This window comes from Hevea brasiliensis, chromosome 6, assembly GCF_030052815.1.
Source record: "Hevea brasiliensis isolate MT/VB/25A 57/8 chromosome 6, ASM3005281v1, whole genome shotgun sequence".
NCBI lineage: Eukaryota > Viridiplantae > Streptophyta > Magnoliopsida > Malpighiales > Euphorbiaceae > Hevea > Hevea brasiliensis.
The window spans coordinates 26,947,935-27,020,023 of NC_079498.1; the positions used below are offsets into that span (position 1 = coordinate 26,947,935).

The window sequence follows — 72,089 nt, forward strand, 5'->3', positions numbered from 1 at the left end:
AATTTGTACAAAGTTATTGGTGAGGATCACTGACTGATCTACATTTGGATCACTCCCTCTCTCCCTCTCACCCTCGGCTTCATCCTCACTATCTTCACCATCGCCCGGGTGCAGTCGTCCATCCAAGAAAAGTCTTCTTACAGGTAGCGCTCACGGAGTGCGGCCAAGATCCTTGTGAGCCTTCACATAGGCCTCGGCTATTCCGTCACCATCTCCTCATCCCTCTCCTTAGCTCCTTATCCTTCGCCTCGAGTTCCTCTATAAGTTGGCGACACGAGAGGATGCATTGGCGTGGGCGCTGGACTTCCTTAAGCGCGGTCCCTCTCGTCAGAAATACGGTTCTGTTCGGCCAACCGGTCTTCATGGAGCTTTGCGTCCCTCGACACGAGATATATAATCCGAGCCGATGAGAGTTCGGATCGGAGGAATCCACTTCTGGTTCTTCTTCGATCTCCTTACCCGGTATTGAATCCTTTCGGATCATGGTGCAGTTCACGGACACTCCACGTTTAAGCTCATGGTCGAGTCAATATGTCATCGAGACCATTGCAGGATAACTGTCCGATCCTCTGAAAGAAGATGGTAGACCCGGGACTTTGGCGAAATCGAGTTCTCCTTGATTCGGTTATTCCTCAGCGATCGATCGATGTCAGCGCCCAGAAGAGGTCCTCCCGGAAGCTTGAGAAGGCCCCCTTCCTGCTTGGAACAAGCTGCGAGAATCGGAGGCTGCTCTTCCGATCTAGGAGGAGATCGGGTAGCCGATGGTCGAGGACCGAAGGTTGGGAGGATCTCTTTGTATCTCCCGGGCTCGCGACCAGTGTTTGGAGTCGTTACGAGCGCTTCATCTCCTTTACTTTCGGAAGATCTCTCTTTCCTTTTTCCGCTTCCTATGACCTTCACCACCCGCCATACACTTGCGAAGAAAAGGTTAGTGAGATCACTAAGGTCGTGAGAATTGAGATATAGAAAATACCGATGCCGAGGTTAGAGAGCGGAAGTTCGCGGTCTTGGCGGTGGCGATTGAAACGATCCAATGGTGCGGCTCGGCGATCACGAATCCAAACAAGAATACTTTTTAGTGGCAGCCTCACTCTTGAGATCCATCACTATCAAACTTTCCTCTTCGCTCGGGGTAATATGGTTGGAAGCAAGGGTCCACTGGTACCACAGTGCGGGAAATCCTCAGCGGCTCGGATCTTTGCTCCTCACAATGAAGAAAGCGATTCTTCAGTTCTTAAGGGGCGAGGCGGTCGGAAAAGAGCCGCAACTAGGCCGCTGAAAGAACCGATGGTCATCGTCCTTTCGGTGAGTTAGCGGTGCGGCTTGGCGAACACTTTAGCCGTAGGTCTTATTCCCTTAGCTCGGCATAGACCTCGGAAAGCTACCAAGATCCGCCACGAGTTGGGGTGAATTTGAACAATGGATGCTCGATGAAATTTTAAGACCTCCTTGTAGAAGTCATCCGAGAACGAAGGCGGCCTTTAATTGTTCCTCGTACACCATAACCATGTCGTTCTCTTCAAAGAAGTGATTGACACGAAGGTCGTCATGGCACTTGATTAGCTCGTACAAGTCGGGCCGAATGTTATATTCTTGGCTAAACGACCGAAGATCGGATTCTCGAAGAACCGATCGTAGCTCGTCTATAGGGAGATTCTCCCTGCCTGAAGGGCGCGTACGCCTTAATGGTACGACCATACGACTGGAAGCGAGGACCTAAGAGGTTCGGGTTGCGTGCTTGGCGGCCGCCTCTTCCTCATCGAGCGATGACCAAGAGAACTCAATGGAAGGAGGGCTCGCGCTCTCGACCTTCGGCACGCTCATTTTCAAAAGAAACAAAGAACTTAAACAAAAAGAAGATCAAAGTCCTTACAGTCTAATCGGTGTCGGGAAAGGAGAAAATGAGAGAACTTGAAGCTATGAGCAAGAGGCGAAAATGAAATGAAAACAAGCGGCTAACCCTCCCTATTTATACTAGTCGAGCATTTAATGCTCGCGAGGTTCTAAGCGGCGCATCGATTGGTGAGACTCGGCAATTTGTTCGACACTTTTCTCAAATATCAGAATGTTCGAGAGATCGGTTAATCGGAGATCGGCATAACAAGTTAAATATTTTGAATAAAGGATCGGTCAAGTGTCATTCAAGTAAAGAATCGGATCGGATAACCACCTTAGAGATCGGAAAATAATCAATGCAAAAAATAATAAGATGATAAGCGCAAAATAAAGTCTTTATTTGCAAAAGATCGGATTACAATAAAGGACTAACTACATCATTTGGGTGATCTCTAGAGATCGATTACATTGACAGACTACATCATTTTGGCGATCTCTAAGGATCGGAATACATTGGAGATCGACTATATCAAAAGGCCGATCTAAGGATCGGTTTACAAGTGATCCCAAGGATACTCCCGGAGATCCATGGATCGATTTATAACTATCCCAAGGATACTCCCGGGTGTTCCAAGGATCGGTTTATAAGCGATCCCAAGGATATTGCCGGATGCTTCATCATTGTCGGAACACCCAATGTGGATCAGGATCATTTGTCGGAACACTCAATGTGATGAGAAGCCGAATGAACTTCGGTTGAGCAACTCGAGATCGGTACAGCGAAGCCCGCAATACTGGATCGGTCAAATTCAGTTCTCTCACCATCGCCAATTAGGACCATCCAATCAAGGGATCGTAAATTTTCCGTCGAGGAAAGAATTCCATCGGAAGAGGATCAAAACCACGATTGTAGCGGAACTTTCCCGAGCAGCTAGAACCAAGAAACAAGGAGAAAGAGAAAAATCGAATGAAGGAAATGCCACTATCAACGAGGGGTATATATAGGGAAAATGGGCATTTAATCTTTGGCGGAAAAGCAAGCGGGCGCTTGAAAATCGAGATGTAATTAATGCTTGGACCGAATCGGTGATCAAGGGATAAAAGAGATCGGAGATAGGAGATCGGCATGAGAGATCGGAATGGGAGCTAGGGAGGATCGGAAGACAAAAGAATAAGACAAATTCCGATAACGTCGTCGAGAATCAGGCCGAGGTAGTTAAAGCGTGGCGACGAGATCTCCACCATACGCCTAAGAATCGCCATAATCTTGGCAGTGCGAGGGTATGTCATGTGATCCTGTACATCCCAATCCCCACCGTTGATCTCACTTGTAAGGATGAATCAGGAACCCTTGGATCAAGAGAAAGGCGACAATACGGCGTCTTTCACTCTCGGCCCCGGATCGTTCGGACAAAGGATTCAAGACCGTCGGATTAAAAGAGGAAAAGGACAAATATTTTGAAGCGATCTCGACCATTCGTTTTGATTCTCTTTAATTCTGAACATCCGATCATGTACTTCAAAATCGACCCTCCATCTCCTCAAAATGAATCGACCCTTCATGGGAGCACGATTCCTATAAATACTGCATGAAAAAGCATTCAAGGAGGGCGGACGAAAAAAAGAAAGGTCATTATTATAGCGGAAGAACTACGAAAATTTCATTGGTTTGTTATTACGCTACTTTGAAGTATTGATTGGAAAGACTTTTGAAACTAGTTTTCGAAGTGTTTCTTGAAAAGGATTTTGAACACTGGAACTCTACATTTCGGCTTGTTCATCACACGATCACGCCTTCACTTTCAACTCTTTATCATCTCTATTTTCATCCCATACATTTGGAGCTCAAATCCCACTCGGTTGTTATCTTGACCTAATCACATCATAGCTAGGCTCCCTCCAGTTCACGGTGAACATCAACTCTCGAGGCTAATCAGTCCAGCGGTCTTGTTTCTAGTGGCCACCCCACAATTATTCCTCTGATTCAGCTCCTCCCGGTAGAGCTCACGTCATTTGTTGTATTAAGTGTTTGCGTTCATTTCTTTCGTAGTCTCTCTGTCCTTTTTACGTATGTGATTTTCTCCAAGTTCATCTCGTGCAAAGAGACCCGAAATGTTATTCTCAGTCATCTCTTTAGTGATTAGTGTGCCTTTTATTAATCTTCGTCATTTACGAATACAAGCTTTTACGGTTCCTAGTAGAGTGTAAATGGTCGGGTAAGGCGTGAGTAGCTGCAACCTAAAGATCTCTCTTAAAGGAAAATCTGAATAATACATAAGGAAGATAGTCAAACTATTAAATTTGACGCATAAGCGACAGATTCGGCAAAGATGCCATAAAATGGAAGTAAAAGAAGCGAGTAGATTGGTCATAAATAAATATTGGTAAAATAAATACATGAGAGGTCGGTAAATCAGGTCTCATTTTCCCGTCTAGTAGAAGGATATTGATAAGTCCTATCCCCAACCTCTTTAAACTTGAGGATCCTTATCTCTAGGTTCTTAGGGCACCAAAATTCGGAGATCGGAAAAATACCTTTGAGCACCTTTCTAATTTAAAAGAGATCGGAGGAGAGTTCTTATCAGGTCTTAACTCAAATTCTAATAAACATTTAAAAGAGATCGGAGGAGAGTTCTTATCAGGTCTCAACTCAAAATTTTATTAAATAGGGATCGGAGGAGAATTCTTATCGGTTCCCATCTCGAAATTTTAATAAATACCTAAAAGAGATCGGAGGAGGACCCTCACGACCTCCAATTAAATTTTAATAAATAATCCAGTAGAGATCGGAGGAGAGTTCTTATCAGGTCTCTATTCAAATAAATATTAAAAGAGATAGGAGGAGAGTTCTTATCCTATTCTCACACCAAATTTCAACCCGTATGCAAGATAATCCCAAAACCCGAACAATTAACGCCAACTCACTAAGGCTGTCTCATTTACTTATGTATCTGGGTAATCCTAATTAGTGAAAAATCAAACATTCCTTTTACCAAAAGGATTAACATTCCCACTATAGCCCTTCTAACTAATTTATAAATGACACAAAATTAAATCTACTTACCCTTGTTAAGGGACGAGGTGGGGTGCCTAACACCTTCCCCACCCGTTAATGGACCCCGAACCTAGAATCTCTGTTTTGAAGTGGTTTCATTTTTAATTTAACTCCCTAAATGGTTTTCTTTAGTTTCCCTCAAAACTAAGGTGGCGACTCCTCACTTTTCCCACTTCGGTGAGTGATCGTCCGGGCGACCGCAAAATCCCGTTGCGACAATTATCGATCACTGAGTTTTCTCCTTTCAATGCTTTAATCAATGATTAAGAACAATACTTGATGGGATCCTACACTAAACATGTCATTAAGTACACAAGAAATGGATAAAACCTCATAATACCTCTAAAATCTGGATAAATCAACTCAAATCCTCAAAATATATCAAAAATTATATACCAAACTCCAGAATCTAAAAAGAACTACTCATTACTCATGTTTGATACAATGATTTTAGCAAAATAAGGAAATAAAAGATGAAAAGAGAATTAAAATTGAAGAAACCCGATGCAAGAAGTGTAGAAAATGGTGGAGAAGAAGAATTAGAGCTTTAGATGGAAAATAACGAAATTGGCAGTTCCTTTGTTTCCTGCTTTCTCCATCTTTCTCTCCTCATTTGCAAAATGAGGTAATAATGCCTTTTTATATGCCCTGACATCAACCCCACAAATGGATTAAAATGGTGTTTGGTGAGGTCATACACGTGTGACAAAAACTTGCCTCTTCAGTCAATTAATGAGGAATTGCATGGCTGAAACTATGCCCATACAATATCTTATACAGAGTCAGAACTCGAAAGAATGAGTGAAGACAGGTTTACATGGCCATGCACGTCCCTATGCATGTTTCTATAAGCTTCACAGAGTTTCTGTGAAGGTGCATAAGCATTTGCATAAGCTATGCGGAAGGTCATGCACATTTTGGCAAGATTAGGAGATTTTCTAGTCAGTTGCATAAACTATTGCATAATCTATGCATGAGACCATGCAGATTTTGACAAGCTTGAATTCATCCTCTGTGAAGGTGCATAAGCTATGCAGGAAGCCATGCACACTTTGGCAGAGTTGCAATGTTTCACCTGTCTCTTGCATTAGATAGTGCATAGCCTATGCACTAGGCTATGCAACTGTTATTTTTTGTGGTTTGAATTTTGGATATATTTTTCATGGATCTGAATTGTGATCCGATCCGATAGTTTTGCCTTGCAACTTGATTGGGATAAAAAGTGAGATCTGTGGTAGCAGCGAAGGGCATGGGCCGATAGGTCTGGGCTCGAAGCTTACCACTGATCCCCTTGGGGGTGCGGGAGCAACACCTCCGCGGTATGGACCAGCATAAATATTGTAATATTATACCCTTTACGTTAGAGTTGTGAGATATTTGAGAAACACACTGGGGTTAAGGTTTGAGAGTTCTAAGTGATTGTATCTTACTCTTTTCATCATAGTAGAACTTTTTTCTCTTGTCTTGCCTGTGGACGTAGACCTTACGGTTGAACCACGTTAAATCCTATATTATTATTCTTCTCTTTTCTATATTGTGTGATTTGTGTGTATGTCTTAGATTTGCATGCTTATTATAACAATAACTTTTGACAACTTAAGAATTTTTTTGATTTTTTGGGCACAAACTATATAGGCTGTGCAGCTCATTATGTAACTTTTGGCAGTCTTTAAAAAATCTTTAATTCTAGACTTCAATTTTTGCACTTTTAGACCTTGGAATTCACTCTCACTTGCAAAATTACCTTTTGGTCCCTCAAAACATCATTTTGTCTACAAAACAAAAATAAAATTACAAATTAATAAAAAAATTGAAAATTATGTAAAATTAAGTAAATAACTAATAAAATTGACTCAAAATGACTAATAAATAGATAAAATGACTATAAAACTTAATCTAAATGACTATATGAAATGCATCTATCAATGAGCTATCAATCTAATATGAAAGAAAAGGTCCATGTTTTAATTGGACCTCCCAAATTGAATCTCTACATCCATCACTAATCACCATTGATTCCATCGCCAACCTTTCCCAACATTTATTTATGCAATTACTTATATTTTTATTTGAAGATATTACGTTAGAATAATGTCTATTGCTAATGGTCTGTTAAATAATTGTAATTTTTGTCTGGTTTGAGTCATCTGTGAAATGTTTGGTTTAAAATGGTTGCATAGCTCAATTGGAAAGAAAATAATTGTAAATTGTTCCAAGGGTTGGGCAGGACACGGGAATTGACTAATTCGCAATAAAGCTCAGGACAAAGAGGAATGTGCAAAGAAGGAAACATATTTTATTATAACTTACGGGGAAAATAAAAAGAACAAAAGGAAACAACACAATTCACTTTTATTTATTGTTTAAGGTTTTTTTTACACTGACTAGGAAAATAACTAAATCACTTAAATTATAAGAAAATAATTCTTAATTTGATTAAATTATCCTTTATCTCACATAATTAAAATAGATGATAAAATTAGTTTTAGCAAATTGTAAAAAAATTATTGTGTTTGGTAGATATAAGAGTAAAATTAGAAAAAAATAATTAATATTCCTTAATATTTTTAAAAATGTTGTCCTAAAGAAGAATCCAAAAGAGGGGGTGAAGTGGACTATAATTAATTTTTTTGGCTTTTGCTTAGAGCTAGACACTTTTATATGAGTGTTGAAATGGTGTTCAAGTGTAGCAAAGAAGCTCAACAATTAATTCAAACAATAACAGCCGAAACATGCAATATATCCTCTTTTTTGAAGCTTTGAAACAATAAAGCAAAGGCAAAAAAATCACAACTCAATAAATTAATCAACTTTATTCAAGCATCAGTCATACTTAAAAATCATACTAATGTATGAAGTAAACATCTAAGCTAATAACTCAGCACATATATATCAAAATGAGCAAGTTAAAGTGTTCAAATATTAAAAGTAGGGTTGAGAAGACTGAACACATAATGGTTCGGTCTCCAATGCCTATATCCACTTTCTCAAAAATCCTTCTTTGAGCTTTCCTCTCTACTAAGTGACTCTTTTCAAGTGAAAAAGTCAAGCCTTTTGCTTCAACAAGCTTCATGGGTGGTTGTCCAACCTCTACAGGAGTATCCTCATTCTTAAACTCAATTCAAGCTTCACCTATGTGCTTGGAAATCTTTACAACTCCTTTGAAAAGGATTTTGATTGTGTTTGGAAGTAACCCTCAACTCAAATTTACAGATTTGAATGGCTATTAAAGAATGAGAGAGTAGATTTGCTAAGAAAATGCTCAAGAACAATTTCAGCTCAATATTAAAAGCTCTCAAGAACAACTTTAGAATTTCTCACTTAAAGTATGACTTTCAATACTAAAAAATAAGTAAAAATCATGTATTTATAGTGTCATTTGAAAAACTAGCTGTTAGAGTCACAAATATCAAGAAACTGGTTTGATTTGATATGTAAAATTCTGTCCTTTTGCGATATGTATCAGGTCTATGGAGATGAGGAAATTAGATGTCTAATTTCAAAATTATTTATCTAATTTTGGTTCCATCTGACAAGCACTTAAGGGCCAATTTTGGCATAAAGAAAATTAATTGTCTAATTTCAAAATTAGACATCTAATTTTGCTTATGTTTATCAAAATTTGAGGGTTCAGAAGGACAATTAAAAATTCATTTTGGAGCTTTAACAATCTTAATCATGAAGAATGAAACTTATTTAAAACTTTGGATTTGAAAAACTTTTATAGGAAAATAGTTTTCTTGGTCAATCAACTTCTTATCTTTGTACAAACCCTTATGAAATAACATACTAAGAACCTACTTGAGACTTCAGCTTCATTAAACAATTTCAAGCCTTTCCAACCATCTAAGTACATCTTCAAGTGATATTTCCTCATTCTATCGAAATCCTTTATTACTTGATATATCAAAGGCAAGCTGAAATTTATCTCAAATAGATCTTATACATATAAGAATTCTAACTTTTTATAAAAAAAAAACAACTTAATATAAGAATTGTGAGTATTTTGACTTAAAATATTAATTAGTTGAAAAAATTAATTTTCAAATTACATTATATAAATTATTGAGTTTAACTTTTAATTATATTGTTAATTTTACGAGTGATTAAGTTCAAATTATTTCAAATTTTATGTAATTAAAACAAGTTACAAGTCACTATAAATCCAACATATCCAGATCAAATTAATGAACCACATCAAAATTTATTACTTCTACGTAAAATAACATTAATAATAAATTAGTATAGTAATTTTTGTGAAATCCATAAAATAATAAAATATTATTGAAAAATCTTTTACTAGACGGTGAAATAAAATTTTAGTTTTATATTTTACAAATTAATTTATTTACTAAAAAAGAGAATCACTTAAAAATTAATTATGACTATTCTTAACATTTTAATTTTAGATCACATATCCAATCATTTAAAATTGAAAATAATTATAATTAAATTTTAAAATTAATTTAGAAAAATTTTAATTTATTTTAAAAAAAATAATAATTTATAGTCAATTTATTTTATTGTGAATAACAAAATGAATTAAATAATAGTTTAATATTTTTTCCATTTTGCTGCTATAAATTTTGAGGGTCGGCAATAATTACTACTAATTTTAAAGATTTAGATATGTCACTCAAAATGTTTAGATATAATTAACAATTAGTGAAAAGATTTAACATTTTTTTTTTATTTTTTATTAATAGATAGAACAAACACACACGAGTTAATAATAGGAATATATCATTGTTAAAATCATCATAACTTTAATATAATTTTTATTTTTATATAATTTACACACACGCACACTTCACATCTAATTAGCCTATGTATATTGATGTGTACATATGCACTTATATACACACACATCCATGATCTCCTTTGTTCATTGTTCTTGCAATTTAGGAAAGCCAATGGGTAAATAAATTAAAAATAGCCAAAGCAAGGCATGTGGAACGTAACGTGCTGTTGCAAACTCCTATGCAAAGATTGAACAATAACAGCAAAGGAGAATTGATGACGTCCTGCGCCCTTCAAATTTCCCTTGAATATCAAAACTAGAAGAAAAAGTAAGCCAAATATGGCATAAAAAATTCCGTATAGCACAATTTCATTTCCATAAAAAGAAATCATATAAATTCCCATTCGTATAATATTTTATTAAAAATTGTGTGACTAAGCACAACAAATTAACAAAGTTTTAATTTCCGAATCAACTTCACATAGTTCAATTAAAGTAGACAATTTAATAATTGGTTTCGAAAAAAATTTAAGTTTGAATTTCGTTCCAAGTTATTTTATTTTATTTTTTTAAGTCCAATACGAGGAAAAATCATATAATAAAACAATGATTTTATATAGAATATCATACATGGAATGACAATCCAATAATTAATGGACATGTATCTATGTGTGGTCCCAATGAGTGAACCTAAAACTTATAAAGAAAACTAGCAACGATGACGAAGAGAGTGATCTAGGGCACAAAGATTGTCATGATAGTAGAGAAGGCAATGGGTAGGATATTTATGGATATTCAGTCCGATTGAACATTAATAGGATAGATTTAAATAGTATATAATTTGGATTTGAGATGAGTTCGAGTTTGAGGAATAATATCTGTGATGGGTTTGGATTTTGAGTATTAGGTATCTAAACCGTTTATATAAATAATTAATTAAATATAAAATATATTTTTTATAATAATATTTATAAATTTTTATATATTATATTTTAAAAAATAAAACTTAAATATTTTATAGATTTATTAAATTTTTTAAATATAAATTATACATAAAAAATATTTTTTATGTAAATTATTTGTTAAAATATATAAAATTAAACAAATTTTGATATTTTTTGAGAATAATAATTGAGTTTGAGACATATTAAAATAATTGAAAATAAATTTTAATTAAATTTAAAATATATTCAAATATTAAATATATTAATTAAATTTAAATTTAAATAATATGATTTTCACATATACTTTATTTGTTACTATCTATGTGAGAGTGAGAATTAGAGTACAGTGGAATTAGAGAGAGAGAGAGAGTAGTCGGCAAGTAGAGGACATAATTTATTCATAACACGCATGGACGTATGCATGATTGGATCGTACATCTGGATTTAGCTAGATAATAATTTTCTTGAAACCAGAGGACTGTGACTTGCATAGAAGTAACCCCATCAATTTTAATTAAAATTTATACTATAATATATTAATAATGGTGCATGGATGATTCTATCGTCGTCTTGTGCTATTGGAAACTTGGGTGCTTTATGATTTAAGAATTTTATAGGTTTCTGATTTTTTTTTTTGTTTTTTAATTTTAATTTATTATTAAAAAATTTTTAAATTTTAATTTTATTTTACAAATATTCTTTTAACATGTTACATCAAGTTTCCTTATTAAAAAAATAATGGAAGAGCTTTTTACCTCATTTCAGCTCAAATCTAAAAAAATATTAATTATTTTAATCACTATCTAGATTTATCATAAAAACACAAATACCATTATAACAATATGCTAATAGAAATAAGGATTAATATTTATTAAAAAGTATTGAAATTGTATTTATAAATATCACATTATAGTTTAACTAAATTTTTTTAATATGAAAATTTAATGTTAGAGGTTAAAAGGAGTTTTTATGAAACAAAATTAAAATTTGAAAATTTTTAATAATAAATTCAATTGAAGGGTAGACGGTTGTAGCATGCACATCTAGGCTTGTCTATATGGCAAATCATAACCCAATTGCAACAAAATCGCAATTATCAGGGATACGAAAGAGGAAATATTACAATTTTTGTTTTTGATGATCAGGAAATTACCTCATATTGCAATGTCCAGCCAAGCCAATAGATAAAAGAAAATGTAAAATAGGTTGAAACTTGAATTTTTTTTTTAATTTTTTTTTAAAGAAACTTAAATTAAAGTTTAATGAGGTAAATCATTTGATGGATTAATTGGTTTAGTTGAGCAATTGCTTTTTTTTTTTTAATTTTTTATTATGTGGTGTCTCTATTTATTTATATGGATGAGATGAGATTAATTTATAGTTAGGCCATGGTGGTATGCAATAAAAACCTTTTGATAATTTTAGTATTCGAACTCTTAACTTTATAGATAAATTTAGTCTAAGACTTTGATAAATGTTACAATTTTTAGATTAATTTTTATGATCAAAATAAAACTATTATATTCTAAAAATTTTCTCAGTTTGGATCCTTCATCAACTGATCCTTATTCACTAACTGCCAACACGATCATACCATCTAACTTAGATTGATCCTTATAAATGAGGCAACTTTCCACAAGATACAAAACTGCCGAATCAATGCTTAGGTCAGATTCCACCAAATTTTTTATACCATCAACAAGAAATAAATGTCTTATTCATTTTAATGACAAAGTGCTTGGCCAATGGGTGTAGTTTCTTTCATTTTTAGTTGGATTGATATCACGAATAGGTCTGTCCATGGATATATAGAATTGTTTAAATAAGGTAGATTATCTCTGAAAAAAAAAAGAGTAAGGAATATTGGAGAAATGGGGAACGAAGAAGGGTGGACAAAGGACGTAGGAGGTTCTCTTCCTGTTGAGAATGTGCAGGCACTTGCTTCCAAGAAGCTTAAGGACATACCACACAGATACATCCGGCCTGACCTGGAATTTGACGAGGTTTCCATGGATGAATCTCTCCAAATTCCAGTGATTGATATGAGCAAGTTGGTGCGAAATCAATCAGGCCATGGTGATGAACTGGGTGAGCTTCACAGGGCCTGCGAAAACTGGGGATTTTTCCAGGTATCCATTAAAATCCCATCTACCCTTAACAGAATTCTCTGTTTTTGGATTCTGAAGTAACTGTAAATAATGGTTGATGTAGCTGATAAATCATGGGGTTCCAGCAGAAGTGATAGAGAATATGAAGATGGAGATAAAAGAGTTCTTTAAGCTGCCATTGGAGGAGAAGATGTCCTGTGCTCAGCTGCCAAATGATATTCAAGGGTATGGGCAAGCCTTTGTTGTTTCTGAAGAGCAAAAGCTTGATTGGGGTGACATGCTTTTCCTTCTTTCCAAGCCTGCCTCAATAAGAAATATGCGATTTTGGCCTACTACTCCCACTTCTTTTAGGTAAATCATTTTGTTAAAGGGAAATATATTCTATTATATCATGATTTGATTCATTTTGATTTCCGGGTTGTTTTTCATTTAATTTTTACAAGATTACTATTTATTCATTTTTAATTTTTTCATATAAATCAATTTAATTTTGATCATAGTTAGGTAGTTGGTTAAGATTGACAGGGAAGCCAGTAGAGCTAATGATTACAGGGCAACCACTATTCGATTATAATTAAAAATCTAAATTATTTAGTATATCCACTTTTGATTATCATTAACCTTCTGATTTAATAATAAATATGGTTATAAATTAATTATTAGTCATTTATAAATACTTTAATCAAACACGTAACTTTATAAAAATTTTAAATACTTATAAGTTCAAATTAACTTATAAATACTAAGCTGATTTTCATAAGTAAAATCAAATATTTTTATGTTTTTTAAAAAATTATAATTAAATTAATTAACCTTCTAATTTTTAATTATTAATATATAAAAAAAGATTTTGAATTATATATTGATATATAAAAATGTAATATTTTTATTAATAGTATATAATAATATATCATAAAGTATAACTTTTTATTAAAAACTGAATTGAAAAATAACTGAATGCATAATCTCAACTGATAGTCTAGCTATAAATCCATAGTTTTTTGATTGTTTTATTCTCTCCTGGCTTATATATTGATGCCCATGGTGTTGTTTTATTATTGAGTCTCCTGTTTTACGTTGGTCACTTAATTTGTATTAGAGCAACCTTTGACAAGTATTCATCAGAGGTGCAAAGAGTTGCAGTATGCTTGTTGCGGTTGATGGGCAGGAATTTGGGGATAGACCCAGAGAAGCTTAGAAGCATATTTGAAGATGGAACACAAGCGATAAGAATGAACTATTATCCACCTTGTGTAGAGGCAAACAAGGTCATGGGCCTAAATACTCACTCTGATTCCACTGGATTGACATTGTTAATTCAAGCAAATGAAGTTCAAGGATTACAAATCAAGAAAAATGGTAAATGGGTACCCATCACACCCATCCCTGGTGCTTTTATTGTCAATATTGGTGACATCATTGAGGTAATTAACATCATTTGCGCTACTTTCTTTAGAGTATTTAGGCCCAGTTTAATATTGCTTTTGTCCACCAATGAGCTTAGTTTAGTAGTATTAGAGTTATCTTTAGGAATGTGAGAGATCTTGAGTTTGAGTTTCTCAATAACATGAAAATGGAATTTTGAATTTCAAACCCACGATTCTTATTGAAGCAGATAATGAGCAATGGGAAATATAAGAGCATAGAGCACAGAGCTGCTGTAAACCCAGAAAACGAAAGGCTTTCAATTGCAGCATTTCATGGTCCAAATTTGAAGAGCATTATAGCACCTCTGGAAGATCTTGTTAAGGAAGAGACACCAAATTACAAGTCCTTGACACATGAAGAATTTGTGAAGCTGGTTGTGAGCAGCAAACTTGATGGTAAAAGCTTAGTGGGTCGCATGAAATTGCTACACTGAAGAAAGCTTTTGCCCAGTTTGGTAGAATAATTTTGTTAATTGGATCTTTGATCTATTAACTTAAGCTTCTCTCCTTGAAGCCTTGTTTAAATTAGTACTATTTTACCATTTTACCAATAACAGAAAACATATATATCATTAACCTTATTATTATTATTTTTATTTCTCTTGATTTTTCTCTTCGCTTTATCCAAATTACATGGTAACTGAAACAAATTACAGTTTGATTTAGTTAATTGCTTAATTATTAACTAAATTGTACATAGCCTAACAAGAGAGCTCATAAAAGGAGCCCAACTCAAGAAACCCATTGGAGAGTATAACTTAACCCAAACACAAACAATACACAAAACAAGGAGCACAATTCACCCTCAACTCAAACAAGCCCACAACATGATCAACACAAGTATATACATACATATCCGTATCAAGTGGGGAGCTCCTTTCAACTCTAATATACTTAAACAATAATGCATATATAACATGTGTATTTTTCGATTATAATCAAATAATTGAATTGAACTGATAGAATTTAATTATTTTGATAAGAGCAAATTCAATTTGATTTAATTTTTGATTAATAATAATAAAATTTTTCAATTTTTATTATTAATTTGGTTATCTTTGATTTTGTAATTGAACTAAATAAAATAACTGAATTTTATTAGTTAATATATTAATTATAATCTTATTAACAATATATTATTTGTAATTATTATTTTATAATTTTATAATAATATTTAACTTATAATTATTATTTTATTAATATTAAATCATATTTTTTATTTTCTATAAATACAAAAGGATTATAATTATATATATTTATTAATATTTTATTAAATAATTAATAATATAAATTTTATTTTTTTAGTTAATTCGGTTATAACCGATAACCAATCAAATATTTTCAATTCAATTTCTATTCGATTTAGCCGATTAATATTTTTAGAGTTGAATAATAATTTATTTAGTTGAAAATTGAGTTCGGTTAACTGAATGCTCATCCTTATATAACACTAAAAAAAAAAAAATTCAATTATGGATATAAATTTTTTGTTGATGAAGGCTTAATGACGAATTTTTTATGGACAAAAATTTATTACTGATACTTTCGTTAATAGTAAAAAATTTTCGCCTTTGCTACATTTAGCGACAGCCTTAGCGACGTTATTTTGCCATCACTTATTTTAGTGACGTGGTCACTATTGCCAAATCTCATGACCGTCAAAGAAATTTGCTAATGCTGTTGCTAATCCATCATTAATTTATCACTAATTTTGATTATTTTTAAAATAATTCATCGGAAATCCATCGATGATCCGTCACTGATTTTACATTATTTGTCAATAAAATTAAATTTTTAATTAAATTTTTTCTTTCATTCTTATAAATTTATTAAAACAATTCATAACAATAGACCAATTATAATGTTCTAGATCAATATAATTAAAATGTATATATTATTAAAATTAAATAATTCATACAAATTAAAGTACCTGATATTTAAAAAAATAAATTAAAATATGATCACATCTATAAAAAAGTATCACTTATATATATATATATATATATATAACAATTTAGGAAAGATATAATCGCACGAAGAAGAACAAAACTAAAATAAAAAGAGGAAAAAAATAAATTTAAAATAAGGGATTTGGATATATGATTGTAATATATATAAATTATTAATAAATTATATATATAAATTATTAATAAATTATGAATTTAAAATAATATCATTTTATTTATTAAAAAATTTTGAAAGGATAAAGACAACTGAAAATGGACGAGTTTATACATGTGGTATGCAGAAAAAAAAAAAGAAATTAATGATGATGGTTGATAATTAAGGCACATCAATTTATTAGTAAAAGCATACATATATAATAGAACAAACAGTAAGCAGGTGCCAAAGTTTTACATCATACATAATCGCTTTATGGTAAAAATAAAAGGCAACTGCATGCCTTGGAAGTTTTCTTATGCCAACAAGAGATGTTCAGAAAAATATAAATACAACTTTATTTACTTTGCAAGGGCTTAGTAAAGGAGACGCAGGAGCTAGTCTTCTGAATTCTTCAGTAAATGTTTTTCTCCTGAAAATTGAAGAAAGAAATTAGTAAAATTAGTCAATATGAGCGACAAAAGGAGAAGAATTCCAATTAAGCAAGAATATATTAACAACTTCATGTAATAATTTTTGCTTATAAAAAAGAAAAAAATTTCATGTATCAATTGAAATCCTGGAAGCATTTTGAACTATACTTAGGCCCTGTTTAGTCACTGTTTTTATAGTCAAAATACTATCTCTCTTATTTATACTGTTCGGCAGTATAATGTTTATACTACTATTTAGAGGTTAAGGGAGCAGTTCATGAAAAGTTACTTTTCCTAGTTTTTAGAGGTTATAGGAGCGTTTTGACTAATGTCAACAAGATGATAAACTATTTTACATTTAACAGCTAATCCAATAGCTATTTTTACCAAATACTTTTACTTTAAATCATTATATAAACAACTAACAGCTACTAAAATAACTAACTGCTATTAAAACAACCAATATTACTGAACAGGATATAGAGATGGTAATTCATACTTATTCCAGTAATCCATTTCAAATTTATAACAGACAATTAATTGAAAAAATGGATTTGTTTAAGGAAGTGTTTTCAACTATATTAATACGTGACAACTCTTGACTAACCTGAATTTCATTTTAAAGTTGAAAGAATAAATTTTATTTTTAAATAAATTAATTTTTTCTGAAAAATATTAACATTTTGACTTCAAACGACCCATAACACATAAAATGACAAGAAATTGTTTTTAATCGATTATCAGCAACAACATTTATCAATTTTATTGGTTATATTAAAAGACAAAGAAACTTTAGACAATTGCAATTTACTTGCCTGCGTTTATCCATAGATTCGAATTCCCAGGAAAGTGCTTCTAATCAAATGCAGTTCTTTAACAACCTCCCTCATATTCATTCTATCTTTGGGTGATTCTGTTGAACATGCTACTCCAACTTTGAATACCGAAAGCAAGCAACCTTTCTCATTAGCAATGCTTGTTTGGATCAGGTTCCCATTTTTGGTTGACTCTGCTTCTGCACGTATTTCTATTTGCACATCTTTTCCAGCATTTGTTGCTGGTGTTTCTTTTATTCCACTTGAGAGAAGGGTTGGGTCCGTGATCTGCGCTAGTCTTTCTGGCAGTGCATCCTTCACAAAGTTGTGCAAATTTAAATGGCCTTCAAATATTTTATCTGTTGGCCTTTTTCCTGAGAACATCTCCAATACAAGGATCCCAAAACTATACACATCGCCCTCTTTTGATGCAGTACCACTCATTCCATACTCTGCATTTTATAGAACTTATTCAGTTAATGTATCAAGTTGCACATCAATGTTGTGACACTCAAAGGACTATCAATTGGCAAGCAAACAAAGTACAATAGAAAAACTAAATAATTGATGAGCAAATATATGAATATAACTAAATGACTCCATACCAAATTTGGTTGTTGCAATTGACACTAATATGAGAAAATTATATATAATTTACAAAATTACAATTTTTTTTTTAAAAAAAAGAAAGTTTACTTTTTGTTATCATTAATTAAAATTAGAACCAGTTTAGATGTTACCTGGAGGCATGTAACCAATGGTCCCCCTTATTCCAATTGTGCTGGTTTGAGTTTGAGATGCATCGTTGGTGTTCAAGAAGAGTTTAGCTAAACCGAAATCGCTTATGTGTGCAACCATGTCATCATCGAGAAGAACATTGCTAGGCTTCATGTCACGATGAATGATTGGAATTTCGCAAAGGTCGTGAATGTAATGTAATGCAGATGCCACATCAATTGCAATGTTCAGTCTTTGAAGAAAATTCAAGTTTATCGACTGATTATCGCTGTGGATATCGTGATGCAACTGCTTCTCCAAGCTTCCTTTACCCATGAATTCATAAACTAGAGCTTTGAATTCATTTTGTTTGTAATCAACGCTAGAGCAATATGTTAATAGCTTAACCAGATTCCGATGCCTCACTGTCCTTAACACCTTGCATTCTGCCATGAAGCTTTTTGAAGCACCCTTTGTTCCAAGTTTGAGGACCTTAATAGCCACAGGTCTTTCCATTTGATTGAGAAATCCTTTATACACTGAACCAAAGCTGCCAGATCCAATAAAGTTATGGGCAGAGAATCCACTTGTTGCATCATAAAGATCCCGGTAAGATACATTTACAAGGCCATCAATTTCCTTGGGTGCAGCAGACGAGCTCTTTTTTGATACTCTTCTTCGATAAGCAAATAGGAAGGTCAACATCAACAGGACAAAGAAAATCACACAAGGAATTATGGTTGCTAACTTAATAGCAGTGGACTTTCCTTTCTTCATTGCTTTAGTAGGGCATTTTGGTTGATGGAGTTCTGGCACACCACCGCAAAGCTTAGTATTACCCATCAATGACATTGCACTTGCGTTTCTGAAAACTCCTTCTGTTGGAATCTCACCAACAAGATCATTAAAAGAAAGATTTAAATATAATAGATACCTTAAACTTTGCAGGTCTTTTGGAATTTCTCCAGTGAGATTATTTCGTGAAATATCTAATTTCTGGAGTCCCTTCAAGGAAGCCAAGGATGAAGGAATGATTCCTTGGAAAGAATTTCCTTGCATGTAGAGATATTCCAAACTTAAACAAAGCCCAATGGTTCCAGGAATTTCTCCGGAAAGCATGTTTCCTGAGATATCCATGGTATTTATATTTGTTAGCTCTCCCACATCTACTGGCAGGTCACCGGTTAGTGAATTCTGTGATAAATTTAAGTATCGAGATAAGGAAGAAATACGAAGAACCTCCATGGGTATAGATCCATTAAGGTTATTTCCTGAAATATCCAAATATTGCAAATTCTGGCAATTTCTTATACTTGCAGGAATATTCCCTTCCAGATTGTTCTGCGAAAAGGAAAGTACAAACAATTGAGTGAAATTGCCTATAGAGGATGGGATCTGACCTGACAATCTATTTTGTTCTAGGTTCAGCTGTTGAAGTTTTCTTAATTGTCCCACAGAAGAAGGGATGACTCCAGTGAAAAGATTGTGCTCCATGTCCAATGAAATTAAGTTGATGAGATTCTCTAATGCTTCAGGAATAATTCCTCTGATTTGATTATTTCCAAAATTCAGCTGGTTAAGTTGAACTGTCAGATTCGCTATTGAGCTGGGCAAAACACCTCCAAAATGGTTTGAACTGAAATCTAAGCTTGTCAGATCACTGCTGTTTTTCAAAGATGCTAAAAAGGCCAAATCACTTGTGGAATTATATCCTAGATTATTCTCGCGAACATTTAGCCACCAAAGACTTCTTAAATTTCCCAAACAATTTGGGACTTGTCCTACAAAAATGTTATTGGAAAGATCAAGTCTTTCCAATTGAGATGCATTGCAAAAGGAATTTGGAATTGACCCAGAAAACAAATTGTATCCAATACCAATCTGTCGGAGATTTGGAAGAGTAATCCCTATGTTGTTTGGTAGGCTACCACTAAACTTGTTTTTTGTAATTCCAATTGTTCTAAGAGATGAGATATTGGAAAGGGATAAAGGGAATATACCAAATAGATTATTTTCTGCAACACTGAAAAAATCTAGGCTTTTTAATTGGCCTATTTCATCTGGAATATTTCCCTCCAACTGCAATTGTGCTGCAGCAAGGATAATAAGCGATGAAAGGTTGCCAAGGGAAGGTGGAATTTTTCCACTCAGATTGTTTATACTGATCTGAAGCACTTGAAGCATTGCCAAAGAACCAAGCTCTGCAGGTATTTTCCCACTTAGCTTATTCACTACCAGGTTGATTATCCTGAGATGGGAACAGTGGGTCAAGTTGATTGGAATTTCTCCTTCTAGTGTGTTGTTGTTGAGATAGAACCTTTGCAACCGAAACAAATTACCAACTTCTTGTGGAATTTGACCATTGAAACTATTGTTTCGGAGGTTTAGGACTCTTAAAAAACTCAAATTGCCAATATATGGTGATATGGATCCAATCAAATTGTGGCCTTCTAACACCATTGAAGTGACTCTCTGGTGGCGGCGACTGCAAGTGATTCCATACCATTGGCAAAAAGGGAGAGAATCATTCCATGAGTTGAAGATTTCATGTGGATCACTGACTATCCCTGATTTGAATTTGAGCAAAGCAAGCTGGTCAGTCTCATTTCCTGAAGAATGAGCTTGCATGAATTGCCAGTTTAAGGAGAGGAAAATAACTAGTTGAAGATAAACAAGAAAAAGCTGAAGCAAACTAGTATTATAAATCTTCATTTGCTTGGGAGTAAGAGGTTACTGGGAGATTGCTTAGCAATGGTTATCGTGATGTATATATAAATATACAAAAATGGAGTTGACGTGTTGCACAGATTAATTTGCCAAGAAAAATTCAAATTACTGTAGCTCATTATGATGGCTCATGTAAATTACTTTCCTTAGTCCAGAGTTGGTGGGGCGTCCTTTTTAGGCATTGAAGTGAATCGGATGAAATAGAGCTAACTCCATTCAAGGTAGGTAGCTTGTCTTGATCAAGTTGATATTGGATCACTTAAATGACTATTCTACAATTGTAGTTGAACACTTGTCAATTAATGTACAAGTTGCTTCTTTGTACTTAGATCGGCTGTTTTTATTCTTTATCAGTAATCATCTTTGAGTAATAATAAGAGTTATGATTATCGAACATATATGACATACAAGAACTACGAAAATCAACCTGAAATTAGAGCAAAATCAGACAGCTACCTTCTTGATTTGCAAGAATTGATTTACTGTTTAATTAGTTAACTAATTAGGAGATTCATTCCATGAGTTGAACATTTCATGTAGATCACAGCTTAAGAAAAGCCATTTTAAAATTACGATAGCTTAATTAAGGAGAGTTCTTTCACAAGTGTTGCCGGTGACCGTTGATGGCGTGCATTTAATTGGGATGAAAGTCACCCAACTCCATTCAAGATAGCTTGACTTTATCAAGTCCAAAAATATTAATATCGGATCCACCTAAATGTACTATTCTATAATTCTAAAATTGTAGTTGAACTTATCAATTAATGTGTAAGTTGCATGTTTCCCTTGATTGGCTATTTTTGTTCTTTATCAGTAATCATCCATGAGTAATAATATGAGATTTATTAAAAGAATTATATATATATATATATATATATATATATATATATATATATGGACCCAGGATACAAATATATGAAATTTATGTATTTAATAAGTGGATTTCATCATATATCATGTGTCCTAATAGGTTTAAGTAAGAAAAAATCCTTAGAGGAAAATTGTTTAAATTATTAATAAAGTCATTATAGGGAAAATGTTTTTAAATAAAATAAAATATATCACAATTTCTTAACTAATTAAATAGTAAATCAATTCTTGCAAATCAAGATATAAGATGTATGGTATGATCCACTTGATAAATATATAAATTTCACTTATTTATATTTTGAATATATAATGAAACGAGTCTAGACAAGAATAGGATTTAATAGACTTGAAATTAAATCTACCCAATTGCCACCTCTCCTCAAAAAATTTAGGAATTATCTTCCATCGATCATAAATACTAATTACGACAATCAAGCCAGAGCAATAAATTATAGAGCCGATCTAGTTATTACTCATCAGTCTAGCCCACTTGATCTTTCCGTGTCAATTTTAGCTTAGGAATAGCCTCTATACTTTCAGTCAAGGGCAAAATAAAATTTAAAATCATGTTTTAAGCTAATAAGCTTTTATATTTTTTAATTAAAGCTAAATAAATTTATATATAATAAAATATTATTTTCTTAAAAATAAATATTAAAAATAATAATTTTAATATTAAATAATTTTTATTCACCATGTTTTTCAATTTCTTTTTTTTTAATTTTATCTTAATTAAAACTAATAAATAATTTTTAATATGAAAAATTAGGACAAAATTATTTTATTTCTTAAAAATAATATTTATTAGGTGTAGACTTGTTTGACCTTATTAAAAAGCACATGTATTTATTTAGCCCAAAACTTAATTTTAGATTTATTTGACTATTTACTGAAAGTTTAAAGGCTTATTTAGTCTTTTTTATTTTATTTTTTAAAAATAATATTTTTTAATTTTTATTAATAAAATATTAATTTTATATTGTAAATATCAAAATAAAAAATAAAAAAAAGAACTAAGAACACCAATAAACCCAGAAAAAAAAACCGTTAATTTGAGATTGTATAACTATTCCTTCTCCCCTCCAATCTTTGGCTTCTAGGTTGTCTCACATCAGACATACTCGCACAATGAACTTGTAAGAAATTATAATAATAGGCTTTGAATGTGTAATCACTCTCTTTAAGGGAATTATATTATCATTATGTTGCTGCTAGCTAGTATGGGCAGATTCATTCAAAATAATAAAACCAAAACATAATTCTAGATAGTAATTCTAGAATTCTCCAAAAATTGAATTAAAGAATAAGTGTGATGATTGTAAACAGGAATAAAGAAAAGAAATAAAAGAGCATAAATAAAGAGAAGAAATAAGTATGATGTCTAATTTAAAAAATAGACATCTAATTTTGCTTCTATTTCTCAAAAATTTGAGGTTTCAAAAGGACATTTAAAAATTCATTTTGGGGCTTCAAAAATCTTAAACATGAAGCATAAAACTTATTTAAAACTTTGGATTTGAAAAACTTTTATAGGAAAATAGTTTTCTTTGCCAATTAACATCTTATCTTTGTACAAACCCTTATGAAATAACAAACTAAGAACCTACTTGAGACTTTAGCTTCGTCAAACAATTTCTAGCCTTTCTAACTATCTAAGAACATTTTCAAGTCATATTTCCTCGTACTATCAAAATCCTTAATTACTTAACATCTCAAAGATAACTTAAAAATTGTCTCAAATAGATCTTGCACGTATGTTAAATTTATTTCATTAGTTTTATTATCATTAAATTCATTTGGTCATGCAACCTTGAAGCTAATAAAAACGATAGATAATTTTAGAAAATATAAATTCTAAAAAATGATAAATAAAAGTGAACAGAAGGAGCAATTGATTTTAATGGTACAGAAGGAGCAATTGATTTTGATCATTTAGATATTAGTAAAGTTAGCACGCATATTTAATGGTACTTAAACTCAATTCTCTTGGGAACGATATCTAATTAATTCATCACTGTATTATTTGAGCGATTTCATATACTTGAAAAAAAGTTTATCATATATTTATCTATATCTATTTGTCACGACCCAACCTATGGGCCGGACCGGCACTAGGACCTGGACCAGCCTAAAGCCCCCGAGGCCCGTAGTAAGCCTAACTATTCCTTAACCCAACTCTAAGGCCCATTTGAGCCCAATTTCAAGAAATCAAAACAGAGTCCGACCATAAAATGGACCTTTCAACGGGGAGTTTTTGACTCACCCGACCTGTAAACACAATATATAATCATTTGGGGAGTTCAGCTCACCCTCCACATACTCATAACAACATAAAATAAATGGGAGCTCAGCTCCCTCATCCAGTCCATCAACATGTATAAAATAATTAGTTTACAGGTCCAAAATGACAATTTATATTACAGACCCAATTCAAATAAATATTTCTAACGCATGCGGAAATTCTAAGAGGTAACAGGTTTATACAAACATTAATAAACGACCTGCGGGGGAGAAAAGGAGGTTAACCTCAAAAATATCCTCCTGTGGCCTGGAAAAATATTGAACAGGAGTGAGCGTTCGACTAAGAGAGTAAAATATTAATTTCAACCATAATCTCTATAACTATCTAAAACTAATGCACCCTGTAGAGTGAAATGCAACATCAGCAGTAATTTCACATCATAACATCAAAAAGGTAATTTGGAGCACTCACACCCAGTAATATCAATCATAATATATGGGAGTTGATCCCCTATACAGCTCTCTTAAATCCAACCTGTGCCAGCGAAGAACTCAAGCCAGACTTTTGCTTAATAAACCAAATCAGGGTCCCAGCGAAGAACTCAAGCCGTGTCTACCCCGAAGGACCGGGTCCCAGCGAAGATCTCAAGCCGTGTCTACCCGTCCTATCCATAGTCAACACCACATCACACGCACGCCAACGCACGCACACTGCTCCAAATTACCACAACAACATTCATGGCCCTTTAACAGTTGTGAATGCAACATAAAATGTGCCTAGAGTTTAACTACATAGATACATACATATAAGTGATGCATGGACATGCTTAAACATATAATAATATCGAAATTACAATTAAAATTAATATTTTACTCACAGACTTGACAGCGGTCACTGTGGCGGCTGGGCGGAGGAAGAAGGCTGTCCTGGCTCACCTGACAATTTTATTACAATCATTTAATAAATTTGACCCAATACAAACTAAGAAAAGACCAAATACGTCCTAAGTCGTGCCGAAAATCCGGTAGAGTCTCCCCTATACCTAGGATCTACCCAACCTGCAAAAGGGCTCAAAACACACTTCTATATTCACAAATCATACACACACAACTCAATCTCATCACACAGCCCCTCTTGGGCCCATCCAAACAGTCATCAATCACAATATGTAAATTTACAGTTTAGTCCTTATAATTGATCATTTTTGCAAAAACTGGCCAAATAAGCTCTAAAAATTCTAAAACTTTGCCCCGCGGTCCTTAGCAATATTACTAGCCTATTGCAAAAAGAATCATAATTTTCTGAGCTACCATGAATATTTTATGGATTTTTAATTCCATTTAAGCACTAGAAAATTACGAAAAAGTAAGGTTCGGGTTTACCTTTGCCGATTCCGACTCTGGGGACGCGCTCGGGACGTCTGACAATGGTGGGGTAGCCAAAACCTCGATCCAATTCGGAGACTTTTCCGGTAGCCGATCTGTCAGGTCGAAAATTTACAAACCCGGACAACAGTCGAATTTCCGCGAATTGAAGATACCTACAGGAAGCTCACAACACGGGAGTTAGTACATAAATTTTACGAAATTTTCTAAGCTCATTTAATGCTCGGAAAAACACTGCGAAGTTCATTTATATCCCCGCGAAGCTCTCGACGAGTGGAGCGCTCTGGTACTCTCGATTTTCTCGTGGGGTTTACGGTTTGTGAGAAATCTAGCCCAAAAGTCAAAATGGGCTAAAACTTCCCGGACAAAAATTGGACAAACCGCTCGATAGATTTTCGTGTTCTTGGTGTCTATGGAAAGCTCTCGAAGTGTAGATGGGTTTAGACACAAGACCCGGTTCGATTGGTGGCCAGATCGGCCGAATTTCGGCCGGGAAGGCGAAGCGGCACGCTTGCGCATCCCGCCGTCACGGCGACGCGCACTCAGCGCGCCGAGCTGGCTGGGAGGTGCACCGGCCGGGAGGAGAGAGAAAACGGGAGAGAGAGAGAGAGAGGAAGGTCGGGACGCGCGCAGGGAGAAGAAAAAGGAAGAAGAAAGGCCGGTCCGATTCGATTCAGAATACAAAATTTTGAATTTTTACTCTGCCTTGGGACCGAAAACGAGGCCCAAAAATTCCGAAAAAATTCTAGAAAACTCAGAAAAATTTGTAGACTCCAAATATATTTTTAGTTTTGCCACGTGGTCTTTAAATTAATTTTAAAAAATCATCAAAGTTTTATATTTTCGGGAAATCAAACCCGATTTCGAAAATCCGAAAAATTTCAAATAATTTCCTAAAATTTAAATAAAATTAAAATATCCATATTTACCCAAAAATAATAAATTTAAAAATTAGGGGTGTTACATCTATAACATATAAAAAAGTGGGGAAGGAGGGGACAATAATGAGATAGATTAAAAAAAAAAATTGATTGAATTTGACAATACAAACTGCCCTCCATTTTGATTGGCTAAAAAGTAATATACGAATTTATTATTATTTAAAAAATCTTTAATTTAATCGATTAGAGTGGTTTCCTAAAAGAAATAAAGATGTAATTTGGAGAATAATTGCTCGATGAATTTTTATTGTTTTGAGATAAAAAGGTTAAAGTTTTATTATAATTAGTATATTATATAAGAGACCACGATCATCATCCAATGATTTACGGTACTTGGTTTTTCCAATATTATAATTTTAGGAAATTTTATATTTAATGGACTATTTATTTATTAATTAAGTAATAATCTGACATATATACAAAAATTAATGAAAAATTACATATAAAAAAAATTAATTCATAAATATGTATAGTGAGTATGAATGACGTAATACTTCCTAATTAGAGTAAAAAAAATAGATATAAAAATAGTGACATATAAAAGTGAGAAAAATGAAATTCAAATTAGAGCAAAATCAAACTGTTAATTTCTTATTTGCTTCAAAGCATAAGTATTTGATTTACAGTTTAATTAATTAATTAATTTTGTTCAATTCACTTTAAAATGTATTTGGATGAAGTGTATAAGGATTTTTTTAAAGTCACGTAAGTTAAAGTGTCAAAACATCCCGAGGCCATCAAGGTTTTGAAACATTGAAAATTCTTAATTTCTTTATAAAAATTTTACTCCCAAATAAACCCATTTATTTAAAAATTCATGTCTTACTTTTAAAAACTTCCAAATTAAGTTAAAGACTTTTCAATACAGAGATTTTATTAATAATTAATTTTATGTAATTCATAACTCAAAATGACTTGATCCGAATTTGTATAAAAGAGATTTAAAATGACACATAATTAAAAATAATTCAAATCTAAATGATTTGAATATAAACAAAATAATTGACGTGCGACCTAACTTTTTGATATAAATTACTACATCAAGTTAGATACAGAAGCCAACTTTTTCAAATATTTCAAGATGATTTCCCTTTCTCTGAATGTAGATATGACTAAAAAAATTCAACGTATGCAATTAGTAAATGTTAAACTTTGACTAATTAAGAGCGGAACAATAAGAAATAAGATAGAAATGTGGCCAGGAAGCTACATCTCTTGCTAAGCAACACTTGTCCTCCACTACTTTAGACAATTGCACTTGCCCATTTTTATGCACGTATACAAACGCCTAGGAAAGTAGTTCTACCAAATGCAGTTCTTTAACAATATCCGTCATACTCATTCTATTATTAGGTGATTTTGTTGAAATTGCTACTCAAACGTTGAATATTAAAAGTAAGCAATCTTTCTCTTTAGTGAAACTTTTCGGCTTATTCTATCGGCTCATCTATGTAGCATGGAAACAGAAACGCAGAAATGAGCACGAGAAAATGATATTTTCAAAAATATAAAAAATAGAAACGTACAAAAACATGAAAATATATATATATATATATATATATATATATATATATATATATATAAGGGATAACAAACAAATAAAGAATTAATATATTGAAATTAGAAAAATATCAAAAGAAAATTAAAGATTGAAAACATAAAATAATCAAAACATAATCACTAGAAGAAAAAAGGAGATTTGAAAAAAAAAATCTGTTTCTAAATACATTTAGAAACCGATTTGAAATCGAAATATTCGGTTTAAAATCCGTATGTTTCAAAATAAATTAGAAACCGAATATGACGTTCATTTCAATTTTTGAAACCGTTTTCAAACCGCTATTCCGTTTCAAATTTAGAAACCAATTTCGGTTTCAAACTCCGTTTTAATTTAGAAATCAATATTTTTGGTTTCAATTTATCTGAAATGGATTTCTGTTTCAAATCGATTCTAAATTGTAAAGACAAATAAAACACTTTTTAAAACCGAAATCACGAAAATTTCGTTTCAAATCCATTTGTAAAATTTTGAAACTGAAAATTTTGCTGTTTTGAATTAGAAACAGAAATTCATTTCTAATTCATTTCAAATTATTAGGAAAATATTTATTTTTTAATTCAATACATTATTAATATTAATTTTAAATGCTCAAGCTATCAAATATCAAATATCAGTAAATATTATATATAGATATGACAGTGAAGTGTTATGAGAATAATGAACTGTATGAAAAAATAAAATATCATAATAATATAAAAACAAACTACTTGTCATGAACAATATCATCACTAATCACCACTATCGGCCTCTCTACCATCATCCTAATGGGTTGCATCTGGAACTGAGGCTGTAAACTGCGTACCTGCATCATTTGCGCCATTATGCTTTGCATCATGTGTTGCATGCGCTCCTCCAGCATCTGCTCGCGTTGTCGGTATCTCTCCTCCAGCATCAGCTCGCACTGTCAGTCATAATATAAGAGTGATAAATGTTAGGCATATATCTTGAGTTGATTCAGATAGCTTATAATTTATATATCCTAATTTAGTTAATTATAATAAAATTAATTATATATAAATAATTAGTATTTAAATTATATATATATATATATATATATATATATATATATATATATATAAGTCTGCATTAAAATATTATATTAAATCCTTATATAAAATTTAACATACAAAAGTAAAAAAATAAATAAATAGATATGAACCCATATAACTAGACTATATGGCATAACAGTATAAGATTAAAAAAACATAATAATCATTAAAATTAAAGGAAAAAAATAGATATAGTATAGCAATAAAATAAATATATATTCTTTTATTTGTAATTAAATAAACTACATTTGGGGATTAAAAAGTACAGCCTTCAGTCAAATATAACTGGAAAGGACTAAATGCCACTGAGAAGAGAACAGAGGCATTCCAAAAACAACATCAATATAGTGAAAAATACAATATGTAAAATAATTTGGAAGTTTTAACTTGAAATTAATAAAACATAAGATATATTAACAATAATAAAGTATCAGTTCAGTACAAATAAAGAATATCAGCTAGTCCAACATAGAATGCCACAGTTTCAATCTCCGACCGGCTTGTGAAATAAAATGCAAACAGAATTCTGTCATATCTAGAATCTGAAATAATTCTCTTCACAATCCGCTGCGTGGAAAAAATTACATTAAAGAAGGGCATAAAAGAGGTTTTTACAAAATAGGCACAAACATACAACCAACAATATCGTCAATTATTGAAATTTGATTACAAACTTCCATCAGTGTTTATTTTCTAGAAAATAAATTCCAAAAAGTAAACAACAGAATAGACAGTAATATAACTTTTAAAGCAAGCACTAGATGTTGAGAACATAACAAAGATATAACTTAATGCTTCGATATCTATAAAAAAATTAAACATGGACAGAAATTTATGTACCATATAGATTACTAGAAATGAGCGACACCAAAAAGAACAAATTTGACAACCTTGGAGCACTTTTTCCATCCACTGCATTGTTTGAAAGGTCATCCATAAGAGCATCCGCAGATCCATCAGTAGGAGCAGAGTTTTGTGCACTGGAGGGTGGAGTTACAGCCATGGTTTTAACTTTAGGACCCCTTGATGGCTGTCAGCCACCACTATTATGAGGACAATGTTTAAATGCTACAAGATAATCTTTTTCCATTAACATACCAGAAAATATTTTTATAAGAAGAATGATAAGAGGTATTTTTTTAACATGATTTTCTATTTTATAGGTGTGAAATGTTAAGTTCAGGAAATTACTGAGTTAATCAGGTCGTTAAGTTGATAATAAATTGTAATGTATATATATATACCTGACCTCCAGGATGGTTCCGATTCAAGGTTAGAGGGGACTTGAACTAGACCACAAGGTCCCCTTGGTTCTGGTTCCTGTTTCAGTTCTGCCATGAATCAAATCCAAGGTTGAAATTTTTTTTCAACTTTTTTAAAAGGAAAAAGTCCAGTTTTGGCCCAGAACTGAACCAACTTGTTCCAGTCTAGTCCAAAGCTGGTTTTGGTCAATCCGGTTTTGACCAGCTGGAAGCTGGACATGGATTAGAGTATCTTATAACTACAATGCAAAGAAAACTCAATATTTGAAATGATCAGGTTAGAAAATCTAAAAAAAAAAAAAAAAATCAATTATTTTCTAAAAAACATACATGGGAGTTATTCTGAACCAAGGTGTATACTCTTTTTTTTCCTGAACAAATGTTTACTAACCATCATCCATTAAATGTTTGAGCCCTTCTTCAACCATAAGCAATCTAAGTTTCTATGAACTATGATTCCATATTTAACAGTTACTATCAAATCTACTAAAGGTCAAGTCAGAACTGTAGATTAAAACAAAATTTCATTTATGCATTCCCCTTTTGATTTTGAAGCATTCTTCATTTTTTAAGAAGTGTTCATCAATCAATTTTATATACAAGCCAGTAAAGTTGAGGCATAATACAAAGCTATTAACTAATTTCAGCAGTAAAGTCTTTATAAGACCAGTTCTTTTTACCATATCTTAGTATCACATGTAATCTTACATTCTATACAATACAATGCCTCAAAGACCAGCGACTTAGACAACAGATATATGTCAAGAAAATTGAACGAGATCTAAGAAGATAATAAGACCTGTAAGATTTTCCTGAAGCCATTTTGAATTCTTTGGACAATTGTGGCTATCCCACCACCAAGAATACAATCGCCTGGATTCAGAATGCGATAAAGTTGCCATGATTCAAACCAAGAACAACAAAGCTACTGGTATGGACTTTGCAAATCTGGGTCCTTGCACCAGTAATAAAAACCCAAGTATTGGATCCAGGCCAAACACTAATGATATGCAATTTCTTCCAACCACACAATTAAAATCTCATATAGTCTGCCAGATTTTTGTTTCACATCTCACACCTACGCACACCTAGATCATCGAGAATCATAAAATTAAATAAAATTTCAAGTAGTTATGCTACAAAATTTATAGAGTTATTATGCAGACTACCTGCTCAATTGAGCAACAGTGAACTATTTCTCCAGCCAAAGGATTTAGAGCTGAAAAACCATAATCTCGTAAATTCGTGCACAAGCCTAGGGTTTTTGACTAATACAAGTAAAAACCTAAATCCATCAAATTTTCATGAAATGCAAATATTCTTATTTCCCGGAAGATTTTCAACGTTAGGACCAAACCTACATTGAAAACCTAAATAATGCAGTGGTTTAGGGCGAAGGAATATGTGCGTGAATATAAGAGGTAAAGGAAGATGGCAAGAATGGTAAATAGATAGTAACCTTGAGGTCGATGTTGGAGCGTTGAGTGAGGAAAGGAGCAAAATCGGGATCTTTGAGAATGTTCTTCCACTTGCCAGGACCGTGCTTAGCTACTCCATTTAGCAGCGCCTCCTCCTCCACCGTCCATTTTTGCTTCTGGTTTCCCATTATACCGCTGCTCCGTTGCTCTTTTTCTCGCGCTCTCTCACACTCGATTTTTTCTTTTTGTTCGCAATGCCAGTGGGAAGACATTTGTTTCTTCCCCCCACTTTTCCCTGCAATTTACAATAATATTATTAGGATTTCAGATTTAATTGAAAATAAATAATTTTTCAGCACCTGAGAAATGAGAACCGCTTGATGTAATCAGAATCAATTATATATAAAGTACAGACTTTAAATTCTAATAAAATCAATTATATATATAAAAAAATAAATATTTCATAATTTTTTTAAGTATACATTTTTAAAACTATTTCTGCAATTATTTTAAAATTCAAAGTATTGTCCAAAACATCTAATTGTCTGATATATGCAAAATTTAATGATTATATATTTATTTTTTTAATGTAAAAAATTTAAAATTTAATTTAATAATTAATTAAATTTTGACTTTAAAATTTAATAAATAAAATAAAAATTATATTGATTTTGAAACTGATAGTAAATAAAATTAGATTACAATTTAATTTTTGAAACCGAAAGTAATCCACTTCTAAATAACTTAAGGATTTTGAAACCGATAGAAATCGATTTCTAAATAAAATTAGATTACAATTTAATTTTTGAAAATAAAAATAATCAATTTCTAAACAACTTAAGAAATTAGAAACCGATATAAATTGGCTTTTAATTTGACTTTAAAATTTAATTAATAAAATTATATTACAATTTAATTTTTGAAACCGAAAGTAATCGGCTTTCAAACAACTTAAGGATTTTGAAATCGATAGAAATCGATTTCTAAATAAAATTAGATTATAATTTAATTTTTGAAACCTAAAGTAATCGATTTCTAAATAATTTAAGGAATTATAAATTGATACGAATCGGTTTCTAATTTGACTTTAAATTTAATCAATAAAATTGATAATAGATTTATTTTGAAGCCAGCATAAATTGGTTTCTAAATATAAATAGAAATCAACAGAAATTGGTTTCTAATTTGACTTTAAAATTATTAAATAAAATATATAATACATAAATTTTAAAATCGAAAGCTATCAGTTTCTAAGTGTAGATGAAGAAATTACAAACCGATAGAAATTAGTTTCTATTTTGACTTTAAAATTTAGTAAATAAAATAGAAATTATATTGTTTTTGAAATCGATAGAAATCGGTTTCTAAATAAAATTATATTAAAATTTAATTTTTGAAACCGAAAGTAATCTGTTTCTAAATAACTTAAGGAATTAGAAACTGATATAAATCGGTTCCTAATTTGACTTTAAAATTTAATGAATAAAATTGATAATAGATTTATTTTGAAACCGATATGAATCAGTTTCTAAATATATACATATTTTGAAACCAAAGGTAATCGATTTCTAAATTTAACTTTAAGAAATTAGGAACTGACGATATTCGGTTTCTAATATGACTTAAATATAGTGGAACTAGTTTTAAGTCTTCAAATTAGAAATGAAAAATGATTCGGCTTCAAATGTCGGTTTGTAATTGGTTTCTAAACCGACACTAAATTTGACGTCAAAAAGTGCCGCGTAATTTAGAAACCGATATGTTTTTGTTTCAAAATTCGGTTTCAAATTGGTTTCTAATCAGTTTTTGATATATTTAACCTGTCCTTTCCAATTTCTGTTTCAAAAGCCGTTTCAAATTACAAACTAACATAAATCCATTTCTAAATTCGGTTTCTGTTTTGATATTTTCTGGTAGTGAATCATTAGGCAGTAGAACCAGCCACTGCAATAATTAATAAGCAAAATTAAAATGGACGGTAGAACCAGCCACAGATATGAAGCAAAAATTCAAAACCTTAAACAATATATACTTTGGTTGAAACTTTAAAGCTGACACTTACATATAGGAGACAGATTTTATGTAACACCCTCACTTTAGCTAGTTCGTACATTCGACTGTTTCGGTGATCAATGTCGGTCCGGATAGTTAGAATGACTGGAACTATATGTAGACTAGAGTGAGGAGTCATAAATAACTCAAATATTAATAAGAAAAATTTAGAAAAAATTTTAAAAATAAAATACAACCAAGTTAAATGAGCCGGTGCCCTAACGATGGGTAACCTAGTGGAAAGTTGCGGTCTTCGTAGCTAGGAGCCCTAAACTCAGGAGAAAATTTATAAAATAATTTTTGAGACTCCAGAGAAGAGTCATTGAGGTTTTGATGGCATTAGAATGCCAAGAAAATGCTTAGAAAAATTTTTAGATCGGTACAGACGATTTTGGTTCAATAAGCTAAACGGATGGCATTTTGATCATTTCGTCTTCAGAGATGATTTTTGGGCGACTTGTCCCGTTAAGTAAATAATTATTATGACATAAAATGTAAATAAATATTGCTAAAACTTGAATTGAAAATGAGTAGAAAAGAAAAGAAAAGAAAGAAAATAAAACTCAAATTATGACATTACATGATGTCATTAGTTAGGTCTCCACCAATCACAACTCAACAAGCCAATTAAAAAGAGATAAAATGAGACCAAAATGAAAACAAATTCTGCTTCATCTTCTCCATAAGCTGTCGAACTCCTCTCATCCATTAAAAATTTCTTTCATTTTCCCTTCAAAAACCTTGATTTCTCTCCATCAAACCCTAAGATACCTTTATTAAAATTTATCTACACCACTTGGGAAGGTGTTTGGCAGCTAAGAAAACCAAGGAAAGTGAACTTTGGAGTATTGGGAAAAGTCTCTACATAAGGTTAGTGCTATCTCTCTCTTTATTCTTGTAAGCATGTTAGGATACTAATTTAACTAGAAATTGTGGAAAAAAGAAGAAAATTCTGCATACTAGAGTAACTCCCAAATTTCAGCAGCCAAGGAATTACTAGGGTTTTGATGCTTTTCTTTGAATTAAATAAGTATAGTAGCTGCCCTTGATGAGAACAAAGTGATGAGAACTTGATTATTTATGTATGGTGAAAGTTGTAAAATTTGGGATTGTTAGAGTAAGGGTTTGGATAACAAATTTATGATTTTGCTCATGTAGTGGTGAAAGGAAGTTCTAATGGTCAATTAGTGACCATTTGATTGTGTTTGATAAGGAAATAAAGTGAATTGTGCCATGGGAATGGAGGTTAGAGGTGCTGCCTTGAGTGATCTGCGAGGCTTGGTGTGAGTCCAGCAAGGTTGGATGGCTTTAACTTGAGTTGTGTAGGTTCAATTGGTGCAAGGCCAATTAGACATGAAATTAGACACATAATAGCACAACTTTTATTAACAAAACCTATTCAGAAAACAAAAATAGAATACCCTAAAAATTGACCAAATCAGGGTAACCAACCTGGTGGTTCTGGAAAATGACCAAATGAACAGTGTTCATTCATTTGGTCATAACTCAGTGTAGAAAGGTCCAATTGACCTGAAATTTATATCAATGGAAAGCTTAGGCAAATTAGAACAACTTTCATGTAGAACACAAACTCAAATCCTGGACTTAACTAAATGAAATTGCTAGCCAAAGTTCACCTACCAAATCTGGCAGAACCAGAATTGCCCAGAAATTTTGGATAGAGACCAATCCGGCTAGTTATGGTAATTTAGCCATAACTTGAGCTACAAAACTCCAAATGGAGTGATTCAAAAAGGGAATTAAAGAAGACACAATAAGGAACAACTTTGATGAAGAAAAGTTAGTCCGGTTTCCATTGTAAAATTGTCCAATGGAATAGTAAACTTAGGTAATCAAAACAAAAAATTTAGAAATGCATCTAGGGGACTTTAAATTGTAATTGGCAATTAATACTAGCAAATGTAAAACTCAAAATGTGGGATCTTGGTATAATTAGAATTAACATATCCATTAAGTATAAAAAAAGTCAACATTTTGGTTGACTAGTAAGGTGAATAGTAATCAAAATGATTAGCAAATTAAGATGAAGACCTAGAACCAATTCTAAGCTTAAATGCTTAGAATTGTATGACAAATGTAGACTATGCATCTTAGTCAAAATTGTTAGACAGAAATTAAGGCCATAAATTTGAAATCCATGAAATGTTCATGGATTGCTTGAAACATGAAAAGTAAGTCACCTAATTGATGTGAATGGGTAGTTAGGGCTTATATGCCCATCACAAATGCAATACATAAAATATTAGTAATTCAACTTGAAATATAAAATTTGTAATTACATAAGTAGATTTTCGAATGTATAAATGAGAAAGGAAAAAAAAATGTTTTGAATATAATGGTACATGTGAACCATTGTTTTGAATTGTGATCAATATGGATAATATAATGACTATATAAATTATGATGAATGCGTAAATTATGTAAATATTAGACTTAGAGATTTATGTTTCTATTATGAAAAAGATTAAAATGTTAGAAATTATAATTAGAACATATAAGGAAATAATAAAACTTATGAACACTTAATGGTACTATGTGCCAATGTATTGCCTAGACACGTGTGTCAGATTAGATAGATTGGCATGCCAATGGGGTATTATTTTAGCAGTACTGCGAAAGGCTTTATGCCTGTATTCATGGCTTTATGCCCGTATTCATGGCTTTATGCCTGTATTCATGGCTTTATGCCCGCACTCATGGCTTTTATTTCCGATTATGTGTTATCATGGCTTTTAAGCCATTCTGATTGCATACGTGGTTAACGTTCCGCATCCCATGGTATGACAGCCCAAGGCACCGCGGTCTCCAGTGTCAACGATCTGTTATCTAGTTTAGTCAGCCTATCATAGGTTACTTGGGCAGTGAAATTTATTGAAATAAGTTAAAAATATTAGCAACTAAAAATATTAGCAATTAAATAAATGAGTAAGAATATTTAATTATTATGAAAAAAAATTGAGCGCTTTTGAAGAGAAATAAATTAGAACAAAGGACAGTTAATACTAGAAGTATTATATGAAATTAGATTAAATTCCAGAGTATTCAAATTTTGATCTATTTTTTTTTAATTGTATAGTATTTTCTTGTTATATTATTGCACCACTAAGCAGTAATGCTTAGCACGATGGATTTGTTTCCTCGCGTAAGTACTGAAGGTAAAGTCCATCGAATATTAAACAGAGATTTTAGAGTTCTGATCTGCAGAAGTGTCTGAAGTATTCAAGGTTGTCACCTCCTCAGCAATGCATGTAGATAGGGCCCATATAAGTTATTTTATGTATTTTGCATATTATGTAAATTATGAATTTGTGTAATTAGTTTATAAATTATGTAAATTTATGTAATTTGAAAATTTTTATATATGAATGGAAATGTATGGAAATGATTATGAAATTGAAATATATGGATGAAATTTGAAATATGAGATAATTATGAGAATGATTGATGAGATAATTATGATTAGCATGGATAAGATTTTTATGTGAAAATATTGTTGAATTTCAAACAGGTGAATAGTGAAATACATCAAATATTAATAAAATAGGGGAAACTCTGTTAGTTTCTCCATCGAAAAATAATTGATATTAAAAGATAATAACTTGAAAATGATTAAAGGAATAAAGTAAGATGATATAGGGTGCTCTGGCACCGAATATAGCACACCTCGCTCGGCTACACTGTAGAGGGGTAAGGGTGTCACATTTATTGGTATCATAGCACGGTTTAGGCGTTCCTAGGCATAGATAGATGGAAAGGGATAGTGTGCATAACATGCATTGCATTCATATGAGTCGAGGTGACACTAATGCAGATCTGTTTTCTCTAGTAAGGTGAAGAAATAAGGAAGTAGCAGCTCCTCGACTATTTACACCGGGTGAATTTCGAGGACGAAATTTTTGTTAGAGGGGAAGAATTGTTACACCCTCACTTTAGCTAGTCCGTACATTCGACTGTTCTGGTGACTAATGTTTGTCTGGACAGCTAGAATGACTGGAACTATATGTAGACTAGAGTGATTAGTCATAAATAGCTCAAATATTAATAAGAAAAATTTAGGAAAAATTTTAGAAATAAAATACAACCAAGTTAAATGAGCCGGTGCCCTAGCGATGGGTAACCTAGTGAGAAGTTGCAGTTTTCACAGCTAGGAGCCCTAAACCCGAGAGAAAATTCATAAAATAATTTTTGAGACTCCAGAGAAGAGTCATTGAGGTTTCGACGGCATTAGAATGCCAAGAAAATGCTTAGAAAAATTTTTAGATCAGTACAGACGATTTTGGTTCAATAAGCTAAACGGATGGTATTTTAGTCATTTCGTCTTCAGAGATAATTTTTGGCCGACTTGTCCCATTAAGTAAATAATTATTATGACATAAAATATGAATAAATATTACTAAAACTTGAATTGAAAATGAGTAGAAAAGAAAAGAAAAGAAAATGAAATAAAACTCAAATTATGACATCACATGATGTCATTAGTTAGGTCTCTACCAATCACAACTCAACAAGCCAATTAAAAAGAGATAAAATGAGACCAAAATGAAAATAAATTCTGCTTCATCTTCTCCATAAGCTGCTGAATTCCTCTCATCCATTAAAAATTTCTTTCATTTTCCCTTCCAAAACCTTGATTTCTCTCCACCAAACCCCTAAGATACATTCATTAAAATTTATCTACACCACTTGGGAAGGTGTTTGGCAGCCAAGAAAATCAAGGAAAGTGAACTTTGGAGTATTGGGAAAAGTCTCTACATAAGGTTAGTTCTATCTCTCTTTCTCTTTATTCTTGTAAGCATCTTAGGACACTAATTTAACTAGAAATTGTGGAAAAAAGAAAAAAATTCTGCATGCTAGAGTAACTCCCAAATTTCAGCAGCTAAGGAATTGCTAGGGTTTTGATGCTTTTCTTTGAATTAAATTAGTATAGTAGCTACCCTTGATAAGAACAAAGTGATGAGAACTTGATTATTTATGTATGATGAAAGTTGTAAAATTTGGGATTGTTAGGGTTAGGGTTTGGACAACAAATTTATGATTTTGCTCATGTAGTGGTGAAAGGAAGTTCTAATGGTCAATTAGTGACCATTTGATTATGTTTGATGAGGAAATGAAGTGAATTGTGCCATGGGAATGGAGGTTAGAGGTGCTGCCTTGAGTGACCTGCAGGGCTGGGTGTGAGTCTAGCAAGGTTGAACAACTTTAACTTGAGTTGTGTAGGTTCAATTGGTGCAAGGCCAATTGGACATGAAATTAGACACATAATGGCACAACTTTGGTGAAGGAAACCTATCCAGAAAATAAACATAGAATACCCTAAAAATTGACCAAATTCGGGTAACCAACCTCCTGGTCCTGGAAAATGACCAAATGAACATGTTCATTCATTTGGTCATAACTCAGTGTAGAAAGGTCCAATTGACCCGAAATTTATATCAGTGGAAAGCTTAGGCAAATTATAACAACTTTCATGTAGAACACAAACTCAAATTCTGGACTTAACTAAATGAAATTGCTAGCCAAAGTTCACCTACCAAATATGGCAAAACCAGAATTGCCCAGAAATTCTGGGTAAAGACCAATCTGGCCAGTTATGGTAATTTGACCTTAACTTGAGCTACAAAACTCCAAATGGAGTGATTCAAAAAGGGAATTAAAGAAAACACAATAAGGAATAACTTTGATAAAAAAAAGTTAGCCCAATTTCCACTGTAAAATTATCCAATGGAATAGTAAACTTAGGTAATCAAAACTAAAAATTTAGAAATGCATCTAGGGGACTTTAAATTGCAATTGGCAATTAATACTAGCAAATGTAAAACTCAAAATGTGGGATCTTGGTGTAATTAGAATTAACATATCTATTAAGTATGAAAAAGTCAACATTTTGATTGACTAGTAAGGTGAATAGTAATCAAAATGATTAGCAAATTAAGATGAAGACCTAAAACCAATTTTAAGCTTAAATGCTTAGAATTGTATGACAAATGTGGACTATGCATCTTAGTCAAAATTGTTAGAGGGAAATTAAGGCTATAAATTTGAAATCCATGAAATGTTCATGGATTGCTTGAAACATGAAAATTAAGTCACCTAATTGATGTGAATGGGTAGTTAGGGCTTATATACCCATCACAAATGAAATTCATAAAATATTAGTAATTCAACTTGAAATATTAAATTTGTAATTACATAAGTATATTTTTGAATGATAAATGAGAAAGGAAAAAAAAATGTTTTGAATATAATGGTACATGTGAACCATTGTTTTGAATTGTGATCAATATGGATAATATAATGACTATATAAATTATGATGAATGCGTAAATTAATAAATATTAGACTTAGAGATTTATGTTTCTATTATGAAAAAGATTAAAATTTTAGAAATTATAATTAGAACATATAAGGAAATAATGAAACTTATGAACACTTAATGGTACTATGTGCCCATGTATTGCCTAGACACGTATGTCAGATTGGAAAGATTGGCATGCCAATAGGGTATTATTTTAGCAGTACTGCGAAAGGCTTTATGCTTGTATTCATGGCTTTATGCCCGTATTCAAGCTTTATGCCCGTATTCAAGCTTTATGCCCGCACTCATGGCTTTTATGCCCGATTATGTGTTATCATGGTTTTTTAGCCATTCTGATTGCATACATGGTTGACGTTCCGCGTCCCATGGTATGATGGCCTGAGGCATAGCGGTGTCCAGTGCCAACGACCCGTTATCCAGTTTAGTCAGCCTGTCATAGGTTACTTGGGCAGTGAAATTTATTGAAATAAGTTAAGAAAAGTAGCAACTAAAAATATTAGCAATTAAATAAATGAGTAAGAATATTTAATTATTATGAAAAAAAATTGAGCGCTTTTGAAGATGAATAAATTAGAACAAATGATAGTTAATACTAGAAGTATTATATGAAATTAGATTAAATTCCAGAGTATCCAAATTTTGATCATTTTTTCTATTATATATTGTTTTCTTGTTATATTATTGTACCACTAAGCAGCAATGCTTAGCACGATGGATTTGTTTCCTCGCGTAGTTATTGAAGGTAAAGTCCAGCAAATATTAAACAGAGATTTTGGAGTTCTGATCTGCAGAAGTGTCTGAAGTATTCAAGGTTGTCACCTCCTCAGCAATGCATGTAGATAGGGCCCATATAAGTTATTTTATGTATTTTGCATATTATGTAAATTATGAACTTGTGTCATTAGTTTATAAATCATGTAAATTTATGTAATTTGAAAATTTTTACATATGAATTGAGTATGAATGGAAATGTATGGAAATGATTATGAAATTGAAATATATGGATGAGATTTGAAATATGAGATAATTATGAGAATGATTGATGAGATAATTATGATTAGCATGGATAAGATTTTTATGTGAAAATATTATTGAATTTCAAACAGGTGAATACTGAAATACGTCAAACGTTAATAAAATAGGGGAAACTCCGTTAGTTTCTCCGTCGAAAAATAATTAATATTAAAAGATAATAACTTGAAAATGATTAAAGGAATAAAGTAAGATAAGATAGGGTGCTCCGGCACCGAATGTAGCACACCTCGCTCGGCTACACTGTACACAGGTAAGGGGTGCCACATTTTAAGTTAAAAGGTTAAGCAAAATAAGAAACAAAGATAAAGGGTATGAGCTTAGGAGTTTGAGGAGCTTGGGAGGATGGAAGAAGGCTCCTAAGGTGAAGTATGTGATGCCTAAGCAAGAACAAAATTCTCCTTTCATAGATGAAGGAGAATACTTTACAATTATTTGATTTTACTATGCAAAGGGCAGGTGCTGAAAGTTGACGGAGTAGTTGAGCTTGAAACTGTAGCCATGTGAGAGCAAAGGTTGATAAAATAATTGAGCTTAAAACTATAGCCATGTGAGAGCAAAGGTTGATAAAATAATTGAGCTTGAAACTATAGCCATGTGAGAGTAAAATAATTTCTGGCAAGTGATTGGAAAATTTCAAAAGTTATGACCTCTTTAATGCTTGAAAGGAGTAAAGATTCCAAAGTAGTCATCCTCGTTGTCATTGTCGAGACTGACCACATTAGAAGAGGAGTTGGCTTTACTGCTAGAGGCTTTTGACCTATTCATTAAAAGTTATTGCATGATAGTAAAACACTCCTCCTCTGTTTTGGCTTGAGCGAGGAGAGCATTAGCATATGACTTTTGAGCAAGGAAAGTTGAATCCATCTGAGTTGAGGTTGAGGCAAGTTATTTTTGTACCTTAGACTGTTTCAGTAACCATTCTTCCATAGCTGCTAAAGAGGCTTTTTGGTTCTTTTAGAATTTGGACCACCACTTGACCTTGAAAGTTCTGATCAAAATATGACCTTAAAGAAGTTGATCTATCTTTTATCCATAGTTCCACATTAGAACCCATGGAATAAAAAGCTTTGAAGCAAAAAGAATTAATGGGTGGAAAATGTATTCTTCTATTGTATGAGTGTATTTGGCTTTAAAGTTGAACCCTGGTAAATGTCAGGACACAAAATTTATGGTATAGCTCCCATCCAATTCCACCACTGAGGGAACCATCTGGGAAAGTGGAATTGAGATGTTGTGTTGAAGAAAAAGAGCCAAGTATGGGTTTGGTTAGGGTTTTTTTTTTTTTATTAAAAAGGCATTATCTATGCTTAATGATAATCCCAATAGGTAAAATTTTGATTGGAGGGTGGGCTTTTCCCAAATCTGGCTTGAAATTTTCTAAGAAGTGAAAGGTCTTGTCCCCAATCCATAAGGTGAATGACTTTAAAGATTGTGCAGATTGAGTAGTTTAGGATGGGGGAACTTTCTGGGAAGTGTTTAATCTTGATTGATCCAGTTTTAATCAGGATGCTTTGATAGTAGGCTGGGTTTTTAGGGCAATCCCATGGTTTGTAGTGCCATGAGCCAAAGAATTTTACAGCACAGAAGCTTGGGTTAGTATCATAAAAACCATCTTCAAAAGTTAAAATGCTTTGATAAGAATCTTTTAAGAAATATTATAAAGGGGGACTAGAGCTTTGAGAAAAAATTTTGAGAAATGACTGGTTCTTTCGGTTTTACAGTTAAATCCATTGGAAAAATAAGTTTTGGAGCTAAATCAGTTTGATAAATAGTTTTCTGTTGAGAAAATGTTTTTGGCTTATGTAAAATAATCTCTTTCTTAGCATTTTTTTTAAGCAAACATGAGTTAAAACATCTTTTTGGGGTTCTGTTAGGAGTGAATCTCTCAAGGACTGGCATAGTTTAGGATGGCTAATAAGATTAGTTAACCAATCTTGCAATTGACTTTCTAGAGGCTTTGAAGTAGAGGGACATTATGAAGTGGAGGGTTCTTCATTTTGAAATTGGTTAATTTCTTTATGGAATAGAGCATTCCAGGAAACATTGGGGCTTTTAATGCTCTATTCCAGAAAGAAATTGACCAACTTCAAAGTGAAGAACCCTCCATTTCACAAAGTGCTTATACTTCAAAGCCTTCAGAAAGTCAATTGCAGGATTGGCTAACTAATCTTATTAGCCATCCTGAACTATGCTAGTCCTTGAGGGATTCACTCTCGGCATGACCTCAAAAAGATGTTTTAACTCATATTAAAGCGCTAAGAAAAAGATTGTTTTACACAAGCTAAAAGCTCTTTCTCAACAAAAAACTATTTTTCAAACTGATTAAGTAGCAAAACTTGTTTCTTAAATGGATTTAACTGTAAAATGGAAGGAACTAGTCATTTCTCAAATTTTTTTCTCAAATCTCTAGTCCCCCTTTGAAACATTTCTTAAAAGATTCTTATCAAAGCATTTTAACTATTGAAGATGGGTTTTATAATACTAACCCACACTTATGTGCAGCAAAATTCTTTGGCTCATGGCACTACAAACCATGGGATTGTGCTAAAGACCCAGCCTACTATTAAAGCATCCTAATTGAAACTAGATCAGTCAAGATTAAATACTTCCCAAAAAGTTCCCCCATCCCAAATTGCTTAACCTGCACAATCCTCAAAGTCATTCAGCCTATGGATTAAGGATAGGACCTTTCACTTCCCATAAAATTTTAAGCCAAGTTTGGGAAAGCTTACAATCAAGCCAAACTTTTACATATTAGGGTTATCATCAAGCATGGATAAATGCCTTCTTGATGAAAAAATCCCAACCAAACCCATACTTGGCTCTTTTTTTTTTCAACACAACATCCCAATTCTGCTTTCCTAGATGGTTCTCTCAATGGTGGAATTGGATGGGACCAGCATCATAAATTTTACCTCCTAACATTTATCAGGGTTATTCAACTTTCAAAGCCAAATACATGCCTACAGTGGAAGAAGACATTTTCCACCCACTAATTCTTTTTGCTTCAAAATTCTTTGTTCTACGGTTCTAATATGGGACTATGGATATGAGACGGATCAAATTCTTCAAGGCCCTATTTTGATCAAAACTTTCAAGGTCAAATGGTGGTCTAAATTCCAAAAGAATCAAAAAGCCTTCTTAGCAGCTGTGGATGAATGGTTACTAAAACAGTCTAAGGAACAAAATTGACTTGCCTTAAGCTGAACTTAGATGGATTCAACTTTCCTTGCTCAAAAGTCACATGCTAGTGCTCTCTTCGCTCAAGCCAAAACAGAGAAGGAGCACTTCACTATCATGCAATAACTTTTAATGAATAGGTCAAAAGCCTGCAGTAGTAAAGCCAGTTCCTCTTCTGATGCAGTCAGTCTCGGCAATGATAACAAGGATGACTGCTTTGGAATCTTTACTCATTTTAAGCATTAAAGAGGCTGTAACTTTTGAAATTTTGGAATCACTTGCAAAAAATTATTTTCCTCTCACATGGTTGTAGTTTCAAGCTCAATTATTCTATCAGCCTTTGCTCTCACATGGCAATAGTTTTAAGCTCAACTACTCCACCAACTTTGGGTGCCTGCCCTCACCTTAACTTTTTATATGTTACACAATAAAATCAAATAATTTTAAAGATTCACCTTTATCTATAAAAGAAGAATTTTGCTCTTCTTATGCATCACATACTTTCACCTTAGGAGCCTTCTTCCATCCTCCCAAACTCCCTAAAAGTCCCTAGCTCATACCCTTTATCTTTGTATCTTGTTTTGCTTAACCTTTTAACTTAAACTCTGTCTCCTATATGTAAGTATCAGTTTTAAAGTTTCAATCAAAGTATATTTTGTTTAAGGTTTTGAATTTTTGCTTCATATCTGTGGCTGGTTCTACTATGCAATGTTTATGCTTTGATTATTTTATGTTTTCAATCTTTAATTATCTTTTGATTTTTCTCTAACTTCAATATATTAATTCTTTATCTGTTTGTAATCCCTTCTATCCAAGCGTTTAATAGAATGTATGACTATTGAATATATATATATATTAAACAAATTATATTCTAAAGATTAAAGCACATGACAATAGAATTGAGTATATAACTATAGAAATTATTACAAAATTATTAAATATATGACTATAGATTTTGCTTCACCCATTAATTAATGTAAAAAATTGGGTTCTAAGCCAAAATTTCTATCCAATTGTTAGATGTTATTGTGCACCATAGAAGCATATAAACTATAAAGAAATAAAATAAATATACAAAACACCAATATTTATGTAGTTCACCCTTTATAGGGCTTTGTCCATGGGCATGCCATCTTTCATTATCATTAATCAAATATTCATCCATTGCAAGCTCAAAACTATACTACCCATTAGCTCAACTACACCCAAGAGAACCTTTACATCATAAATGCTCATAATAAATATATTAGCTAAGTCTTCTCAGTCTCCTCTAGACATAACCCTATATATTTACTACTATAACTATTACACTACAAAGAGTGTTTTTAACTACAAGGGACAATAATTTCTTCCTCTTGGATTATGTCCTTTCTCCATCTTAGGCTGAAGCCTCTCTCCTCCATGAGACTGCAATGGGCAAGAGTCCCTTATCAATAGGCAAAGCCAAACCTTCAGTAATTGACAAAGCCTTTCTCTGCAATAGGTGACAGCTCCACACCATAAGCTGAAAGCCACTCTCTTCAATGGGCGAATCCACTCTCCATGGACAAAGCCAAATAACCTTTCTACCATTGTGCTATTTATAGTATTAATTTTCTCAATCTTAATCTAATTAGGAGTCTCACTCAATTTAGAAATAATACTAAAATAAGAGTTCTACTCTATATAGGAAATATTCCTCCATCCTATTAAGGAATACTTCTCGTACTCAAATAAAAAAAAGGTCTATTCAGATCCCACTAGGATTTTAATTCATAATTCTAACAATCTTCACCTTGACTCAAAATCCATTAACTATTACATACCTTGAATTTTTGGGTGTCATCAAATAGTCAATTCTTCATGCTTAAGCTTGAACCCTTCAAATCTTAACTCTTTAATCTTCTTCATGGGTGTAACTTGCTTTTTTCTTTAAAAATTCATGCGTCATCAATTTTCTTGATTTTGCATCAAGAGCTCCACCTTGATTTCAACTCTCCACTATCACTATTGTTGCATGTGCTTATCAATCCCTATGCTTGAAGGAGCGGAAGCATGAAGAACATAAGTTTATATCATTGAATTCAAAAATTTTTCACCTTGGGTCACATGCATCATGCAAGATTCATTTTTATCTATTTGATTTCAATGATAAAAAACATATTAAAACTCTTTTAATATGTTTTTGGATCTACTTTTGCCATTTAAGATTTTAGAATTAATCAGATTAATTCATTAGAACCCTAGATTAGATCAAGAATAAGTGCACTAACCTTTTGATGCACTGCAGTGTGTTTGGCACCTTTGGGATGCGCCTTAGGACACCAGGTGTTGTTCCTCTAGCTTGTCCACACCAAGATCACCAAATGGTAGCCCTTGAATAGCTTCTAAAGCTTTTTCAATCAATTAGAAAATCAAATTTTACCTTTTGAGAGATTACAGATGTAAACAGGACACTCAAAACGATTTCTAGTATTTTTAATTGAAGAGATTGTTGTCTAATCTCTTTGAATTGATGAGAGATGAAGAAGAAGAGAAAAGATGGCAGCCAAGGGTGGTGGCACAAGAGATGAATGGCAACTTATATTTTTTGTTCTTTCATCCTTACACTTATATAGCTAGGTCACCACTTAAAACCCTTGCCACATGTCACCCTCTGATTGGTTCTAGGTTTAATTGACCCAATCACATTGTGCCAAGTGTCAAACCTATATTTAATCTTGACTTTGATCATCTTACATGATTAAAAGACATTTGGAAAGCTTATGTGTAGTGCCATGTGTCACCATTTCATGGTGCCACATGTCACCTTGTGAAATGACCAAAATACCCCTGTGTCTTAATTTTGAGTTCTCAACCAAAAATAATTATTTTTCTTCTTCTAATCAATTTATATCAAATATAAATTAATTAATTAATCTTTATTAATTAATTTCTCATTAATTAAATTCATATTTAAACACTTTAAATATAAATTTAACTTATACTATACATCCAATAACCTAGATTTGGTTTTAAGCCATTCTAGGGACTTTGCAATTTAATTGCAAACCAAACCTAATTAATTAATTAATTAAACTCTTTAATTAATTTTAATTAATTAATTAAATCATATTTAATTTGATGATTACTTCTGTATGTGTGTGACTTACTAGACTCATCACTAATTGGCAATGAGACATGATATCAACTCTTAATATCATCAGAACTCTTTCTTACCATAAATGATTTCTCTAAATCATTTTAGGCATCTCATAGACCATGGTTAACACCTAGCATAGCATGCCATGGCCACCCAATCAGTAATAAGGAATACCTTTAAATGAACCTTTAATCATAAGTTACCATGCACTAGAATCTCTCTGTTATAAAATCCTAATTCGAGCTGGAGTCATGGTTTATGTCAAACCCCATTTGCTATGAATATTATGTTCTCTTTTAATTTCAGTTCTTGATTAAAAAGATTTTCTCATCAGAAACTCTTTTCTGAATAAATCTATCTGTCCTGGCCAGGAACTTGAAACATCAAGAACAATTAAATGAACATAGGATTTTATCCCTATTTACTTAGAGGAACAGATTCCATCTTGATCAACACTTACCTCCATATATAACTAGTAGGAGCCAACACATGCCCATATACCCATACACAGTACAAGTATGAAAGCAGTATCAAACTCAAACCACCTATATACAAGATAACTGTGCTATCTCAGGTCTAAAGATTATATGCCCTAATATGATTTATGATAATGCATTGACAAGAGTAAACTCCATGTGCTTGTCATAAGTGTCACTGGTTCAGCCTACTTATCATGTATAAGTGCCTATCATGTTTGTTATATGGCATGAGACTCACCATTCTATCTTATTTATATCTCATATAAATAACTTGGGAACAAACATGATTACAATCTTTCTGGATAAGTCATGTCCTTATTGTGAAGTATCCTCGATTGATAACCTATTTATGATACTTTGAGCTAGAAATACTATCACTCATATTCTTAACAATTTAAGAATAGAATTTCTAACAAAATATCAATGGACCTTTTCTATTACACATAAATATATTATGTAAATGGAAAAGTGAAAATGCCTTTTATTGATAAAAACATGTACAAGATACATACTAAATGATATGCTCTAGGGCATACTACTAACAATGCTTTGATATCATCAATCAAATATTTATCCATTACAAGCTTAAAACTATACTTTCCATTAATCTAATTATACCCAAGAGAACAACCCTTACATCATAACTGCTCATAGTAAATATATTAGTTAGTCTTCTTAGTCTCCTTTAGACATAACTCAATATATTTATTACTACACTGCTATACCATAAAAGGTGTCTTCAATTATAGTGGACAATAATCCCTTCCTCTTGGATTATGTCCTTTCTCTATCTTAGGCCAATGCCTTTCTCCTTCCATGAGACTGCAATGGCCAAGAGACTCTTATCAATATGCAAACCTAAATTCTCATCAATTGATAAAACCCTTCTTTGTAATGGGAAACAACTCCACTCCATGAGTTGAAAGCCACTCTCATTAATGGGCGAAGCCACTCTCCATAGGTAAAGCCAAATAATCTTTCAATCATTCTCCTATGTATAGTGCTAATTCCCTTAATCCTAATCTAATTAAGAGTGCCACTCAATTTAGGAATAAAACTAAAATAAGAGTTCTACTCTATATAAGAAATATTCCTCTACCTATTAAGAAATATTTCTCCAACTCAAATTAGAAAAAGGTCTGTCCAAATCTCATTAGGATTATGAGTCATAATTCTAATAGTTATAAATTTCCAAATGTAATGTATACCTTTGTTTTTACACTATATTAATAAAAAAAAAGCCATATGAAAATAGAATCTATTTATTTTACTCTAAACCAAGCCTTCTTTTACTGCTTGTGTTTGAGTGGGCTTTAACAAAATGAATAAAAGAAAGGAAGTTTAAGGAGAGCAAGTAAAGGGATCTATAAAAACCTAATATATGAAAGCCAGAGAATGGGAAGCTTAAAGGGAGCTATTTACCTATGCTGCCATATGAAATTCATTGAGTTGTTCCAAAGGATCAAAACGGGCAACGCCTTCCAATGATTTAGCCACCATCAGCGTGAGGTAAGTTATCCTCCTCCTCCTCCTTCTTCTTCTTCTTCTTCTTCTTCTTCTTCTGTGGTCCGATTACCATGCTATGTTTTTAACCTTACTTTTTTTTTAAAAGAAATGATAAGAAATGTGTTTTGAACTTTGAAAATTTAAGAAATGGACCTGAAATGCCTTCCTACCATCTCTTGCTGTTTCTATGTCCAAAACGTTTCCAACATCAGGAAATACCACCCCTTGTTGTTTCTATGCATCACAATTGCTTATCTATTGCAGCAAATGTTATTGGTGTTTTTTTTTGTTTCTCTTAAGAAAATAGTAGGTTCTGTGATATTGGCAAGTCTTTGTCACAGTGCATCCTTCACAAAGTGGTATAATAGACTTAAATAGCCTTCAAAAATTTTATTTATTGGTCTTTTCCTTGAGAAAATCTCCAATACAAGGATCCCATAACTATTCACATCTCCCTCTTTTAATGCATTGCTACCCATTCCACATGCCATATTTTTTAGAATTTATTCAAATGTATCAAGTTGGACATCCATGTTGTGACACTAAAAGGCCTATTAATTGGTAAGCAAAAATGAAAGAGCATATATGAATTGAACTTTTACTTGGAGGCATATATATAGCCAACGGTCCCTTTTATTCCAATTGAGTTGGTGTGAGTTATGATGAATCATTGGTTTTCAAGAAAAATGATCATCCAGTGGAACATCACTGGGCTTTAAGTCATAATGAATGATTGGAATTTTGCAAAGGTCATGAACATAATGCAACATTAATGCCACATCAATTGCAATATTTAGTCTTTGAAAAAAATCTAAGTTTCTTGACTGCTAATTTTCTGTGGATATCTAGATACAACCACTTCTCTAGGCTATGAATTCATAAACTAAAGTTTCGAACTCATTTTGTTTATAATCAATGTTGGAGCAATATTTTAATAACTTTGTTATAACAGGCACACAAATCTAAAGTGCACACACAATCACACAATCATATAGTATAGAAAAGAGAAGAAGAATAACACAAGGTTTATGTGATTTTACTATAAAGTCTATGTCCATAAGCAAGATGAGAGAAAAAGATGCACTATGATGAAAAAGATACAATCATTCATAACTCTCAAACCTCAATCCTAGTGTGTTTCTCAAATATCTCACAAATTTATCCAAAGGGTAGAAATGCAATATTTATACTGGTCCATACCATGAGGGTGTTATCCAATGTACCACCATAGACCTCAAGTTTTATTCTAATCAGGTCGCAACATGAAACTTTAAAGTCTAATCACAATTTGGGTCTATGAAGATATATCCAGAATTCATGCCACACAAAATAACAAACTTATCTAGATTTCTATGCCTCGTTGTTGGGCCTGAAGCTTTTTAAAGCACCTTTCATTTTAAGTTTGAGGACCTTAATAGCCATAGGTCTTTCCATTTGATTAAGAAATCCTTAAAAAAAAAAAAATAAAGTGTTATAGTAGGCACGCAATTTTAAGGCTCACGCACTATCTCACAATCATATGATATAATAAAGAGAAAAAGAATAAAACAAGATTTACATGGTTCGATTGTAAGGTCTACATCCATGAGCAATATAAGAGAAAAAAGTTTCACTAAGATGAAAAGAGCAAGATACATTCACTCAAAACTCCCAAACCCTAACCCCAGTGTGTTTCCCTGTAACACCCCCGTTGCATAGCCTGGTAGATTTCACTGTTCCGGTGACCGGTGTCGGTCCGGACAATTATTGGGATTAGGGCCACACCTAAGACAACTTGAGAAGCCATAAACATAAATAATTAGTAATGTTTAATTAGTTAACTACAAATAAGAAAAATAGAAAATAAGAGGTTAAACGAAATGAGAGTCACAAATGATGAGTGATCTCCTGAACGATCGCAAGTCGCTTTTAGACTCAAATTTCAAACCGTAAAAGTGACGCCATGCGGTCCTTAGGACCCTTATGAACACAGTGGAAAAGAGAAAATCATTAAAAATAACTGTTAAGCTACCAAATAATTAGGTCGTGAGCGGAAGAAATATAGAATTATTTGCAAACCGGGATGAACCGGCGAGGGGCAATTTGGTCAATTGACCCCGAGAGCTGACTCCTGACCTAACTGTCAAATAAAATCAGAGAAAAGAAAATTTTGGAATCGAGAATTAAATTAAAGAACTAATAGAAAAAAAAATAAATAGAAAAAAAAAGAAAAAGATGAAAAAGTCAAAGTTGATGACATCATTAATGATGTCATAAAGAAATTAATTAAGTGAATTATTAATTAGGGAATTTTGGTCTTCAAAAAGGGATAAGACTAAGGAAAATAAAACAAAAAAAAAGGGAAAAAAACACTCTTCTTCTCCATTGTTGCCGCCCCATCTTCCTCTCATCTCCCATGAGAATTTCTTCATTTAAGCTTACATTAAGCTTAATTTCTTCACCCCAAATCAACATAACTCCCCTAAAAACCTCACTAGACTTTGCAATCTCAACTTGAGAACAAGAAAGAAAGAGGAAAGAAAGAGAACAATTGAAGGCTTGGCAATTAAATTGAGGTTAGTATGCTAAACTCTTTATTTATCCATTCAAATGCATATGTGATGGTTGAAAGTGAGTTTAGAACTTGATTTAAATGAAACAAACATGGGAGAAGGACTAAACTGAAATTTTGACCTAGTTGAAGGGAGTATGAATTGCATGAATTAAATGAGATAGAAGGAGTTTAAAAGTCTTAATTAGTTGATTGATTATAGTTTAAAGTTTTGAATTTAGCTAAATGCAACATTTTAGCGTAATTAGGGTTTGAAGACCTAGGGTTTTGAGGCAAATTTTGGAGAAATGCATAAATGACATGTTGGACCTATTGTGAAGTGAAATAATGGTCAATTATGACCAAATAACTTGTGTGGGAATGATAGGAAACTAAGTTAAATTCGTAGGTCAATTGTCATGCTGTGCAGCATGACCAAACCCACTGAAGGACCAAAACTCAAATTTTACAAGTCCAATTGATATGCCACCAATTGGAGATGAAAATAGACATAAAAGAGCACAATTTTCATTAAGGAACCATGGCAAAAACTGACCAAAACTTGGTGAAACAATTGACCAAAGTGAAATGATAGCAGGCTGCCATCGCACTTAAACCGACCAAATGAATAGTAACTGTTCATTTGGTCATAACTGAGTTAGACAGGTCAAATTGACCTGAAATTTGGCCAGGGGTTAGAGGGCATATAGATCTAAAACTTTCATGAAGAACATCACCCCAAATTATGCCATTAACCCATTCAAATTATTGAGCAAAGTTAAGTTATCAAACCTGCAACTCTGCAGATTTTCATTTGGGCAGTAATGTTTGGATAGCTATAACTCTCTCTAGAAAACTCGGATTTAGGCAATTCTTGAACCGATGGAAACCTAAGACATAGTAGAACATTTCATATGAAGAAAGTGAGACCAAATTATGAACTTAACTTGATCAAATTATTGACCAAAGTTGGATCAAAATCTGCCAGAACCCAAAATTGTACCATGAGCGATTGCGTGAGCAAGAAACTTATTTTAGCCATAACTTGAGCTACAAAACTCCGATTGAGGTGATCCAAAAATGAGAATACACTTAAGACAATAAGGAACATTTTCTATGAAGGAAGTTTTGTTAAATTCCAACAGTAGATCGACTAATGGAATAGTGCAACTTCGGAGAACCAAAACCGAAAATTGGCAATTTTGCCAAAATGACCTAAGCTTTAAACAAATGACCAAAACCAACAAGTTTGGTGACCAAAATGTGGTATGTGGGTGAAGTTGGAGTTCCCATACCTATTAAGCCTTAGAAAGTCAATAATTTGACTTGAATAGTGCAGTGAATAGTAACCCGAAACACAAAATTTCGAGAACGTCGAATTTAACACGTTAGAGCTAGGTAAATGTGAAGTTAAGTTTATTTTGGATTTATTTTAAGTTTTAGCACTGAAACATTGGAAAATTTCGTGTTTCAGTGGAAAAGAATACCGAGATAGAACCCGAGGAGTCGAGTCAAGGCCAACAGGCTACTCGTTTGAGGTTTGTGCACAACATATACTTTTATAATCATCTTTTGCATATCGTTTTGAATAATGTGAAATATTGGATTATGGCATTCTTATGATGTTTGATCTAAATTGTTGAAAGTTATTATGTATATTTGAAAAGACAATGTTTAGCAAATTGTTAAGATAAGTTTTGAAACCACAGTGTCATGACCACATATTTGAACACCTCACTAGCACGACTAGTGGGAGTAATTAGTTTCAATTTTGAGTCCTTCTCTGGCGAAGTGTTGAGGTGTGCCAGTAGCAGAGGATGTGAATGGATCTCCAGATATTTGAGCTAGCTCGCCGGTGCTATGATTGCTCTTTAGCCTCTGGCGATTGAGATTCATGTGATTTCTCTTAGTGTCTGGCTATTGAGATTCTATTTGTTTCAATGGCATGATCTAACTGGGTTTTATGAAATGTGTTTTGATACTTTGAAATGAACTTGGTTTACATGTAAAATCTCACAATGCATGATTGTATTTAATTTTCATGTTTAGCCAAATTTTTGAATGAATGTGCTTTAAGTTTTGCATAAAGATTATTTTAGTATATTGTGCACCACTCGAGTCCTAGTATTCAGAATAGCTTTTATCATTGCCGCAGATACAGAGACTAGAGGAGCAAGAGACCGAGTCTTGAGGTGTGAGAAGCTACCACCTAAAGTTTTGGGTATAATTTATACCCTAATCAGAAATATTTCTTTTGATGTATATATTGCACATAAATGTATGGACATGTACATGGGTCTTGAGCTTTTGTACAAAGTTTGTATAAAAGTTGTAATAAATTTTAGTTTGGACTTTCAATGTAAATTTTAGTATGATGAATATATAAATTGTTTATCTTGAATGGAATATGAATAAATGATATTGATGGACAGATTTTGAAGGAATTATTGAACTTGTGAATTTGAGAAATTGATTGAGATTGAGTATTAAATTGAAGCAAATTGTTGAGAAAAATTTTTAGAAGTGCTTTTTCAGTATTCAAGAACGGTTTTCTCAAAATACAGAGGAAACTCACAAAATTTTTATAAAATTTGCGGATAACTAAAATGGACCAAAAATATTTACTAGTTTTAATATTAACTAAATGTTTTAAATACTTATTAGAAAATGCTCACCACTTATCAAAAATAAGAAAATTGTTTTAAAATCACTTGTAGGGTAATTAATTAGTTATCGGTAGCACAAGTGCGGTAGTTCATTAGTAATTCTACGGATCATGTTATGCCTTACAAAGGGGTAAGGTGTGACATGTTTTAGTGGTATCAGAGCAAATTTTTGAAGTATGTTTTAACATATAAATTTGTGTCTTTCTTGTTAAGTACAACTGCTCAATGTCCATAATTGTTACATACAGTGCATTACATCATGAATATGAACTAACGGAGGGAAATCTCCATGTGTTACTTGTTCAGGAGATACCCTAACTTCAGACTGAAATGGAAGAAGGGGATCGCTCAGTTGAGCAGTCTGTTGAAGCTAAGGCACAAGGGGAAGCCCCAGCTTTGCAGAATGTTAGTGGGTCAGCAGCCACACCCACAAATGCCACGATTTCTGCCGCACAGACAGATGGTCGCGATGTTTCAACAAATGGTCAGGGTATGCTCGCCAAGCTCCACCCCAACCACCTGTGGTACAACCACTGCCTCCAGCCAGACAATATGATAAATTATTGAAGTATGGGGCTGCAGAATTTAAGGGTACAGTGGACCCTTTAGAGGCAGAGCAATGGCTTGAAAGAATGGACAGAGTGTTTAAGAAATTGCACTGCCCAGATGAGCTGAAGTTTGAATATTATGTGTCGCTATTGCACGGGGATGCATATGATTGGTGGAAGACCATCCCCTACAGCTTGGCAGAACCACTAGTGTTGACCTGGGATGACTTCATCAGAGAGTTCAGACAGAAATACATCCCAGATGCATATGTTGATCAGAAACTGCAAGAATTTTTGAGTTTGAAACAAGGGAACCGATCAGTGGCGGAGTATGAGAGGGAGTTCTCCCGCCTGAGTCACTATGCGGAGAGTCTCCTTACTACCAGTAAGGCAAGGTGCAAGAGATTTGAAACGGGTTTGAAGCCCAGCATACGGATGCAAGTTGTAGGATTTCGACACAGCAACTTCTCAGAGCTTATGTCTCAAGCACTTGAACTGGAGAGAGTTGAAGCAGAAGCAAACCCAGTGAAGGAAAAAGCCGAGAAATTAGAAAAAGACAAGGGGGAAAAATCAGTTGAACAGAGTTCTGGTGCTACCTCTGGAAAGAAAAAGAAGTTTAGTGGACCCAGCAGGGGTCGAGGTGGAAGGTTTGGTCGAGGTCGATTTTCCGGTCGAGACCCCTAGGTCCAGTCGTGATCAGCGAGGGTTCACATTCTGCCCGCCCCTGTGAGACTTGTGGCAAGATTCATGGGGGGGAATGCTATTGGGCCACTGGAGCCTGCTTTAACTGCGGAGGCAAGGGCCATATGGCTAAAGATTGTACTAGTGCTCCGAGATATAGTCCAGCTCCTACTACTGCCGAGGGATCTATTCAGAGTCCTGCTCCTAGAGGTTCACAGTCATTTGGCAGAGGAAGAGGCAGAGGTAGAGGTCTTGCCAGTGATCAGTCTGATTGGTCAATCGACAAGGAAGTGCTTCACCCGAGTCTATACAATGAGACAATGAGAAGAGGCTGAGACTTCTGATGTGGTAGCTGGTACATTCTCTATCTCTGATCAAGAAGTATTTGTATTGTTTAATCCGGGTTCAACCCATTCATATGTTAGTGCTAGCATAGTCAGTTCACTTGCTGTTTCATGTGTGCAAATGGGTTTTGAAGTGCTAGTAACTAGTCCGCTAGGATAAGAAGTCCGGGTCAACAGAATTTATAAAGACTGTCCTTTGGTGATCCAAGGACATATTTTCCTGTCAGACTTGATTGAAATGCCCTTCAGAGAGTATGATATTATCTTGGGCATGGATTGGTTAGCCAGGCATCACGCCATGATTGATTGTAGACTGAAGACAGTCACTTTTGGTCTCCCTCTGTACGGTGATGTGGTAATACACTGGGAGAGGCATTTACTGGCATCAAACATCATTTCAGCTGCACTAGCCAGAAGAATGATCAGAAAGGGGTGTGAAGCATACTTGGCACATGTGATAGACACCCAAGTGGGAGTCCAAAGACTAAGGGACATCCCTACTGTATGTGATTTTCTGGATGTATTTCCTGATGAATTGCCAGGATTACCTCCAGAAAGAGAGGTGCAGTTTGAGATTAATGTTATGCCTGGTTTGGACCCAATCTCCATAATGCCATATAGAATGGCACCTGCAGAATTGAAAGAATTGAAAGTGCAGTTGCAAGAATTGCTTGACAAGGGCTTTATCCGCCCTAGTGTGTCACCTTGGGGAGCGCCAGTGTTGTTTGTAAAGAAGAAAGATGGCACTCTCCGCTTGTGTATTGATTATCGGCAGTTGAATAAGGTGACAATAAAGAATAGATATCCATTGCCCCGCATCGATGACTTATTTGACCAGTTGAGAGGTGCAGCTGTATTCTCCAAAATTGACCTGAGGTCAGGCTATTATCAGCTGAAAGTACAAGAGCAGAGTATTTCTAAAACTGCCTTTAGAACCCGCTATGGCCATTATGAGTTCTTAGTCATGCCATTCGGGTTAACTAATGCTCCGGCTGCTTTTATGGATCTGATGAACACTATCTTCAGACCATACCTCGACTAGTTTGTTGTGGTATTCATAGATGATATATTGGTCTATTCGAGGAATGCAGAAGAGCATGATAGACATCTGCGGATTGTACTACAGACTTTGAGAGAGAAATAACTATATGCCAAATTGTCGAAGTGTGAATTTTGATTGAAATAAATATCCTTTTTGGGGCATGTAGTATCAGAAGAGGGCATTAAGGTAGATCCAAGCAAGATTGAAGCTGTCCTTAATTGGAGGCCACCCAGAAATGTCACAGAAATTCGCAGTTTTCTGGGTTTAGCTGGATACTACCGTAGATTTGTGAAGGGATTCTCCATGTTGGCATCTCCATTGACCAAGCTACTTAGAAAAGAAGTAAAATTTCAGTGGATGGATAAATGCCAGCAAAGCTTTGATGAATTGAAGAGATGTTTGACTGAAGCTCCAGTCCTGACTTTACCTATACCGGGTAAAGAATATACAGTTTACAGCGATGCTTCTCATAATAGGTTAGGTTGTGTGTTGATGCAAGATCGAAATGTCATTGCCTATGCATCACGCCAGCTAAAACCGCATGAGAGGAACTATCCAACACATGATTTGGAGCTTGCAGCTATTGTGTTTGCTCTTAAGATCTGGAGACACTATTTGTATGGGGAAAAGTGTTACATCTATACAGATCATAAGAGTTTGAAGTATTTGGGCACCCAGAAAGAGTTGAATTTGAGACAGAGGAGATGGTTAGAGTTGATAAAAGACTATGATTGTCTGATAGACTATCAGCCAGGGAAGGCTAATGTTGTGGCTGACGCCTTAAGTCGCAAGACTATGGCAAGTCTACGGGTTACTCCTTTGTCTTTGGTAAAATGAGTTGAGATCATTACATGCCAGCTTTGAGATTAATGATGAAGGGCAGACAGCAGTTGCATGGCATGTACAACCAGTGTTAATTGATCAGATTAGAATGGCTGCTCAAAATGATCAGAAATATTAGAAGCTGATGGAAGAAGTCTGACAGGGCAAGAAACCAGAATTCTCAATCAGAGATGATGGTCTATTGCTACACCAGGGCAGAATGTGTGTTCCTAATGATGTTGATTTGAGGCAGATCATTCTGAAGGAAGCACATGAGTCTCCTTTTGCCATGCACCCTGGTGGCACAAAAATGTATAGAGGGCTAAAGGAGCATTACTGGTGGATGGGTATGAAAAGGAATGTGGCAGAATTTGTATCCAAATGCCTAACTTGTCAGCAATTAAAGGCAGAGCATAAAGTACCCGCTGGGTTGTTACATCCACTACCAGTACCAGAGTGGAAATGGGAGAGAATAACGATGGATTTTGTGATGGGACTTCCGAGGACACAGAAGAGTCATGATGCAGTTTGGGTCATTATTGACAGACTGACTAAATCTGCTCATTTTCTGCTAGTCCGGATGGACTACAGTTTAGAAAGATTGGCCAAGTTATACATCGATGGGATTGTGAGACTGCATGGAGTGCCAGTATCCATCGTGTCAGACAGAGATCCTAGGTTCACTTCTAGATTCTGGGGTAGTCTTCGGAGAGCCCTAGGAACTAGATTGAACTTCAGTACTGCATTCCACCCACAGATAGATAGCCAGTCTGAGAGGGTAATTCAGATCTTGGAGGACATGCTACGGGCTTGTGTGATTGAGTTTGAGGGTAGTTGGGATACACACTTGCCTTTGATTGAGTTTGCTTACAACAACAGCTACCAATCAAGCATTGGGATGCCTCCATATGAAGCTTTGTATGGCAGAAAATGTAGAACCCCGTTGTGTTGGGATGACGTGGGTGAAAGAAAAATGATTGGACCCGAAATTATTCAATAAACTGAAGAGAAAATCAGGGTGATTCGAGATCGACTTAAGACTGCATCAGACCGTCAGAAGTCCTACATTGATCTGAAGAGAAGGGATATTGAGTATGCAGTGGGTGAGAAAGTTTGCCTCAAAGTTTCTCCTTGGAAGAGAATTATGAGATTCGGCAGAAAGGGGAAACTGAGTCCTTGCTTCATTGGGCCATACGAGGTTCTGGAAAGAGTGGGTCCTTTGGCATATCGGTTGGCACTACCTCCAGAGTTGGAAAAGATACATAATGTCTTCCATGTGTCTATGTTAAGGAGGTATCGATCAGACCCATCTCATGTACTACCAGTAGAAGAAATAGAAGTGAATCCAGACCTCACATATGAAGAAGAACCCATAAAGATTCTGACTTATTAGGTGAATCAGCAACGTAATAAGCAGATACCGTTGGTAAAAGTGCTGTGGAACCATCATTCGGGCCAAGAAGCTACTTGGGAACGAGAGGAGGACATGAGGAGACAACACCCACAGCTGTTCAGAGATTGATACCAGGTAAAAATTTCGAGACGAAATTTATTTAAGGGGAGGAGAATTGTAACACCCCCATTGCATAGCCTGGTAGATTTCACTGTTTCGGTGACCGGTGTCGGTCCGGACAATTATGGGGATTAGGGCCACACCTAAGACAACTTGAGAAGCCATAAACATAAATAATTAGTAATGTTTAATTAGTTAACTACAAATAAGAAAAACAGAACATAAGAGGTTAAATGAGCCGAGAGTCACAGCGATGAGTGACCTCCTGAACGCATCGAAGTCGTTTTAGACTCAAATTTCGAACCGTAAAAAGTGACGCTGCGGTCCTTAGGACCCTTATGAACACAGTGGAAAAGAGAAAATCATAAAAAAGAACTGTTAATCCAGTCAAATAATTAGGTCAGGGAGCCAGAAGAAATATGGAATTATTTGTAAACTAGGATGAACCGGCGAGGGGCAATTTGGTCAATTGACCCCGAGAGCTGACTCCTGACCTAACTGTCAAATAAAATCGGAGAAAAGAAAATTTCAGAATCGAGAATTAAATTAAAGAACTAATAGAAAAAAATAAATAGAAAAAAAAAAGAAAAAGATGAAAAAGTCAAAGTTGATGACATCATTAATGATGTCATAAAGAAATTAATTAAGTGAATTATTAATTAGGGAATTTTGGTCTTCAAAAAGGGATAAGACTAAGGAAAATAAAACAAAAAAAAAAAAGGAAAAAAACACTCTTTTTCTCCATTGTTGCCGCCCCATCTTCCTCTCATCTCCCATGAGAATTTCTTCATTTAAGCTTACATTAAGCTTAATTTCTTCACCCCAATCAACATAACTCCCCTAAAAACCTCACTAGACTTTGCAATCTCAACTTGAGAACAAGAAAGAAAGAGGAAAGAAAGAGAACAATTGAAGGCTTGGCAATTAAATTGAGGTTAGTATGCTAAACTCTTTATTTATCCATTCAAATGCATATGTGATGGTTGAAAGTGAGTTTAGAACTTGATTTAAATGAAACAAACATGGGAGAAGGACTAAACTGAAATTTTGACCTAGTTGAAGGGAGTATGAATTGCATGAATTAAATGAGATAGAAGGAGTTTAAAAGTCTTAATTAGTTGATTGATTATAGTTTAAAGTTTTGAATTTAGCTAAATGCAACATTTTAGCGTAATTAGGGTTTGAAGACCTAGGGTTTTGAGGCAAATTTTGGAGAAATGCATAAATGACATGTTGGACCTATTGTGAAGTGAAATAATGGTCAATTATGACCAAATAACTTGTGTGGGAATGATAGGAAACTAAGTTAAATTCGTAGGTCAATGGTCATGCTGCTGGCAGCATGACCAAACCCACTTTGAAGGACCAAAACTCAAATTTTACAAGTCCAATTGATATGCCACCAATTGGAGATGAAAATAGACATAAAAGAGCACAATTTTCATTAAGGAACCATGGCCAAAAACTGACCAAAACTTGGTGAAACAATTGACCAAAGTGAAATGATAGCAGGCTGCCACTGCACTAAACTGACCAAATGAACAGTAACTGTTCATTTGGTCATAACTCGAGTTAGACAGGTCAAATTGACCTGAAATTTGGCCAGGGGTTAGAGGGCATATAGATCTAAAACTTTCATGAAGAACATCACCCCAAATTATGCCATTAACCCATTCAAATTATTGAGCAAATTTAAGTTATCAAACCTGCAACTCTGCAGATTTTCATTTGGGCAGTAATGTTTGGATAGCTATAACTCTCCCTAGAAAACTCGGATTTAGGTGATTCTTGAACCGATGGAAACCTAAAACATAGTAGAACATTTCATATGAAGAAAGTGAGACCAAATTATGAACTTAACTTGATCAAATTATTGACCAAAGTTGGATCAAAATCTGCCAGAACCCAAAATTGCAGCATGAACAGTGCACGTGAACAGTAAACTTATTTTAGCCATAACTTGAGCTACAAAACTCCGATTGAGGTGATCCAAAAATGAGAATACACTTAAGACAATAAGGAACATTTTCTATGAAGGAAGTTTTGTTAAATTCCAACAGTAGGTCGACCAATGGAATAGTGCAACTTCGGAGAACCAAAACCGAAAATTGGCAATTTTGCCAAAATGACCTAAGCTTTAAACAAATGACCAAAACCAACAAGTTTGGTGACCAAAATGTGGTATGTGGGTGAAGTTGGAGTTCCCATACCTATTAAGCCTTAGAAAGTCAATAAATTGACTTGAATAGTACAGTGAATAGTAACCCGAAACACAAAATTTCGAGAACGTCAAATTTAACACGTTAGAGCTAGGTAAATGTGAAGTTAAGTTTATTTTGGATTTATTTTAAGTTTTAGTACTGAAACATTGGAAAATTTCGTGTTTCAGTGGAAAAGAATACCGGGATAGAACCCGAGGAGTCGAGTCAAGGCCAACAGGCGACTCGTTTGAGGTTTGTGCACAACATATACTTTTATAATCATCTTTTGCATATCGTTTTGAATAATGTGAAATATTGGATTATGGCATTCTTATGATGTTTGATCTAAATTGTTGAAAGTTATTATGTATATTTGAAAAGACAATGTTTAGCAAATTGTTAAGATAAGTTTTGAAACCACAGTGTCATGACCACATATTTGAACACCTCACTAGCACGACTAGTGGGGGTAATTATTTTCGAATTTTGATTCCTTCTCTGGAGAAGTGTTGAGGTGTGCCAGTAGAAGAGGATGTGAATGGATATCCATATATTTGAGCTAGCTAGCCCTGTGATATGATTGCTCTTTAGCCTCTGGCTATTGAGATTCATGTGATTTCTCTTAGCCTCTGGCTATTGAGATTCTATTTGTTTCGAATGGCATTATCTAATTGTGGGTTTTATGAAATGTGTTTTGATACTTTGAAATGAACTTGGTTTACATGTAAAATCTCACAATGCATGATTGTATTTAATTTTCATGTTTAGCCAAAATTTTGAATGAATGTGCTTTAAGTTTTGCATAAAGATTATTTTAGTATATTGTGCATCACTGAGTCCTAGTACTCAGCGATAGCTTTATTCTTGTCAGAATCAGAGACTAGAGGAGCAGATCGAGCACTGAGGTGTGAGAAGCTACCAGCCTAAAGTTTTGGGTATAATTTATACCTAATCAGTAAATATTTCTTTTGATGTATATATTGCACATAAATGTATGGACATGTACATGGGTCTTGAGCAGCTTGTACAAAGTTTGTATAAAAGTTGTAATAAATTTTAGTTTGGACTTTCTGAATGTAAATTTTAGTATGATGAATATATAAATTGTTTATCTTGAATGGAATATGAATAAATGATATTGATGGACAGTATTTTGAAGGAATTATTGAACTTGTGAATTTGAGAAATTGATTGAGAATGAGTGTTAAATTGAAGCAGCTGTTGAGAAAAATTTTTTAGAAGTGCTTTTTTACAGGTATTCGAAGAACGGTTTTCTCAAAATACAAAGGAAACTCTGTCAAAATTTTTATAAAATTTGTGGATAACTAAAATGGACCAAAAATATTTACTAGTTTAAATATTAACTAAATGTTTTAAATACTTATTAGAAAATGCTCACCACTTATCAAAAATAAGAAAATTGTTTTAAAATCCCTTGTAGGGTACTTAATGAGTTATCGGTAGGCGAAGTGCGGTAGTTCATTAGGTATTCTACGGGATCATGTTATGCCTTACAAAGGGGTAATGTGTGACATTCCCTATCAGTTGTGACCTCCACTACCACCATAGACCTTACTTTTTATCCCAATTGGGTAGCAGCACTAAGCTTTCGGGTCGAGTCATATTTTGAGTCCATGAAGACATATCCAAAATTCAAGCTACATAAAAATAACTATTCTTCCCCTTGGCTTGAACTCCCTCCATCATCAATAAAATCACCTCAATACTTTGTCTTGCCATATGCCTTTGTAAAGGCACTACTAAGCACTACAAACACCAACCAACTCTAGGTAATGCCTAAACTTGCTGATTCGGACTCCTTGGTCATCATATTTGCTAGATTATCCTGTGTAGAGACTTTCTACATAACTACAGTCCCCTAAGATACAATGTCCCGAATGAAGACTTATCTGACATCAATATATTTAGTTCGCTTATGGTACATCTAATTTTTTGTGAGATGTATTATACTTTGGTTGTCACAAAACATTATTTGCTTATTCTATATCAATATAAGATCACCCATTAAACCCTATAACCATAAAGCCTTTTTTTACTATCTCTGCTAAGGCTATATATTCAGCATCTGTGGTGGACAAAGCAACTGTAGCTTGCAATGTTGCCTTCGAACTGATAGCAGTTCTAGATATAGTAAACAAAAAACATGTCAGAGATCTCCTCTTATCTTAGTCCCCTGCAAAATTTGAATCCACATAGCCAATAACTGAATCAGTCATCTTAGCTCTATCAAATGTCAGACCAACATTTATAATACACTTCAAATACCTCAGAGTCCATTTTATTGCCCACCAATGCTTTTTCTTAGGACACACCATATATTTACTCACAACATTAACTACATGGAAATGTCAGGTTGGGTGCAAACCATAGCATACATGACGCTACATATAGCACTTGAATAAGGAACACTAGACATGTGCTTTATCTCCTCATCTGTTTTTAGAGAATTATCTGCAGATAACTTAAAATGGGCAGTGAATGGAATAGTCATAGGCTTAGCATTATTCATGTTAAAACACTTAAGCACTTTCTCAACATAGGCCTGCTGAGATAAGAAAAGCTTTCCAATACTTCTATCCCTAGTAACTTTCATTCCAATATCTTCTTTGCAGCTCCCAAATCCCTTATCTCAAACTCATCACTCAACTGCTTTTTTAGAATGTTAATATGTGGCATGCTTTAGCAGCAATGAGCATGTCATCCACATACAATAGCAAATAGATAAAGAAATCATCTGAAAGCTTTTTATGATGCACACAACTGTTATATCAACAGCGAATAAGGCCATTACGAACCATGAATGTATCAAATCTTTTGTACTACTACCTAAGTGATTGTTTTAGACCATATAAAGATTTCTTAAGCAAACAAACATGGTTTTCCATACTTTGAATGACAAATCCCTTAAGCTAACTCATATAAATTTGCTCCTCCGGCTCACCAAGTAAAAATGCTATCTTCACATCTAATTGCTCAAGCTCTAGATCATGAAGAGTAACCATAGTAAGTAAAACCCTGATAGAACTCTGCTTTATAACTAGAGAAAACACTTCATTGAAGTCAAACCCCTCCCTCTAAGTAAAGCCTTTTGCTACTAACCATGCTTTATACCGAGGTGCTTTAACCCTTGGAATGCTTTCCTTTTTCTTGAACACCCATTTGCAGCCTATCACTTTTTGTCCCTCAGGCAATGTTACAAGCTCCCAAGTTTAATTCTTGTGAAGAGATTCTATTTCTTCACCCATAGCGTCAGCCCATTAATTTGCATCTAAATAAGAAATAGCTTCTCTATAAGTGTTGGGTTCATAAACATTAACTGTCTCAGCAATTGACAAGGCAAATGCAACTAGATCTACATATTCATATCTTTGCAAGGTCTGATCTATCTTCTCTCTCTACCATTTGCAATGCTATATGGTTCTTATTGCTATTGCTTAGGTGCACATTCTTGTTGATCAGGATCTTGCACCTTATCCTCTGAATCATTGGATTGAACTACCAAAGTATCAATCTCATGCTCCACCTGTTATCTGACACTATGATATGATTCTACTAATGACTTTTCCTTCTGGCTATCCAATAAAGCAGACTTATTAAATGTCAAATCCCTGCTGATAATTAATCCTGGAGACTTTGGATTATTGCACCACAACTTGTAACCTTTCATTCCTATCATCCCTCACATGAGGATAGGCAGGGTAACCAAACACTCTCAGCTGAGAGTAATTAACAAATGAATTGGACCAGATCTCAAAAGGAGTTTTGCACTTAATAGCTATAGATTTATTAATAAAGAAACAAGTTGTATTAATTATTTTAGCCCAAAAATCCTTTCCCAACCATGAATGTGAGAACATGCTTCATGCTTTATCATAAAGCATTCTGTTTATATGTTGTGATACCATTTTGTTGTGATGTCCTTGTACAAGTGCGTTATCTCACTATACCTTCATTGTTACAAAATGCATCAAACTCATAATTGCAAAATTCCAACCCATTATCAGTTTTAAAATGCTTGACCTTCTTTTATGTCTGCGTCACAATTATCATCTTCCACTTTACAAAGGTTGAAGATTCCTCATGTTTTATTTGTAAGAAATACACCTAAATTATCCAAGAGTAATCATTAATCAAAGTACCTAGCATTGCTTTTGGAAGGGATTAAGTTAGGACCCCATAGATCTGAGTGGATATAATCCACCATTCCTCTAGTCTTGAACACTATTTTTTTGTTGAACTTCACCATGGTCCATTTGCTAAGCACACAATGTTCACAAAAGTTTATAGATTCTATTTTCTGTCTAACAAATCCCACTTGCTTAACATAAATAACCCTCTTTCACTCATATGACCAAGATGCAGATGCCATAATTAAGTTTGATTCTTATTACTGCTTCTATGTCATGATCGAAATTATGGGTCCGATTGGCACTAGGACTTGGGTCAGCATAAGGCCCCCGAAGCTCGTAGTATGCCTAACTATTATCTAGCCCAACCATAAAGCCCATATTTGAGCCCAATATCAAGAAATTAACCGGATAGAGTCCGGCCATAAACTAGACTACCCAATGGGGAGTTTTTGAGTCACCTGACCTGTGATCACAAAATAAAATTATTTGAGGAGCTTAGCTCACCCTTATAACCATTAATAATTCAATATGATCACTGGGAGCTTAGCTCCCTCATTCACATAACCCATTCAATCTACAATTCCACATATACAGAATCAATAAGTTATAGTTTTCAAATAATAATCTATTACTGTCCCAAGTCAAATAAAATATCTCTAACACATGCGGAGTTCTAAAACTTTTAAAAGTTACAACACAAAACATAGATAGAGCAATTAAGAAACCTGCGAAGTAGAAAGCATGTTAAACATAAGTAGGAGTCCTCCTGTAGCCTAGGAAAAATGGGTGAAAAAGAGTGAGAGTTCGACTCATAAAATAAGATATTGATTTTTACAAATAATTTCTATAACTACCTAAGTCTAATGCATCCCTAAAAATGAATGCAACACCTTCACATAGTTCAGATAGGTCAAGCCATAATCACATCAAAGGCAATATAGAGTACTCACACACCCATGTGTCAATCCATACTCACACATATATATATATGGGAGTTGATCCCCTAAATAACTTTCTTAGTTCCAACCTCTGCCAGTGAGATCAACTCAAATCTAGACTTTTTCTTAATATCCAAATGCGGGGGCCAGAGAGATTAACTCAAAGTCATGCCTACCCTGACTTTTCCATAATAAGGATCGGGTCCTAGCGAGTCAAGCTCCAGCCGCGTCTACCCATCCTATCTATATCCATATACACAAGTCATACACACTAACTCACATATACAGCTCCAGATCTCCATAAAGCAACAATCACAATAACATCATCAAATACAAATGCAATACATGGCGTACCTAGCAAATAACTATGTACATATATCTATAAGTGATGCATGAACATGCCTTGAATACATAATACTATTAAAATTATAAGTAAAATCAATATCTACTTACAAGTTAACTGAAAGTCACCACGGAGGCTAGGCGGAGGAGAAAGGCTAACCTGACTCACCTAAACAATTATATTACAAACTAATCAATATTTACTGAAACAAAACTTTGAAGAATCAAAGGACATCCTAAGTTTTGCCGAAAATCCAACAGAGTTCCCCTTATACTTAGGATCTACCCAACCTGCAAAATGATCCAAATAACACTTCTAAAATACATCTCTTATATCCACATCTCATCAACATCGTATGGCCCCTCCTGGGCCCTCCAAAACATTCAATACTCATAAACTTAGAGAATTACATTTTAGTCCTTAAAACTAACATTCTATAACAATCATTCAAACGAGCTCTAAAAATTCTAAAATTTCACCCTGTGGTCCTTAATAATATTATAAAGCTAATACAAGAGGAATTATAATTTTCTAGCTACCTATGAATATTTTATGGATTTTTATTCTAAACCTGGCACTATAAAATTGAAGAAACTTGGAGTTCAGGTTTACCTATGCCAATTTTGATACTTGAAATACTTCTGGGGCATCTGCAAATGGTAGGGAGGACTATAATTCCAATATAATTCTGAAACAGCTCTGGTAGCCTATCTGTCCGACTCAAAATTATAAATCCGAGCAATGGTCAAATTTTCATGAAACGAAGGTACCTACACAAAGCTCACAACACTAAGGGTTAGAATAAAATTATTACAAAATTAAATAAGCTGATTTGAAGCTCGAAAAAACACTGCGAAGTCCATGGGATCCATCGAATTTTTGGTGTTGGAAAATTTTGAAATTTATATTGTTATGAAGCTCTCATCATATAGAGCACGCCGATACTCTTGGAATCTCCATGGGGTTGCCTATTTGGGAGAAATTTAGCCTAGAAGTCAAAATAGGCTTAAACTTCCTAGGCTAAAATCGGAAAATCTGCTCTATGAAAATTTATGATCTTGGTATCTATGGAAAGCTCTTGAGGTGTAGATGATGTTTGGGATAAGAACCGGTCCAATTGGTGGCCAGATCAACCGAATTTTGGCCAAAAAGCTGAACGGTCACATGCACATGTAAGGGAATTCTAGCACATTTTTTCAGCATTCTAGGAGGCGATCGGCAGCGAGAGAGGGCTCAGGCTGGTCACCAGTAAGTGGGGGAGATTGGGGAGGTGCTGGCCGGCAGTGGGGAGGGGAGAGGAGAGAGAAATCGAAAAGAGGAGGAGGTCTGTGCGAGGGAGAAAGAGGAGGGAAGAAAAAAAAGTCCGGTCCGATTTGATCTGTCTAATTTGGTTTGGTTTGATTTGGCTGGTTCGATTCAAGATACTAAAAATTAAATTTTTACTCTGCCCTGAGACAAAAAACGAGGCCCAAAAATTCTAAAAAGGTTACAAAAAACGAGGCCAAAAATTCATGAAGTTTAAATATATTTTTAGCTTTGCCACGTGATCTTTTAATAAATTTTTAAAAATCAATGAAATTTATTGTCTTAAGAAAATCAAACCTGATTTTTAAAATTTAGAAAAAATTTCAATTAAATTTCCATAGTATTTAATATAATAAAATAATAATATTTATATATAAAATAATTATTTAAAAATTAGGGGTGTTACATTCTAGATGCTACTGTAGCTTCTCATAAATTATACTGCCCTGAAGAATATATAATCCTGAAACTAAATTGCTCTTCATGAGTACCTTAGAGCCCCTATACACTTTGAGAACACCATTCTCTGCATGGTATCTAATCCATAAGAGTCAAGTGTCCCAAGAGAAATTAGGTTCCTCTTTAGTCATACAACATGCCAACACTCCATAGTTCTGACAACGCCATTAAACTTAATTTGACATTAACAATTCCTTCCACAGGTAATGCACGATCATTGCTTAGAAACACCTTGCCACTCATCTATTTGTAAGGACAAACTAGCTTCTGTATGGATACATGTTATAAGAGCACCAATATCAAGAATCCAAGAATTTTGTCCATGATCTGAACTCATGGATAAAATATTCCTAACACTATCATCACCATCAGAATCACTAAACCTGTCAACCATATTTGTAGAACTTTCTAGTTGCTTTTCCTTTTTATTTTTCAACTTGGGACAGCCCCTCCTATAATGGCCTTGCTTCCCATACTCCAAACAATTAGCCTTTTTCATTTTTGACTTACATCTAGCCTTAAATTTCTTCCTACTGAGAGAACCCTCCCTTGACTGCATTCTTCCCCTATTCACCAAACCTTCCCCTTTAGCCCTTTCTCTATTATTTGGAAAATTAATTTTTAAGTCCTTTGATTTTAGAGAATTACTAACATTATCTAGTGAAATACTTTCTTTTCTATACAACATAGCAAAGAACATAACACAATAAAGGCCTAATCCTCACTATTAATCTCAATATCAATATTTTTTAGATCCATAGTGATTAAATTAAATTCATCCAGTTATTCTTTAATAGGCGTACCTTTGTTCATTATCAGATTGTATAGCCTTTTCTTCAGATAGAGATGGTTGGTCAGCGATTTCACAGAATATAACTCCTTCAATTTCTTTAGACATTGAGTTTTCACTGGCAATCTTGTGTAAGACATTATTAGTGATGCTCATAAAAATCAACTCAAGGTCTCTTTTTCAAGTTAGCCTTATCCACCTCCTTCATACCCATTAGAAAGTTATCCTCAATTGCCTTGCATAGATCTTATAGTATCAAGGAAGATTTTATTTTAATCTTCCACAGATTGAAAATTGATCCACTATCAAACTTCTCCACCTCATACTTCGTTGAAGATGACGTCATTTGTAAACCCTAGATCGCACACACAAAGCTTTGATATTAGTTTATTATAGCAGGCATGCAACTTTAAGGCACACACACAATCACACAATCACATAGTATAAGAAAGAGAAAAAGAATAACATAGGATTTATGTGGTTTGACCGTAAGGTCTACATTCACAGGGAAGACAAGAGAAAAAAAATTCCACTATGATGAAAAGAGTAAGATACAATAACTTAAAACTCTCAAACCCTAACCTTAGTGTGCTTCCCTATCGGCACGTGCCCTATGCTATCATTACAAACCTCACTTTTTATCCCAATTAGGTTGTAATGTGAAACTTTGGGGTCAGGTCACAATTTGGGTCCATGAAGACATTCAAAATTCAAGCCACATAAAAATAACATAAAGCTTCTAGGTCCAATTAAGTAGTCAGCAAAGAATCCACTTAATGCATTATAAGATCCTTATAAGATATGTTAACAAGGTGATCTTTTTCTTTAGGTGGAGCAAAAGGCTTCTTTTTTGACACTCTTCTTATATATGTAAGCACAAAGGCTAACAGCAACAAGACACTGATCAAAATCACTCAAGGAATTATGATTACTAACTTAATAGCAATTGACTTCCCTTTCTTCATTGCTTTGGTAGGGCATTTTGGTTGATGGAATTTTGGTACTCCACCAAAAAGCTTATTTTACCCATCAATGAAATTGCATTAGTATTTCTGAAAACTACTTCGACTGGAATCTCACTCATAAAATAATTAAAAGAATGATTTAAAAATAAGAGATATTGTAAATTTTGCATGTCTTTGGAATTTCTCTAGCAAGGTTATTACCTGAAAAAATCTAATACCTAGAGACCCTTCAAGGAAGCCATAGATGAAGGAATTATTTCTTGGAAAGAATTTCCTTGTATGTAGAGATATTTCAAACTTGAACAAGACTCGATGGTTGTAGAAATTCCTCTAGAAAGCATGTTTCTAATGTTTTTATATTTGTTAGAATTCTCACATTTACTGGTGTTGTGAACTATAGAAGCGTGTAAACTACAAAGAAATAAATGTAAAAAAATAACTTTTACGTGGTTGACCCTCTCAACATAGGGTTTCATCTATGAGCATGTCATCTTTTACTATCTTTAAATAAATCACATCAATTATAAGCTGAAACTATACTATCCATCATCGCAATTACACCCAAAAGATCACTCACTACTCATGGTAAATATATTAATTAGTCCTCTCAGTCTCCTCTAGACATAACCTAATATATTTACTATTACAACTACTACACTACAAATGGTGTCTTTAACTACAATGGGCAATAATTCCTTCCTCTTGGATTATGTCCTTTCTCCACCTTTGGTTGAAGCCTCTCTCCACTACAATGGGCAAGTGCCCTCATCAATGGGCAGAGCCAAGTCCTCAGCAATTGGCAAAGCCTATCTCTAAAATGGGTGACAAACCCTCTCCATGGGCAAAGCCACTTCCTATGAGGGAAGCCAAATAGCCTTTCCACTATTCTCTTATTTATAGTGTTAGTTCCCTCAATCTTAATATGATTAGGAGTCCCACTCAATTTAGGAATAACACTAAAATAATAGTTCTATTTTATACAGAAAATATACCTCCATCCTATTGAGGAATATTTCTCCAACTCAAATTAGAAAAACGTCACTCTCCAAATCCCACTAGGATTTTGACTCATAATTCTAACAATAAGTGGAAGCAAGAGGCAACATTAACAATCAAGATTGCAAGGAAGTACCCAAAAGAAAATTGACTTTTTCAAAAATTGTGAAGGCTAATTCCATTTGACTTGAAGGTGGAGATTGTTAGAGTCCAAGTACAATTAAAATTAAGAAGTATAATTATTTTAAGAAGTATAATTAGTTTAGGAAGTTTAGTAGAATTTAAATTATGAAGTTTAATAATTAGAGTCCTAAAAGGACTAGGTTTTAGTGGCCTATATATATGTATAATTGGTTGGCCATTATATGGGATGTATTGTAGAGAGCTCACGAAGTGAAAAGGTGTGTTGAATTCCGTAAGTTTTGTTTAAGTGATTTTGAGGGTGAGAAAAAT

General features: G+C 33.6%; 3 protein-coding genes across 24 annotated transcripts; 1 reads left to right on the top strand and 2 right to left on the bottom strand.

The window, feature by feature from the left end:
* The first annotated feature begins 12,232 nt into the window (after positions 1–12,232).
* On the top strand, positions 12,233–14,692 carry LOC110649801 (S-norcoclaurine synthase 1). The gene is made up of 4 exons (XM_021804505.2): positions 12,233–12,705; positions 12,788–13,035; positions 13,784–14,108; positions 14,300–14,692. The coding sequence occupies exons 1-4, from the start codon at positions 12,448–12,450 to the stop codon at positions 14,543–14,545; spliced, it is 1,077 nt and encodes a 358-aa protein (XP_021660197.2). The 5' UTR covers positions 12,233–12,447; the 3' UTR covers positions 14,546–14,692.
* Positions 14,693–16,408: 1,716 nt separating this feature from the next.
* On the bottom strand, positions 16,409–20,932 carry LOC110636753 (probable LRR receptor-like serine/threonine-protein kinase At3g47570). The gene is made up of 3 exons (XM_058148516.1): positions 18,201–20,932; positions 17,461–17,912; positions 16,409–16,644 (listed from the first exon to the last, which is right to left on the bottom strand). The coding sequence occupies exons 1-2, from the start codon at positions 20,887–20,889 to the stop codon at positions 17,467–17,469; spliced, it is 3,135 nt and encodes a 1,044-aa protein (XP_058004499.1). The 5' UTR covers positions 20,890–20,932; the 3' UTR covers positions 16,409–16,644; positions 17,461–17,466.
* A 7,572-nt stretch (positions 20,933–28,504) lies between these two features.
* Positions 28,505–31,980, bottom strand: LOC110649803 (telomere-associated protein 1). 22 transcript variants are annotated; one of them, XR_009149485.1, is made up of 4 exons: positions 31,674–31,924; positions 31,014–31,302; positions 30,197–30,283; positions 29,333–30,020 (listed from the first exon to the last, which is right to left on the bottom strand). XR_009149485.1 is itself a non-coding variant. In XM_058148519.1 (3 exons), exons 1-3 carry the CDS (start codon positions 31,902–31,904, stop codon positions 29,986–29,988), a joined length of 342 nt encoding a protein of 113 aa, XP_058004502.1. In that variant the 5' UTR covers positions 31,905–31,944; the 3' UTR covers positions 29,333–29,985. The 22 variants fall into 22 exon arrangements, 3 of the variants coding, with proteins under 3 accessions (XP_058004500.1, XP_058004502.1, XP_058004501.1); XR_009149486.1 differs by having other exon boundaries at positions 30,197–30,272; positions 31,674–31,923; XR_009149480.1 differs by adding an exon at positions 28,505–28,804 and having other exon boundaries at positions 29,843–31,302; positions 31,674–31,925.
* Between the last annotated feature and the right edge of the window lie 40,109 nt (positions 31,981–72,089).

Excerpts from the sequence above, each read along its gene's own strand:
- LOC110649801 (XM_021804505.2), top strand. The coding sequence starts at position 12,448 with ATGGGGAACGAAGAAGGGTGGACAAAGGACGTAGGAGGTTCTCTTCCT. Across the intron at positions 13,036-13,783 it reads ACTACTCCCACTTCTTTTAG|AGCAACCTTTGACAAGTATT; the intron begins GTAAATCATTTT and ends AATTTGTATTAG. Across the intron at positions 14,109-14,299 it reads ATATTGGTGACATCATTGAG|ATAATGAGCAATGGGAAATA; the intron begins GTAATTAACATC and ends TTATTGAAGCAG.
- LOC110636753 (XM_058148516.1), bottom strand. The coding sequence starts at position 20,889 with ATGAAGATTTATAATACTAGTTTGCTTCAGCTTTTTCTTGTTTATCTT. Across the intron at positions 17,913-18,200 it reads CATTGGTTACATGCCTCCAG|AGTATGGAATGAGTGGTACT; the intron begins GTAACATCTAAA and ends TATAAAATGCAG.
- LOC110649803 (XM_058148517.1), bottom strand. The coding sequence starts at position 31,904 with ATGTCTTCCCACTGGCATTGCGAACAAAAAGAAAAAATCGAGTGTGAG. Across the intron at positions 28,805-31,673 it reads GCTCCAACATCGACCTCAAG|TGCGAGCTGATGCTGGAGGA; the intron begins GTTACTATCTAT and ends TATGACTGACAG.